Source organism: Cariama cristata, unplaced genomic scaffold (assembly GCF_000690535.1).
Source record: "Cariama cristata isolate BGI_N322 unplaced genomic scaffold, ASM69053v1 scaffold38620, whole genome shotgun sequence".
Taxonomy (NCBI): domain Eukaryota; kingdom Metazoa; phylum Chordata; class Aves; order Cariamiformes; family Cariamidae; genus Cariama; species Cariama cristata.
The window spans coordinates 1-60,588 of record NW_009597035.1 but is presented as its reverse complement, the minus strand read 5'-3'; the positions used below and the strand labels follow the sequence as shown (position 1 = coordinate 60,588).

The 60,588-nt window shown below is 36.8% G+C and overlaps 1 protein-coding gene across 1 annotated transcript; it reads right to left on the bottom strand.

Annotated features, from left to right (window-relative positions):
• Positions 1-6,929: 6,929 nt before the first annotated feature.
• ARMC3 (armadillo repeat containing 3) lies at positions 6,930-57,943 on the bottom strand. Its single transcript, XM_009708391.1, has 17 exons — positions 57,896-57,943; positions 49,058-49,175; positions 47,071-47,196; positions 45,177-45,245; positions 44,670-44,845; positions 43,141-43,335; positions 42,148-42,331; positions 36,685-36,837; positions 36,455-36,560; positions 22,777-23,026; positions 21,465-21,601; positions 17,865-18,033; positions 16,876-16,976; positions 15,708-15,797; positions 11,277-11,474; positions 8,649-8,811; positions 6,930-7,139 (listed from the first exon to the last, which is right to left on the bottom strand). Exons 1-17 carry the CDS (start codon positions 57,941-57,943, stop codon positions 6,930-6,932), a joined length of 2,493 nt encoding a protein of 830 aa, XP_009706693.1.
• Between the last annotated feature and the right edge of the window lie 2,645 nt (positions 57,944-60,588).

Below are 60,588 nucleotides of genomic sequence, written 5' to 3'. Positions count from 1 at the left end.
ACCTGCAGGAACACAGGGTGCACACACACCCGGCCAACACAGGTCTTTCAGTTCACATGTGCTGATGTGTGCTGCTATATTTGTTCTTCTGCATATGGAAAAGTCCTCAAGAGAAGATGCAAAAAGACAGTAAAAACAGAAAGGAGGGAACGTGAAGGAAAGAAAGGACAGAGCAGCTTAACAGATGATGCTGTTACCTAGGCCAGTATCATGAATAACTTACTGGTCATCTTCGATGCTGCTTTTATTCTGTAAATAATAACTTTTTGAACATATCTTGGTTGTCTCAGAGCTATGGTTTTCAGCAAGTGTTGTGCTTTCCTGGTTCCCTGCTGGACCATGCTGCGGCAGGCAGGCGCCTGTCGTGCTGCATGGGCACCGTGCATGGGGGGCTGCATTGCCCAGTGTTTTGGGATGGGACACCTCAGCTCTTACCACTGAGCAATGTTTGGTTTTTTTTTTAAGGATAAAGAAGGATACCGAATCTTTTTACTGGTTCAACTCAATTGTCAAAAAAACAACCCTATGACATGAGGGGTCATTATTAAGATGATAAGGATAAATACTAATGGGCACACAGACGGGATGTGAGAATGCTTCTTCCCGTTACCTGTGGCTTTACACTCATAACATTTCACCGTCTGCAGAGGCTGTCATTTTGGTTTGTGCCTTGTTCTTCTGACAGCTGTAACCGAAGAGGCCATGCTGGTTACTTGTTTGTAACTCCCATCATGGGGGCAGGGGCTGCTGGTGCCGGGGTTGGGCTGAAATGGGGTCCTGGGCCACAGGCAGGGGTGGAGGTGGTGGTCCCAGGAAAGATGGGTCAGGGCCATCAAGGCTTGTTGCTTCACTCGGGGCCCTGACAGTTGATCTTTATCGCAGGAACTTTTAGCCAATATCTCACGCTATAGTGCCAAATAGCCCAGGGTTCCAAACCTGCTACTGCTGCCCAAACCATCACCTCCCTGCTGGCAATAGCTGTCGTGTGGCAGTACCTTGTTACGGAAAAAAAAAAAGGCTTATGAAGAATGAAAACCTTTGTAGTACAAAACCAATTGACCTGAATCAATAAATGTGACTCTGCTGAGTGCTCATTTTCATGTATCAGTGAAATCCTTGAGGTTTTAAAATGGAGCTGCCACTGAACCTCCATTCTGATGCTCAGAGTTCTGTAGCACCAAGAACTCTGGCACAGGATTAGAAACCCCATTTTCACAACCAGCCTCTGAGGACAGAGAGGAATAGTAACTGGAGAACACCTTTGGGAGCTCGTGCCACTCTATAAACACAAATATTCAAGAGTACTCTGAAAGACTCTTTTTTCCCATTTTGGCTAGCTAGTTAGTCCTTACACCATGGGAATAAAGGAATGAAGCTTGGCAGATGTATTCTTCTAGCTAATCAAGGAATATACAAGAGGTATAAGAGTTGTGTATTTATTATTCTTTCCTAGGTCTTGGAACTTTAGGTTTGTCTTTATTAGATACATCCTGTTCTTCTGACTCTTCCTCGGGTGTGTCTTATCTTCCTCTAAGATCAAAAGTAACAGAGAGTATACATAAAATGAGCTAAGTCCATGAAGTCAAAAAAACATCTCCTGGAAATTTAGACCTTCCACCTAGTGGAGCATGAGAGCTGTCATTTACTATTGCATTTAGCAGCTCAGGATGTCACAAAGGCATAATGGCCAAATCCTTTATTGCACAAGGAAACTGTGTGAAGGCATGGAGGATGAACCGCAATGCCATGTTGAGAGTATAATTTCCAGAGACAACCTTTTATTTTTTGCATGATGATGAGTCAATTTGGTATCTCTTGCTTGTTCAGCTATCACATGGCAATGGAATTATCTGTCATGGAATCATAAGGAAACCTTGACTGACGTTAGGGTTCAGGAAGACCATGGAGCCATACAGAGCATCCTGAGATCTATGGTATTGATACCTGTTAGGCTTCCCACTGTAACCACTGACTTTGCAGCTCATCCACAGAACTTTAAAGGCACCTTATTAGACCTTGCATACTACAATTCTTGCAATGAGCTCTACCTGCTCCTCTATAGCTCTTCATTCTAGGAAATCATGTTTCCAAATGCTCAGTAATTGTCAATTGTCAATTGTAAATGGATTATTAGGAGCTATTAGGAAAAAAAGAAAAGAGAATACATGACAAACTCAATACTTTAAATATCACAAAACTCAATATTATATGCAGGTCTAGTCTCATTTCTAAAAATATAGTGTAACTAAAAGAGATACAAGTAAGGAACAACACAATGACCAAAGGTATGGGTGGGAGTCCACACAAGAAGTGATTAAATATACCCTGCATGTAAGTGTACATAGGAAAGAGTAACCTGAGGGAAGACAGGATGGAGACCCGTAATAAAACAAGCCTTATGGAAATGAATGTACACTGTCTCTTCTACTACAAAAACTAGGAAATATTAAATGAAAGCAGCAGATGACAAGTTCAGAATAAATAAAATGAGAAGCTTCTTTGCACAACTGTAGTGAACATAGAAAACTTTAAGAGCTGTTAAAATACCTAGACACATAGAAAGTCTCTGAACTGCAAACTGCTGAACCTATGAAAGTACTCTGGAAATGTATAAATGTATTTGTGCCACATTCTTAACCTTTTCTATATTGACCATTGCTGGAGATGGGTTACGTGGTTGGATAAACTCTTGGCTTGAGCCTGTATGTCCATTCTTATGCTTGCTTCTTCCACTTTGCTGCGATAGCATATGCTGTCTTTGGGCTTTGAATTATATGAGGATTTTTTTGCTTATTTTCAGTCTTCTGGAGGAAAATAGGTACTGGCAATGAGCTGTTGGGGAGAAGACTCTTGCATAAACCAGCAAGAGAGTTATGAATACAATAAATGTATTAGTCCACCTTTCTATCTTAACTAAGTTGACATGATAGCCAGTAAATGTCTACTGCCTCTGCACAGTCTCCATTTTGACACTCTGTGTTGATAATGAACTGGATTTATGAAGAAATGAATCATGTAGTAGAAGAGGTGCAGATTCATGTGAAGGACCTAAGGATTAAATAATATGTCACCAGTCAAAACCTGTATTTACTAATAAAATACTTTTTTGTTTTTCCCTGAAGCCAAGTTTGGTGTCAAAAATAACAGAATAAAAGTTCCTCTTGGATCTGAAAAGAAACACCTGTTTTGCTCTAAGAGCCTTGGATTCTTCTCAGGATCCAGAGTTAATCCGCCACAGAGATTTACCAGAGGAAGAGTTCATTTCAATTTCTGCGATGCAAGGGAATACACAGTTTGAGGGAGTGATGTTCTGCCATTGCTGTAGTTTGGCAGTGGGTAATCAGAAACTATTTGTAATGTACCAGTTCTATAAATTACACAGCAGTTGTTCCCTGCTAGCATAAAGATAAACCAAGTGTAAGTTAACCTCAGTGCTCCTACTGCTCAGGGATCAAGGGCAACAGAAAGGAAGCATGGAAGCGCTCGTACTGCTGCTGGCAGCAATCTGGACTGCCTCTGCATCTGCTTGGGGAAAAACAGGACACTCCACTTCTGCAGCGAGATGTTTACCAGAAGCACCCTCAAAAACAGATCTCAGCCAAAAACTGGTCTGAAGAGCCTGGAATTACCCACTGAGAATCCCCTTAGCCACAGTGGTCCCGGCACACACAGAAGAAGGAAAGGCAGAGAAGTGGGCACGGTCAAAGCATGACACTCTCTCATACCAAAACCTCTGTTGCAAGTTGAAATCACATTGACACCACCACCACTTTTGTTCTGCTGCTTTGCTGGTTGACACTCATTAGAAAGGTAGAAATCATGCCTGACCTTTTGTCAGCACAGTCGAGTTTTGTATTTCTTCATGTGCAGATGTGCTACATATTAAGCATTGTGTTTTTCAACGCCAAATCAAAACAAAAATTATTTATTATGAAAATGAAGGGCAGAGGTGTGTTTGTGCCTGTGTGTGCGTGTTGCCAGTTCCAGATGCCTTGGAACAGACCCTGCAGTAACCAGCAAGCTGAGCAGGGTGCTATGTGAGTTCAGCACGGTCAGTATGAAACTGGGTAGTTCCAGTGAACAGGAGGAAGGGTGTCTTCCTGCTAGCTTCTCTCAGAAGCACAGACATCACAGTAAGGATGACTTAGAGGTGCCTCTTTCAAATCAGGATCTACAATCTGCATCGCTGTCCTGGGATAATCATGTACATACCGTCTCTTTCAAGAAGCTGAGCACGTCTCATTTGGTTTTCATTCTGCACAGATGCTGGCCACGACGCCTACTTTTGTGTAATTGCCCAGTGGTTACAGCTATGGAGGAACAAACCTCATTTCAGTTCCTATCTTTGCTTAAGACAGCTTTTCACCTTGCAGGAGAGCACCTAACTAGGAGGGTGTTGTTCTAGTAAGGTACAGTTTCTACATTTTACAGTAGACATACAGCACACTGTAACATTTCTGGCACTGAGCACTGGAGACCCAGACTCTCTTTTCCCAAAGGAAAAACCTAATTGTTACCCCCCATATTAGGCTGAAGAGGTTGCTCAACTTTTCTGTTTCTATAGTTTATTAATCCTGCATTCTTCTCTACATGGTAGCAGAGCTTCAAAAAGAGGGATAACAAGTGGTTTAGTGGCTAGAATGTATCCTGGCAATTCGGTAGCTGCAGACTGTTTTGTTCATGCTGAGGAAGGCATCAAGCCTGAGTCCATCTACGTCCTGAGTGACTGATCTGCCCAGTGAACTATTATGTAAAAGGAAACACGAGGCCCTTTGCCATCTGGTCCTTAAAGGAAGGTGGGTGGTCACTTCACGCAGGCATGGCCCAAGCCAAATGGTGTATGCTGGGCATGTCCTGGGAATATTCACCCAGCTGAGCCCTGCAGAAACTTCTGAACATTTTGTTTTCCGATTCAGATCTGGAATAAGTGTGAGCTAGGCTGCTCTTGTCAAGGCTGGGGGAACTCTTCACCAGGGCATGGGCACAGCTACAGGTGCCTGGGAAGCAGCTCTTGACTTATTTGACAACTAAACTGCAGTTTTCAAAGTAATGATTTGGTTACTTTATAAGTGTTTATATTCTACCTAGATCTTATTTCTGACATCCAAGTGCGTTACAATTTTGAAGTGACAGAACTCAGCTAATACAAAGCTAAAAATTGTGAAAGAGAGAAAACAACCGTCATCCAACATTTTTGGGTCATCAAATTCTGCATTATATGAGGTTGTGTAGTATTTTTTTTATTTGTTTAGCTAATCATTTTATGTAAAGGAAGCTTATACGTCTAGAATAGAAGTTTCCCAATTTTTATTTTGAAGAACTTACATTTTGTCTTTTTTTTTTATATTGACTTTTATTAGAAGCAACATAAATTGCTTTGTTTTTCGAGACCTCCTCAAACAGAGTAAGTCACACTTTAATGTTATGGTTCCAATACAAAATAATGAAATTCCAATGTAGGAAAAGTATACAAAATGATAGCTAGTAGGAAATGAATTCTTATTTTACTTCCAAAGTTACAGGTTTCTATACCCAAACATGCCTGTCAGTGAGAGCATATCACTTTTCATCAGTCCTCTACCTGCTACATAGCAATGATAAGAAACACATCCTCACCTTCCATTTAGTTCTGCTAGCATGTCATGTATTTTTTTTTCCAGAGTTCTTTTTCATTCTGATGTCTAGAGTACTGCTGAATATAAGGTAAAAAATTGAACATGAGGCCATATAAGTGAATTTACAACAGAAAGATAAAATGTTCCCCAAAGAGCTACCAGAAAATCATGCTGCATGTCAGAGGAGGAAGGAGGGGGAGTGGTGGAATCATGCTCATGAGCAGTAATGAATACAACAGATATAAACCTCCTCAAACCAAGCGGACTATACAAGTGACTGTGCTTATTTGAACATTAGAAAACTAAAAGAACACAGACCTCAGATTTTTTTACCACATTTTGGGGGGGCAGGAAGTAAATGTCTTCTTGTTGGCGTTCTGGTCTTCTGAAATTCAGTTTTGCACAATATGTCTGTGTTGGCCTCACTTCCGTACAGGACTTTTTCTCAGTTTTCCACAGTAAACTCACCTGATAGTGGTGCTCCCTGAAATACTCCAGTACATTCCTGACAGTTTCACCAGAAAGTGTTTACTAGAGTGTTCTAGCCAGTGTTTTACCTCTCTCAGATGCACCACTACGGCAACAGCACATTATCCAAGGCTGCAAGAAACACAAATTCCCTGTCTAAGACTGCTGCCTTCTCAGAATCCATTTTATCTTCAAGTGAAAAATAAAGAATTTAAATGGAGATTGCAAGCAATAACCTATCAATCATCTGTCTTCCCTGTGCCAGGACAAACAGTGTTTACTTTCATCCAGAGTATGTTATGATCTGTAATTATTAACTCTGCCAAGTTCCAAGAAATATAAATGGGATGTTTTCTACAGAGGCTGAAAGTATACTGTTATCTTAGTTCTTCTAATTCGCAGTTCTTGGGTTATTTCACAAAAAAAATGGTCCAGTTGTTTTTAGCTGACTTGTTATTTCACCAGATGTCACATTTTGTTGCTTTATGGACATATAATTCCTATAAATGTGCATGGGAGTTGAAGGAACATAAGAAAAAAAGAATATACTGTATTTTGGAAATAATTTAAACCTATTTAATAAGCATTATAATGTTAACACATACCAAATATTCTTGATCTACCAAATTTTAATCTGTAGTTTTACAGTTTAGTCTTAAAGTGGTACCAAAAAATTAACAAAATTTCTAAGCATTGGATATCTAAAATATGTTTAATTAAATGTTTAGGACAACATACCAGATATGCTTCTTTTTGATAGTTGGACCTGAAACCCCTTATGTTTCGTAAATATTAGCATCGCAAACGTCTTTAAAATAGTTATTTTGGTGAAATTTGTTAAGATAGTTAAAAATGTTTGTACTGATCTGCCTCTGCACTCCCCTGTTTTATCAAAAAGCCTGGCTCAAACATTAGATCTACAATATACTCTTGAGGAGGAAGCAGAAGTCCAGCTATTCCTTGAGGAGAGTCATCAACCAATTTAACTTCATTCCAAGCTCTGTTATACTTGCCACGAACCAAACTACAGCCAATGCCAATTCTGTCTGCTATCACCTAAAACGGAAAGAAAAAGGAGTTAATTACAGTTAATACATGTAGCTTCTGTGGTATACAGCAAGGCCAAGAGATGCTTAAAAAGAAAACAAATACCTGAAAGGCCAAGAGCTTTGTTCAAACAGACTTTGTAGATCTCTACAGTGTTCCAAACTACAAACCTTTATTGTTGGTTCTGCCTAGAAAGTGTAGGCTTTTAAATGTTATTTCTACCATATTCTATGGTAATTGTCAAAAATACTCATTTTAACTCATTTTAACTCTTTTCAGACACTGACACATTTGTTTATCAGCCAGCCCTTCAGATCTCAAATGAAGTGCAACACTCACAGTACCCAGCAATGTTTTTTTTCTAGTCGGAAGACTTACATCTGAATAACATTTTGAAGAACTGCCTGTTCAAGAAATGAGGTGTAGGTACATTGCACACATACAGCTAGTATGAAATATTAAGTGTAAAATTGCCACATTTTTACCAGTGTAAATTTAGGACTGCTGCTTCACTCTGAAGCACACTCCTTGCTTTTCAGCCCTGCAAATGTGGGAAGCAATGAAATGCGAGGCAAGCATCTGCTAGATGAAACACCTGCCTTTCCTCTGTGCTGTGCTATCGCTGACAGACCTGTAATGGTTTCCAGCTACAAAACTGCTTTCTCAGAATGCATCTACTGTGAAGGAATAAAATCCTGAAAGATTTTTAACTTGTTACAAATGGACGAGGATATCCATTGCTTAGACTGCTCTGGCTTTAAGAGAGATCATCCGTCCCTACAAAGGTTTCTTAGGACAGTGGAGGATAAGTGAACATCAGTGCTGCTTCAGCACAATTAATGCATGCCCTCCGACCTCCATAAAATATGTCAGGAACTTTCTCTCCCCATGGATACCATAAATTTAGGATTGTGTTCTTTCTCCTGTGTACTGTTTCCTAAGTCCTTCCCGCTTAACGTGCTAGGCCCTTGCTTCTCTTTTCCTTTCTGTCCAGCTACCTGACAGCCAAGAAAAAAGGATGGGACAGATAAACAAGCTGCAGCAGTATGTCTTCACATGAAGACAGAAGAAATTAATCTTCCCAGTGTAAGAAACTAGAACATAAGAGCTGTTATATACTATCATAGAATACTGGATAGATACCAAATAAAAATTGTCCCAACAAGTGTACATTTGTAGCATGGAAAAAAAAGGAAGCTGCATAATTCAGTATTTTACAGTTTACAGAAAATGTAAAATGTTTTGACTCCCAATCAAGTATTTTGGCTTTTTGCCATTTATCAAGTATTTTGCTGATATCACTTAAGACAATTTAATGACAACAAGAATGTTTACAGAAAGAAGCGATGCTGGCTTTCATTCACTGGGAAATCAACTTTGCCAGTGAAAAATTACTTAAGTGGATACAAAAGATTTTACATGAATATAAATATTATATTATACTGATGCAAGTATATTTTAGTTTATAATATCCATTTAACATCAGTATGTTATGTTGTAAAATAAATGTTAACGTACCTTGAAAAGTAAAGCCCTGTGGTAGAATGTCCCTTTTTTGACTTTCCCAATAGGCACAACGTTGCATTTCAGATCAAATTCTATTTCACTTATGTGAAGTTCCCAGCTGAAGTCATGAAGTTTGTCTCTTTCAATCGGGCCACCCATCTTGTCTGCAACAAACCTGTTCCAATGTATACCGGGATCAATTGTATCTATAATTCCTCTTGTATTTATCACAAAAATGTAGCAAAATGAAATGTATACAAGCAATAAGTGAATGATATATAAGGCTTTAATACTTTTGCTGTGTTTGCTTTATATTTTTTTTTTAGTTCAGTAACTGGTATTTTAAGTACGTTCACTGTTCAATACAGATAACCATAACTCAGGTCATTCACATTTGTCACAGACCTAAACCAAGGTGCAACAGCTGTCAGCAGAGAGTCTGGAGAGGTCTAATATAGGCACAAAGTCCTCAGAGAAAATCATCAATAACAGTGTAATTACTGAGGAAGTAGTTCAGAGGCTAGTGTTCATCTTTACAGCTAACAGATTATGTGAGCTATGCATTACAATCCCCAGCCCAACCATTTGTTTGAAATAGTAATAAAGGCATGAGAACGTATATGACAAAAATAAAGCCATAGGTAATGATCCCAACATAGGAAAGCAACTATATCCATACCATAAAGTGTACTTCAACTTCTATATGTGCTTTCCTATATAGAAGCTAGTAATTGGGGGGTGAGAGGTGTGTATTATCCATTAAAAAGAATGGCTCAGTCAGTCACAGAAACAGAAGATCAGAACTTACAATCTGTGCAAACATTACCAAAAGCGTGTCTTTTGGATGACTGTGCACACACAGCATCAAGCCCTGATTTGTAAGTCCCGGCCTCCTCATACACACACCTTTAGCTCCCCTATGCATGGCCCCTGTATATGAAGACCTTTGTTCCTCACGGTGTCTGCAGCCACAGGCACAAGTGTTATTGAGGGCTCTGGACAGGGTGTTGCAGAGCTGACATGGGAATCACAAACCACTGCTTCAGACAGGGAGCTAAAATCTGCACCACCTCCTCTGCAGTAACTGTGAACAGGTTCTGCCCACGCAGTACATGCAAGGCAATCCCAGAGGCCTGATTTTGCAAAACCTAGGGCCTGAGGAGGTACTGGTTGCAACAGCATGGGCACAGGGAGGTATCACCGAGCAGGCTAGACGTGGTACCGTGAAGCTGCGAATCACTGGGTGAACCTGAAGAAGTGGGGGGGTCCAGGCAGCCACCTGTGCTGCTCGTGCCTACAGCCAGCTCTCAGTAAAGACGGCAAAGCTCCTTGAGCCTACAGGCACACTGCTCCGTCGTGCCACAGAGGTGTGCTGCGTTTGTTTAGGAGGAGACAGCCGGCACTGTTGCGTGTTCCCTCATCTACCCCGGCTCCCTCCCCGGCCGGCGCAGCAGGCACTCTGCTCAGGCTGCCGAGGCCTGCTGCAGCTGCCTCCGCGGCCCCTTCCTATTCAACACACGCTGTTCAGCCAGCCGCTTAAAATGGAACATACACATAAAAATCCCCACAGAAAACATTCTACTTAAATTTCCCATGGTTGTTTTGCTGGGTTGTGTGTCTGCAAGTATTTCATTGGTGTGTTTGAAGAGCAGATTTGAAAGCGCATTTTATGGATTCCACCTTGAGGAAGGCAGCATGATTTATATGCAGCTGGGTAGTTAAGGATGAATATCTGTCCTGTCAAATTTTGCAATCAACAGAAAAGTCATTCCTCATATCACATTAGACCACTTCAGTAAAAATGGGAGTTAGTAGAAGAAACAAATTTTGTAAGACTCAGTGGGATCTGACGCCAAACTCTCCAGATCCAGGAGGCAGCCAGGAAACTGCTACGATAGTAAAGGTTAAACTGAGGAGAAGATGAAAGCAGACACACTGCTTGGAGGTGACAGTGATTGGTGCCCAGGCTGAGTAGTCAGTGTAACTAATGAATCACACATTGATAACAACAGTCTGTACACGCACCATTGCACTGTTAAATCATCAGGATATTAATTACAGTAGCACCTAAAAACTGCATTAGAAAAATGTCTCATGCTTTTGGCTCTATAGCAAAACAAAATACAAGAAAGTTCCTATCCTGAGGGCTTTCCAAACCAACCAGGCAACAAAGAGCCTAAGAGAAAAAGCAGACATGATACATGGAAGTTACAACGGTCTGAACTACTAGGTTAGGGTTTTAGCTTGTGCATTTAGGCTCTGCAGCGCCTGGGTCTCTCTGGCTCCTTGATGATATAGATGCCATGTGCAGCTGATGTGTTCATTGGAAAGAATCAGTACAGATACATAAACGTGAAAAATTCTGAAATTGTCCATATGAATATTTTCAAAACGAGAAATTTACACCCTTTTGTTGCAAGTGATATATTTTTTTAAAAAATTAAACTAATTACAACAAAATTAGAAACAAGAAGCTTAAAATCTAAAATTACGTCAAAATTCGTGACCAAAGCTGATTTGGTTTCCAATTAAGGATGGGAAAAATAACAAATTTGGAAAAGTTGTCTTTGGATGAGAAAACAGTTATTTTATCAATTCAAGTTATTTGCATTATTTATGGAAATATAATTTGGTACTCACCGTGCAAGAGCCATAACCTGTGCCCGGGTAGTAGTTAGTGGTAGAATTGTTTTGGAAGCATCATTAATGTAATCCAGTAAAATGAAGTCAGGTGGTGGTAGCCAATGTGAATTTTCTGTATTTATTTCATCCTGGACTTTAGATGTAATCTGAATAACGTCTTTTGATTTTTCCTCTTCTTTTTTCCCCTTCCCTTTTCTTACATAGAAAACAATATACACTTATTTAGAATATTGTAATCTCTAAAGTCCAAATTCAAATACAGTAGTTCTCCAACAGGATATTTTAGACAAATAGATTTGGGCGGGGGGAGAAGGTAGGAGAAATCTTTTCTCTGGGTAATGAATACTCCAAGATTTACAAAGCTGTAGAGAACACTTGTGGAACATGCCCTCAGGAGATGGTTAGGAACCAAGTGTCACTAGCTCCATATTAATATTGCTGTAAATTCTCGTTTTATTTTTGTTTATGGCTCTGATGTGCCTTTCCCATGTATGGATAATCTAGGGGAGAAGACACTTACCTACGTACATACAGGAAACATTTTTAGACAGTTATGGTTTGGTTCTGTATGGATATGAACTAAAAATCATGAACTCCTATGAGTTTTTACTTGACTTCAAATAAAGGAACAAATGGTATCAAAAACATGGCTGAAATCTAGACAGGACACGCCAAGCGGTAGTCTGAACTTGCAAGTCCATGTACTTCAAGCATTATGCAAACTACAAGGTGGCTTGTCAGATGAAGATTTTATTAGAAGTCTGTGTTTTTGCTGACTTTTTTCATTGTACCTGCTACATATTTCACTAATGCTTAGGATTTGAAAATTGACTGTGATCCTGAACAGGTATCATACGCACCTAGCAGAAGTATAAGTGAAATACTTGTTCTGTTTGGATTGAATACTGTGCATTTCATGAGTTATGCAGCAACTATAAAATCAGTATCTTGCCAGAGGTATCGTTATGATCTATACAATCAGACAGTTTAGGATTTTTCATTTGTGGGAACACATGGAACTTGTGTTTTGTAAGCATTATATCTTTTTTCAGCATAGGTCCTAAATAATTCTACTGTGAAATATGACAAAATTTCTTTCCTTTGTTTAACAGTTCTGGCTTATTTTTTAAAATCCATAATACTTCTGGCATTCTTGGAAGGAAAAAAAGAGAAATAAAGGACCACTAAAGTACATCGCTTCAGGGCACCCTATCATTATTGTATGCTCTTCAAATTATTCTTAAAATTTTTACAATGAACAGCACTCTTAAGATGGAAGGCATTGGACAAAGCAGAAGGGCATATACCATTATCGGCAGTCTAATTCAAGCAACTCATCTTCAGAATACTTTGCAAAGTTTTCTTTCACCTGTTGAGATTTATCATATACACAAAAAAGCCCTTTTCATAGATTTCATAAAGCACGTTATTCTAGAAGGATAACCAATTAAGATTTAATCTTAAAATTATAGAAAATTCACCACCCTCTCCATTCTGGTTATTATTTACACTTATACTTGAAAAAAGCAGATAAACAGTTTTCTTTATCCAATTTAACTCTATCTAACTATAGCCAGGGAACCTTATAATGCTAGATTAAACACCTACCTACTTCTCCATTTATACACTTAGACATTATTGTTAAGAATACCCTGTTTATAAAAAATCTGAATTATTCCCACCTCTCTGGTGTCTGACCTAGCAGGTTTTCAAAACAACAGCTTCTACAAATGGTATAATTCTTGTTCCTTGACCATTTTCTCTCTTTGTCCCTTGCTCTTCCCTTCTATGCACCCAGTGCTTTCTTCTCCCTATGAGAAGTGCACCGCTAAATTACAGCACTATAGCAGGAGAATTTGTTCCCTATTCCTATCTACTCAAATGACTCTTGAATCACTGTTATTCATTCTCCTTCTTTCCAGCTTTCAGGAAGAAAACACTTGAGAGGGATGGGTTTAAACAGTGATTTGTTTGTGGTTTTTTTTGCTGCTGCTTATTTCTTTCAGGTATGACTATGTTCTGTTCCTTGGTGGAATGGCTGCTTTAAGGTTGTCTTCCACACCTGCCCCTACCTTGCTCCTCAACCCTTCAGTTCATCATGTCTGTCTAATACTTACCTCCTAAGTAACTGTGGAGGTGCTGTCTTACAGCTCAGTACTATAAAATAACCAGTAACCATTACAGTCCTTACAATTTTTCCTGTCCTCTTTTTTCATCTTCATTTTATTTAGCAGTGGGAATTATCACATCAGAAAAAAAATCACTCCCCTTTCCCAAAGCTGCCTTACTCCTTCTGAGACATACTTGCTGTGAATGCAGAGGAATACTGCGAAGGAGAACTCATGGCAGTTAATAGTCTCCAAGCTGTTTCTGATTCCTGTTGCAACTTCAGAACAAAAGCTCAATGGGTCACTGGAGAGTCAGTGTGAGGAAGATCGCAGCCAATACAATATCCTACCACCAAAAGACAGCCATGACACCTATTTTCTTTTCCTTTTTTTGCATAGCTTAATGCCTTGGTTGTCTTTAGAAAAGGAGTAAAAGCCCTTTCTCTTAGCTTTCAACTATGGTTTATATAAAGTAGTATCACTTTTTCAAAACAATGGCTTTAAATTTTGTTCAGTAGTACTTTGCAAAATAATGATGAACAGGCATATACGATCAAAGAAAAAAAATGTGTAGGAAAATGTCTAAGCATGTTTGAGACTTGGAGTCAGCTAGTGACCTTCAAGTAACTCCCATATATCTCACAAATTAATAATAATAATGATGTATGAATTATGGATTCAAAATGGATGATGATGGGGTTATAAATCATACAACTTGATCATGACATTCAAAAGCAATTATTTCATACTTGAAGAAAGCTGTCTTTGTATCCCTGCAAGTTTACTATGTGAAATTGAGCCAGGTATTTGTTTTTTCCTAAGGAAAATATTTTTGCTTTCCAAAAGAGTGATGTTTGCTAACAGAGCAGTCATTTACTGTGCAATTGACATAAATTACATTCAAAAGCAACTATCTAAGGGTATCCTCATCTCACACTGTAATAAACAAATGTATTATCTTGTCAGAACAGGTCTCTAAGATCTGCACAGCTGCTTGAGACTATGCAAAATGGTCTATGACTCTAAAGCATCTTCTGAGATGAAGGAATCCCCCACTGGTGCAGAGCAAGCGTAACTGGGGCTCGACCTCTCCCCTCGCTTCCTGCTCCCTTTGAATAAACTGGCATATGCATAGTGGGTCATGAGCAGAGCATGCTGGTTCATCAGGAGGATCTGCTAAATGAGCAGAAGCTAGAATAGGCCTGGTAAGACACTCAAGAGGTGGTATCTATGCTTCTGCATCCTGAAACAGGAAACTTCCACAATGAAATTCATATGATTAATTTCAGGTATCTACTACGAAATGATTTAAATGGAATTCCAGAAGTGCTTGCAGTTCAAATAACTAGTCAAATGTAAATGTCTGCCTTGTAAGTCAATAACTTTTGGATAGACTAATCTCACAATTCAGGTCCTGATTTAAGTCAGAACCTCAACCCTTCACGGTCAGTAGCTATTATCTGTCAACGATTTGCATGTCAGTTCTAAACAAACTGATACACTTATAATTCAAAGTATAATACTTTAAGCCTTTTTCTCTAGTGCTGCTTTTGCTGATTGAACACCATTGTCCAGATAACTCCTGCTTTTCCTCCACTGGAGATACCATTAAACTATTGAGATCACAAAGCAGGTTCCAATTTTCTCTTGACTTAATGCAGATTTCATCTCTCAGGCACAGATACATACATACAGACAGAGAAATATATAAGCAGTCTAAGAAATCAACCATTATCTCTATCAATGAAATGCCTGTACAGACAGTAGGATATCACAGTTCATGGATGAGCTCCAAGCTAAAAACTGCAAACACAGTACTTCAGTTCCTACAACAGACACGCCATCTCTCCTTTTTTTCCAAGCCTGAAGCACTTAGCACTTAGTCATCTATGGAATTTCACTGGAAGAAATTTAATCTAGAAATAAGGATGCAAGTAGGCAGTGTAGGAACTTTTTGTAGGTCTAGGTTCTAAATTCTGAAAGAACTTCTATCCTAATTTCCCTGTGTCTTGGCTGTCAAGCTGTAAAATAACAGCACTTCACTGCTGCCTCCAAGGGATATTCAAAGGAAAAACAGCCAAATAAATGGGAGATGTTCAAATAGAGCATGGGGCGGGAGGATGAATAATTACTAAGATAGACAAAGGAACACTACTATAATTAGGAGGTGAAAGAAAGACTCCAAAAACATATTTAACATTGTATTTGAGCATTTGTCCTCTGTTTGGAAACTGTCTATCACTATTTTCAATCAGAATTCTATTTCTAATGTTACAGAAAGAACAGAATATTGGCAACTAGTTAAATCTTAAAACCATACCTTGCTTTTTCTCTACTGCCTTTTCTTGAAATAGAAGGTGACAAGATCGTCTGTTCATAAGATGAATCTTGTGCCTTCTCTCCTGCAAGACTGAAGTGGAACAAGATATTTTTGCATGTTATTTGCAGAGTTAGTATTTGCATGTTAAGCTAAGAAAATGGAGTTCTGATTTTAAAGGACAGTAAATATATTCATAAGAAGTATATAAGTGGAAGAACTAACATAACCACTAATAAATGAGATATTGATTCAGGAATCAAAAATGAAGTATGGAATACAAAATGATGGACACAAAAGTAACTGGGGAGTAAGACTGCTGCCAAGGTGCAAAGGCAAGAAGCTGTATCAGAGTCAAAGAAAGAAAACCTGATAGTTAAAGACAACTCTAGGGATCAACAAAGAGCGTGGAAGTTCAATTTGTCATAGATATTCTCAGACATCTTTATGGTGTCATATACAAGCTTAAAAGGGAAGATAATGATATTGTAAACCAAATATGTGATGTGTTGACAGAGGTGGTTTTGGATTTGCAAAATATTGGTAGAGCATTCTTTGATCTGTGAGACTGTTTACAGGAAATGACTCCCAGTTAAAAAAGCCCAATACCAACTTCCTGCATTCAAATCTAAGAAGATTTGTTAGGCTGGCTTCAACTTAAACAGAGAAGAAATGGACACAGGTTCTTTATCAAGCCTGAAAGTTTGATGCTTGGCTATGTCCTGCCTCTTGGGATGTTGTGCTTAAAATTCCATGCATTTGTCTGTACAAGATCATCAAATCACAGGTTTTATTGTCGAATGTTGACATTCAGCTTAGATGACATAAATATTATGGCAGATGACAAGCTTTGTTATAACTAATAAAACACTGGGTGTCCCACCATCAGGAATCAAAGGGTGTTAAATGAATGAGTCTTAATGGCTAAGTTACAAAAAGTAACTGAATAAATCTTTTTTTGTGTAGAGGGAAAAAAAAAGTTATTTTCCAAATTCTTATTTTATAAAATATAAACCTCTTGCCTTCTACAACACAAAGCACTGTGCTGGGATTAAAATAGATCTCTCTATTTTATATATGTGTATGTATATCTATACCATGTAGTTTGTACTGGAAACTGTGGAAAAGATGAGCTATTGCAATAAATGCTAGTAGATCAAACATGACTCACTCTTCTTGTGGTTTGGCATTAATGAAAATTATGGCCCGACGGTCAGTAAGCTCTTGCATACTCAGTTCCTCCAAAGATAAAAATTTCACTCCAGGTTTTATCTATAAGAAAATTAGCATAAAAGATAAGGGGTTATGTTCAGTTAAAGATGAAAAGAAAAAATATATTTAAAAGATATCTAAAGAGTAATTTAAAATTCCTAATATTTAGCAGAAGACTTACACAAGAACTTATAAAGCCATTCAAAGTATGTGAAATTGTTTTCTTCTTCATTTGCATTTTCTTCACCAATTTTCTTAGAAAATATTTCTTGCAAATAATTTAACATGTAGTTATTGTTACTATGTCATTCCAAACAGTTCTAGAACAAGGAAATGTTCCTGCCTCTGAAGGCTTTACAATATGGGATGGAATTTTCAAAAGCAACGAAGTGCTTTAGGAGCAGGTATTTTACTGATTTTCGGTAAGACTGGTATTTCTAATTCATTTGGGCATTTTGAAAAGTCCTCAAATTTAAACTGAACATAGCACTAACAAGTGATGCTGGAGTCAGTCTTTATATATAAACACTGCTTTGTGAGAGAAAGGGTCATGACCAAGGTGAAAATATGAACTCTCTACTTCTTTATGTAAAAACAGACAAACAAAAATTCCATAGGTCATTTAGTGCCAGGTTAGTATTAAGTATAGTGCAGGGAAGGAGACCAGAAGAACTAAGGTCTGAGAAAGGACCTGGAAAGGAACTAGGTCTACACACCTTACACAGGATTGGGAAGAAGACTGCAACTAGGGGACAGCATAAAGATGATGAGATTTATTCCATGAAGAAAGATAATCAGAAGAAATTAGTATAAAATCTGGGAAACTTCAGGACAAGAAAACAAAGTATTTTATGTAGCCAGATTCTGGCTTTTGCTACAGTACTCTTTCTAAATCAAGAAGAAAATTTTACTCTTTCTATGTAAAATAATTTATTTAAAGTAGCTTACCTGACCACAGTCGTAGAATCCATCAGTAATGATATTACTTGATGATAAATATCCCATCTGGCTGTACTTTTGGGGAAGATTATTATCAAGTAGCTTTTCCAGAGCATCTTCACTAAAGTTATTTTTGCGCCCTGTTGATAGATTAATTTCTTCTAGGATGTCTAAAGCACTGTTAAACAAAATACAAAGGCTAATTCATCATTAAATACTAATTAATTGTTATTATACAGTTCAGAGTTAGTTTTCAGCATTACCAAGGCCAAGACAGATTCACTTCCAAATGCTAGCCTTGTGCCCTCTGGACCAGCAAGGAGCTGGCTGTGCTGCACAGAATTCTTTCTCTAGGGGAGGAAAGCACCTTGCAGTGCTCAAAAGCAAAAGTAATTCTTTTAGGCAGTTAAACTGTTACATAAAGATATGTGGACAGGATGCCACAACCTTTTATCAGAAGGATGTTAGGCAGCACAGAGAACTTGAGAAAAACAAGGATGTAACAGCAGAGTAAAAGGAATAATGTTCAGAGCTGAGCACATGATACGGTTCAGGGAACCTCCCTTTCTCTCTCTCTCTCTCGCTCCCCAACTTGCAATGCAATTTGCAGATTCCAGTTGTGCATTACGCAATGTGTGAATCCTTCTGGTTTAGGACTGCTACTGTGTTTGGGGGAGGCGCAGCTGGCAGAGATTTGCTAAACATGGATGAGCACGGAAACACAAGCAGTTGTGTCAGCACCACCAGGATGGCAGGATTTTTGTGGCATGGAACTAGAAACGAATAGTCATGTGGGGACACAGGAGGGCAGGAATTCATTTCTTAAGCTGTTTCTGGTGCTGAAACCCAAACACTGATAACTTCTGATCTGAAAAACTTAGGAAAAGCTCGCTAAGAAGATAAAGGAAGTTGAATCAGAACATAGCATATTGCAGTTTTGGAACTGTTTAGGAATGGAAAAAACAGGAAAAAAGAAGGGGATATATTCATATGTGTGTGTGTGTACATATTCAAATTTATATCTGTGTGTGTCTATACACACATACAGACATTCTTCGCATCCTTTGTATTTTTTGTATTTTTATATATATATATAAAATGAACTCCATGTTCAGACTGCCCGTTTCTCTCTGTGAACTACGCAGGGAGTCTCAGCTGTGGACATTTACAATGTAGACTTCTGAAGGTAGGTCAGATGAATTCCAGAGAACAATTTTTTCAGGCAAGGCAAATGACAACCTTCTCTTTTAGAAGACAGCAATGGGAGAAAAGAGTGGAAGAGCAGTACAGGCTATTTGTCATACAGCATACTGCAACAGAGTCAGGTAACTAGCAAGCAATGCAGGGAAGAATTTTAAAGGGGAAAATTAATAACGAAAGGCTAATGTGTACAGCAGTGTCTAAAAGAGATGACGTTACAGGCACAGCAGCACATTACCCTCATATGGAGGAAAGACAAGCCAAAACCAGACAAATACGGCTAGGCCAAAAGTTCTGTGAAGACTCAAAAACCAAAAAAGGACTCATACAGAAATGGAAACACTGACACTTCCAACAGAAAAGAAAAAGTAAGGACAAACCCAAGAGACCCACAGGCAAAGACACACACAACTATCCAGGGACCGAAACAAAAATTAATGTTTTATATGCTACAAGTCAGAAAGGAAAATGTAGGTCTATTACTCAATGTGGGAAGAAAACTCATAACAGATGGCACAGAAAAGACTGAAGTGTCTGATGCCTTTTTTGATTCAGTTTTCATAAAAAGGTTGCAAGCAGATGCCTGGCAGTAATATTAACAAGGAGGTAGAAACAGTAGGCTTAACATGTCTAGAATAAGTTTGAGGAGACAAAGTTAGCAGTCCCTGAGGACACTTACCTCATACTACTCTATGAATTGGCAAAATCAACTTCTGAACTATTTATAATTGTATTTGAAAATTCAGGGAGGACAGACTAGGTGCCAGGAGAGTGGAGAAGGGCAAAGATACTATATAGATTTGAAAAATAAAGAACAAGGAAATTCAGCCAAATTTCAGTGTCCATATCAAATTGTTAAACAATCAGTTTGCAAGCAACAAGAGATAAGAAATAGCCATTATGTATTTGTCAAGAATAAATCATGTAGAGCCAATCTAATCCTTTCTGTGATAGGGTAACTGATTTAATAGATAGGCAGAAGAAGTAGATGTGAGATATGAGTTGACTTTGAGATATGTTTTGATTTTAATACGTCTTTTCACATATTCCTACTTGAATACTCATGAGCAAGTCAGGGAAATATGATCTACGTGAAAATAACATGAAGTAGTGCCTGACTGGTTGAAAAACTATGCTTAATGTATTATTATCAATAATATGCTGTCAAACTGGAAGGACACATAAATTAGAGTCCTACTCTGATACTGTCAAAAAGAAGGGATTAAATAAGAACAGTGCTATATGCAAGATATAGAAATTAATTACTGAGCTTTATTTGATGGTGGTATGACCTCAGCTGAAGTACCTCACCCAGGCTGGGAGATGGAAATTCAAAATGGCATAAACAAATGAGAGAAATTCAGAAAAAATTATACAAGATTTCAAAAGAAAAATAAGTTTAACATTTTTACTTTGTCACGAAAAGGAAATTGAGAGAGGGACAGGGAACATCAGAAGATTCAATAAGTTAAACTCAAATTGCTATAAAAAGGTGGTTATTCAATCCCACTGAAAGTAGGACAACACGTAGTCAGATTGATTTGCTGTAAAGGGTATTTGGAACTCAGAAACCCCTTCTAATTGTAAGGATATTCCAGGACTGGAACAGGTTACCTCGGAAAGTTGTGAAACCCCCTCAGAATTGGTATTTACACTGAACAAGCAAAAATATGTCAGTGTACTTGATTCAGTCTTACAGTGGGCAGATGGATTATATCACCTTAGGTCCTCTCCTGACCTAAATTTCTGAGATTCTCACTTTGCAGAATCCCCTCACAGATGGATTTTAGGTATCTGTGCAGTAATCAGAGAAGCGTCCAGCAGAGGGAGCAAGGCAATTACATATATTTTAATTTAACAGTAACTGAAACAGTCACCCTGTATAAGGAGCCCTGTGTCATAATTCTTAGAACCGAAACCAGCTTTTGTAATTCAGATGTTAATATATGGAACTTGGAGTTTCTAAGAAGGAATAAAATGGAGTCTCTTTTATGTGACACTTCAGCACACCTGCAGTTAACCAGAGCTTGTAAATCAAATATAGCCTGTGTGAAATAAGTACAATTTACTGTATATTGAACTTAGCCTCAAACCTTAATTTCAGTTTCATATGTATGGGGCACTGTAGTCCCTAATTTTGACTGATATAAGCACATCTTCAATGTAAAACCTAATTCAGTCACAGAAACAATAAATGTTTTTATAAGTCAAGATAGTTCTCTCTTCAGGCTTACATTTTTTCTTAAGAGTTCTGTTACTTAAAACCAATACCATTTCACCTGTAACATCTGTGGTGCAAAAGCAGTTTCCACTTACCAAAAAGTATAGTTTAACTTTGTAAAGATCGACTTTATATAGAGTTCTCGCATCAAAATCTTCCCTCTGACCCTTGATACTATTTCTACTCACCCTAGCCTGCATAGTTCAACAGCGGTTAGTTCATCACTTGCACAGACCAGAATGGCCCAACAGGCATTTCTTCTGACTTCTTCATTCTTAGAATGCAGCAATTCAATGAGTGGTCCCAGTCCACCTGTATTTCTTAACTGTAAAAAAAGGATGACATTGCCACATACATATTTCATCTATCCCAGTAAGAACAGCCTGTGAAATTCATCTTCTGAAACATTCGAGCCTTGTAGGAAAGCTATGCTGGGCTGGTAGAAAGGACATTTATGGAGATTCTGTTCTTCTATGAACTCTGTATAGGATGGACCTGAAGCGAGCTTCAGAATGGTACAAGGCACACATCACTTCTGGCTCTGCCTTGCTTTTCAGTTATCAGATTGCGGTGTGGAAACTGAAGAGACTGCAACCCAAGACAGCCACAGAGAGTTACACAGTTTCTTCTGTGTTCTGTTGCCTCCTAGCAACTAATTTACATCACAATATATTTGAATTTGTATTGTATTGTATGTATGACAATCTTATTAACATCCTATTCTCTTGTGTGCTACAGTATCTTTCCTATACATACTGGATGAAATACTGCTCATTTGGATTTTTGAAGAGAAAGACATTTTAAGGTCACTGAAAGAGGTAGATTAATTATCTATGCCCCTTATTCATGTCCTAATTAACAGCCTTGACCCATGAGAAAACCCCAGCTTATGATCTATGAATGCACATAGCATCATCCTTATTTATGAAAAGAAAATAGTATGACCATTGATAAACAGCGAAAAGTTCAACTTGCTGGATGCCACTGATCAAGGGATTAATTATATTTTGAGTTTTGTCTGAATTACATTTACTCCATGCACATCCAGTATCTCATTAATCAAGGTCAGACATTGCCATTCAGGCCTTGAAAGTGGGCAACAGAACAACACTGAGGGAGAGTAAACTCGTCATCTTCAAAGTTCAGCTGACAGTTGCAGCTGAAAGAAACCTTAATGTTTAATGCTCATAAACATGGGGATTAAGATACAGCCCTGGTTAAAGCTCATCAAAGCCACTGAAAAGCTGTAAAACATTCATTTGGTGCAAGCAAATACAGCAGTAAAAATACAAATTAAAGAAAACCCTCTCCAAGTTCTCATGACAAACTGAGCTAAATTCAACTGAACAAGCCTATGATGAAAGTGAAAAATTAGTTGCTATCTAGAAAGCCTGGGACTTTTAGGACAGACACAAAATACAAAGATTCTAGGTAAGTATAACACCAGCCACAGGATCTAGAAACATTATAAATAATCACAGCCTCAAAGAGTAGTTTTACCTCAGCTCTTGCATCAGCATCACAACCAAACGCAGCCACAGCAAATGCTGCTTTGCTTTGCACTTGGTTGTTGGTCGAGCGCAACAGTTCTGCAAGTGCATGCATAATACCACGGCTCTGGATATTTACGCGGAATGGCTCTTGCATGGCCAGATTCGTTAGCACTGTAGCAGCATTAGCAATGGCTCCATCTCTCTGAGCATTCAAGGTATTTACTAATGGCTCAATTCCTTCAGCCTCAGCAACAGCCCTAGCAAAATGAAGGAGAAAAAAAAACTTTGTTATTTTAGGACCATTTTTTCTTCTTAGTGTGCTGTATTTACCAACTAAATCAGCATTAAATTTCAAGATTTTATACATACATATATATATATATATATATATGTAATTTATCCATGAGTCATGGTGTGAAGTTCAAGAGGCACAACCTAAGCAGACAAACCAAGTCACAAACTGTCAGCTTCTTTAACTTGGGACATGGATTCTTTCTGAGGTTTTGAACAAGTGAATTAAATCTTGCATCCTGTCAAAGATGCAGAATTTCTGTATCTTTAGATCCAGGCAAATGCCTCTGCAGACTCTTATCGCCCCTCCCCATAATCATTCTAGCACTACTTCTAATGAGGATTATAGTGCACGGAATATCACGTTGTCATTCTTTGTGCTGTCTGCATAAATTTCTGTGATCAGATACCTAGGTGGCACAAACACAGTAGACGAAGTTTCTGCCATTCTTACAGAGTAGGTGTACATGGTGCAGGTCAATGCAATGTAGAAATTATTGATCTGGCTTTACACAAACTGATTTAGACAGCAGGACTACAACAGGCACATCAGCACAGAGTTCAAGGCTGGCTATGACACCATTTCCACACCAACTGGTCTATCAGCAGCAGATCCAGTTTAAATATTTCCTCTGCTCCCCGATGATACTGCAGCCGTGGCTGAAGGGTGCTGCCCCTCAGCAGTGCTGGGACAAATGCTGGTGTGTCCAAGTTCTAAACTACCTGTTTGCAAATAAAATTGGGGAAGATTGCTGAGATTTTTTAAAGGATCATTTCATAGATTTAGGTTAGAGAACAGCCAAGAAAAAAAACCAACAAAACAGTTGAAAAAGCACTACTACAGAAACAGCAGCTTCAGGCAGGAGACAGCAGAAGGTGCAGGCAGCTGCATTATTAGAGGACATATTTGCAAATGACTTAAACCTGATGTGCTGCAAAACTAATAGTCACGTAGGCCTACATCTCAGTCACAGCAGAAGGAACTGGCCTATGAACACTTCATCTTAACACTGCTGTTCTGCTTCCAGCACTCACCGGGATAGTGCCTTTTAAAAGAAGAAAAAAGTAAACTTCATATTAAATATCTGGGGTAAAGAATACATTTGAAAGCAGCTGGTGCCGTGGTTTATAATGATAGCAAACTCTTGACTACAACTCATGCAGACCGTGAAGAGAGAACCTGGTCTGGCTGAGGGCAAACTACCATGCTCTAGCAAAGCTGAAAAGGTGTATGTTTCTGGCTTACCACCTCATTACGTATTCTTTGGTTTCTTTGCCATAGGCAAAAGAGACTATTGAGACAAATGTAGTTTACATTCTTCAAATGCCATAAGATATTCCATAACTTAAGATTTTTGTTGACTTTCTTGCCTAAACTTTGCTTGCCAGTAAACAACAGGAACTTATTTCTTTGACTATATAATCTTATGTTCATTTCAGTGGTGTTTTTTCCAATGTTATTATAAACCAGCACACTACAAAAATTGAATTGTCTTCCTTCTGAGTTTGTATATAAAATTTGATCAAATGATTTGAGGCATATGTCCAATTTACTATCTGCTCTTAGTAATTTTACATTGGGCTCATCTGTTTGTCAAACAAAAGTTGGCAATATTAGTAGCAATGGAAATGCGCAGATGGCAATTTGAATTTTCCTTGCAACTGCTTTTTGTACCCTCTTTTAGTACATTTTGTCTATATCAAAAACATAACAAACTCTCCCACCTCTATACAAGCATATCCAAGCACTTCAACAACAGAAGAGTGTACATTTTTATAAGTTTTGCTAAATTTATCTCAACACATTAATAAGAGAAATCTGGATGTGAAAAATCTTACTTTTACTGTAACAGTGGCTTACCAAAATCTAACTAACCTTTTGGTAACTTTCGCAGTTACAAAATAAACACAAGCTTAGCAGTATTACATATGCAAGAAACAGTCATGCTATCAAAGACTGTCCGGGCATTGATAAAAACAAAAAACCCCAGGCATGCTGATAGTCACGCTCTTATGCAAACAGGATAGAAAGCAGAATACATGCCAACCTGTGCCATATAATCCCATTACATGGGCAACATGATGGAGATCTTTCTGTGAACTCATCTTAGTGCAAGTATCTCCAAACTAGATTTTTAGAGAGGGGGACGCAGATACTCCTGAGCATACCTGGAATGACTCAGCAGAGGTTAACAGGGCTTGTTAGTCTGATCTCTGCCACAGCTACAAGGCGATGGCAATTCACAGGTAGTGCTGGAGCATGGGTGTAAGGAAGGCTGGCAGGTAGGAAGTAGTTCCCAGTTTGAAAAATGACGGAAAAGACAGCAATCCAGGGATTGAAGCTGAGTAGGATTACTAGCTTGGGTGCCGCATAAAGGTATAGGGCCAGTTTGGTGTTGGCTAATTAATCCTCCTGGAGCACCAGTAACTTTAATGGAAGCACTTCAGTCTCTGTTCAGAAGTGAATCCCATGTTTTCAGGTGTCCTGCACTGCACTCCTCAGACTGTCTTCAATTAGCTGGATTTCCCCTTATCTGGGTGTCCTCCCTCCCCTTCCCTCCTTGAACAGATAGGTAAGACCACTATATTTCTAGGTTCTCTGGTTAATATTGTCTTCTCTTTCCCATGAAAATTTTATCCAAATTTTCAGCTTCAGGAGTGCTGTGGCTCTATCCAGGCTGCTGTATATGAAGAAATCCTGGACGTGTTGATTGCACATGTAACGATCAGCTATATACCACATGTATCATAGGTTTATCGGAAAACATCACATTGATAGCATGTATAACAATGACATGACATGCCTGCTGGCAAAGGGTGGGAGAGGCTCACCATACATGCACACAGCCATGCACAGTAAGGCACATCCATAAGCTATCAGACTTACAGCATTACACAGTATATACATACATACCTTATCCAGGAAAAAGAAAAAAACAAAACAAAACAAAAAATCAAATAGTTTTTCTTGTACAATGGATACACAGAAATTCCAGGATTTATGGGACAGATCCACTACTCATGAATGCATCACTGCATCTCACAGGTGTAGTATAGCCAATACTTTTGCAGTTGAGTACAGGACTCTCTATTCCTATATTACACCCAGTAACACATGTATTCTCCCATAGAAAATCCTAATAAACATATAGTCCCTAACAGACTGATTTCAGGATGATACACGGAACTGAATGACGTAGCCAATCACATTATAAGCAGATTTACTGTAATTTCCATAAAGCCAGCAAGTACACAAGTACTTAACGAAAGAGCAAGGTGACAGCTCCTCGTGCGTTCAGAGCTGACCTCAGTGAGGTACAGAGAACAGCCAATTTTCTCAAGTGCCACTCAACTTCAAAAAGGTTGAGAACCACTGATTTAGAAGATCATACATATTTATTTCAATCCCGTGTTCTACTTCTGCGCAGACTCATTTTGAATCACAGTTTCATGAGTACAATTTAATCAAGTAGCACAATGGATCACAAGGCAAAATGAATTCATGTTAGAAGTGACAACAGCAGGTAATGAGAGTTGAAGGTAAGCAATACCTTTGAGAATAGGATTTTAAGAGGGCGTGAACACCTGAGGGCAACACTGTGTCCCGGTAGCAGAGATGCATACAGAAGAGGTTATGAGGGGAGAAGGAAGAATGGGGAATCCATCGTTCAACTCACTCTTACCCCATAGCCCTCCGGAGAACACAAAAGTAGCACGGACACCCCAGTCCACAGAGCCCCAGCTGCTAAAGAGGCAGCAGTGCCTGACCTCAGAAGGGAGCTGAAAGAATGAATATGCTTAAGTTTTTAAGGTGCTGAAATGCTACAGCATTAAAATCTAAGTATGGAGGTCCTCATTCCCTTCCGTCTTGGGCAGAGATATGCACTGTGTAGTTTTTTTTATTACGAGGCAAGAAAAGCCAGAGGAAGAAGATTTTACCAGCACTGTCTTTGCCTAATGTAGATCAGCAGTAGCCTCTCTCCCTGCCTCCAGAATGCACTCTGCTTCAGATGCATCCTACTGAGATGGTGCACTTTATCAGTGCTCCCACTACAGGACTACATCCTCAAGGAAGAAGGGAGCCTTGGTTTAGCTGAAAAAAAGTATCCATATTTTGATGTGGAAAATAGTAAATTATATAAATCCACAGCTTTTTTCTTCCCTGTTGTGTAAAGATTCAAAATACATCAACTTCCCTAATCAGGAAGAGAAAAGATTAGGGAAAAGGAAAGAACACAATGACAAGGGGGGGAAAAAAAAAAGGATGTTGCATTTGCAGTATCACCATGTTTTTTTGAAAAGTGGAAGCTGACTATCTGAATTACAAACAAACAAGAAAACCAGACAAGATAGGTGTAGAAATTACAGAGCTCAAATTAGAGTTAAAAGAATTAAAATGTTATGATTGATAATCACATGGTTATGATCATTACAGTGCCTAACCTAATACGGTTAGGCATATACCTTAACCAGGGTATACATGGTTCAGGTAGTCTAATGACCTTAACTATGCGCTGTGGTGAAATAGAAAAATTCTGATTACAATTGAATTCAAATTACTTATTCAATAACAGCTAAAATATTTTTCTCAAATGCCATTGGAAAGGCAAACATTAAAAGGTCAGATAACAAATACTTAATCTAAATTATTAATTTTAAATACACATCTCAATAAGTTATTAAGAGATTTTCTTGAAAATTCTCTAAAAGATCACCCAAGACTCAAAGAATAAATGCTGAGAGATCGAGAAAAACAAATGTTTTCTTCACTGTTTTTACTGCAAAAATAAATTAAAAATGAACAATAAAATCATTACCAAAAGTTTCACAATACGAACTTTTTTTAAACAGTTACCTTGGAGACGTATATGAATTTCACTGCACTTAATATTTTGTTGCTTTAGTTGTCTGGGGTGCAATAGGAAAGCTCAGACATTGGTAGAGTGTTGGGAAAAAAATCATCAGTAAAAATTAGACCAAAACTCCGTGGGTTTTTTTATTTTATTTTTAGGACTGTAAGCTCTCTGAGGTAAGAACCACCTCTTTGCTGGCATCACATCAAATATAATAGCTCTGGCCCCCGACCAAGCCTCCTAGCCATGGCAAGAAAGATAACGGGTTATTTACTTAGTGCATAGGGAATGGTACAGCTAGCTTTTCCTCCTGAAGAGAAGGTCTAGCCTAATGGAAAAAGCAACTATCAGTGTTCAAAGAGCTGACAGAAACCACTGAGATTGCCCTCCAGACCTCTAACCTAACCAGCCTCCCATGGAGGGGAGACAGAGGAGAAGACAGTGGTGCAGCTTCACACCACTGTTTACTCTGGATTGTGCTTAATTTACACTAGTGAGATTGACACTTCATAAAAATGGTAACGTATGTTAGGTTTTGCTTCTTCTACCACCACTGGTAAGCTGGTTTATATTAAATTATATTTTTATTCACTGCTGTGCTGTTTACTTCCCCCGTTCTGACTGAGGATTTAACACAATTTCTGCTCAGAAAAAAATCAGATTTTTCCTTCTCACAAGGGCCACTGGGCTCCTTATGGACTTCATTTTCCAAACGTATTTGCAACTGCATGTTTAATTTCTGTGCAAAATTACTGTGATTGTGTGTGAGCTGCTTAGCTAGCCATTTATGCCTGTGCATATCTCATTTTCATACATAATTGCATGTAAATTATGCATAAGAATTATGCATCTAATTACACACACAATTTTTAAAATCAATTCTTTCTGTGTTAAATCGCATGACTTCTTTTTCACACAAGGCATTTTTGATCCAGCTCTATTACGTAATTTCTGACTGAGAAAGAATATCGTAACGGGAAGTTTGAAAAACCTCAAGAAATATGTTCCTTTTTATCCCTTAAACATATTGGTATTCTTCATTTGCCTTGCTATGCCATCAGAATAATCACATCCAATAAGTGTCATCTGTATTTACCAAAAATTTCACTTTGCGATTTAATTATTTTCAAAAGCAAATGACTGTTGTATATAGTCACTTGTATTTTATTTAAAGACTAATATTACTTCTGTTTTCTTCACTATACAATGGAATATATGTTTATTCTGAGTAAGGCTATCTAGCGCAAGAGACTGATCTACAATTTGGGGCCCTTTTGTGCTACAATAAAAATACTGATGATATCAACAAACCATATTAATTTTTCATTTCAGGAACGGAACCCTCTATTCCTAATTTTTAATGACAAGTATCTTGTTAAAACATCAACAAACCCAAAACTCAATAAACTCACAGTCTTGAAGCAATAAAACCTTAAACTGTCTGGGTTTGCAGAGACTATAATACCTGACTCTCACTGAGCGATACACAGCTATCTTCTAATGTCTGTCATGGAACTCATCTGACAAAGTTACATAGATCTCAGTTCTAAAACTGTAGTATACCCAATTTAAAATATTACAGGGGCATTGGTAATGAACTGTCTATTAATGATATCCGAGCCTTTCAATTATAATATTATTTGCAACTGTTATTAAGAATTTCTGACACTTCCACTGTTACGAGAAAGGCTTGACATTCAGCAATAGAAACCCTTTTCACCCCTTAAAGATCCCTTGTAGCTTCAGCCAGGGTAAGCTCATGAGAAAGACACTATCCCAAAAATCAGCAAAAATCAGTAACTCAGCACAAATGTTGAGCGTCTGGAATCCACATTGTTACAAAAGCAAAATAACAGGGAACGTTCAGGAGTTGCTGGAGCAGCCTTCATGGAGGCATAAGGGAAGGAAAGATAAAGCCAAAGCAGGGTCCCCGCAACAACTCATTTGAACACAGGGACTGAGGAGACAGTGGCTCTTCTTCATCTTTGGAAGCACCAGCTGAGGAAGGACAAAAAAGCTGTGCCAAGTCAGTCTCTCCACACATAGTACTTGGACTGTGAAACTTAACCCCATCTTTCACTTCTGGGTAAGTCTTTTCTGGTCAGCTGTGAACTTATCTCAATCGGCAGCAATCTGTTTTGCCTTGCTAAAGGCTCAAGCTCTTATGATGATTCAGAGTGGAGAAACTTACGATTTTAGTTTTCTCTCTTAAAATTAAATCTCTAAGAAAGTACACATACACTTCTATGTTAAGATAAAACTACTGAGGTTGCAAGTCAAAAGGTTTAAAGTTACTTGTGAAAGCTTATTTTTACCCCCTTGTGTGTATGACAGTCCAATTAGACAGCATGCCACAGTCAGTGCACAGCAGGTTAAATTCACAGCAGGACAGAATTAAGTTTGCATGATCAGCCATAAACCTGCAATTCCCTTATATACACTTAAAATAAATAACTTCACACTATACTAAAGTAAGTTTAAACATATACTTAAATAATTTCCATTTAATTTAGAAATATGCTACAAAGAAAATGTGTATGTAAAAGCACCGATACATTTGTCTGAAATTTACTCAAATGTAAAATAACCCTTGCCACTTTTTATGAATTAAAAGTATAATTCATCTTAATGCATATCACTGAATGTCATTGTAGGGATACATAGTCAAGAGATATCATTGTACTTGTGCCACTACAAAAAACACAGTTTTATCTCCCAGGCTTACGAGTCTCCATTCAGGAAGAAACAAGTTTCACCTGATCCCACAGAAATCTACCAGGGGAAATTACGGGTGACAATACACATACTCTGAGTGAAATTCCAGCCTTCCACAGCTAACATAAATAGTGATCATACTGCAAGGCTTTGAAAGTAGGTGAGAACAAACAGCCCAACAGATTTTGCTATAACTATAAGGGGTAGAATTTCTAGACAGTTACTGTTATCCCAATTTAGAAGTGTTCTGTTTTCTGTCTGAAACTATTTTGGATATACGTAGGTTCTCATGACTTTAGGATGCTGTGACATGAGATTTGTGTTAGATAGGGAAGAATGCTCTATATTGGTCTCTGCCTTCAGTATAACCCCTGATAGGCAACAGAGTTTAAAAACAAACAGGAAAACGCATAGCAATTTTTTTGTGAAAGAAGAGCTGTACTGGGAACAAAATGCAGTTACAGTGTCTGAATCTATAGAGGGACTTTTCCATATAGCCACACTTTCACCAATCTAAGAGCTAAACCAACAGCTGGCTGAGTGAAACATTTTGCACCTGTTCATGGGTTGCGTATTAGTCATCTGATGTGATGTCTGAATGACATCTCAGCATTAGGCCTTGATTCAGCTTTTCTGCTAAGGGTGAAATTTACCATAAAACATTTTGCAGTTTTCAATGGAAGTCAATTTGTAACTTGTAAGGAAAAGCTTGTGAGCTCTTGGGTAATGACCATGTTGTCTTTTTTGTTTAGAAAGCACTCGTCACAGTATGGATACACAGTAAGAGAAAGTCAAAACAGGAGTCTGTTCATGGCATGAGTTAACTGTTTGTATTTGCATAGGGCTCAGCAGAATGGGTGCTAATGTAAAAAATAACAACACAAACCACAAAACCCAACAAAATCCCTTTACCTTGCAGCATAGTAACTGTCACTAGGGGTCAGTATTAAAACATATTACCTTTATACAATACAGCTACTGGCATTCTATTGTTGATGCCCTCCTTCAGAAACACAAACTTATGTTATAAAGAAGATCTATTAAACCATAAAAAAGACAAAACTTATACAATGGATTATTACCTATTTCTGTTCTTAAACGTATCTCTCATGTACTAGAAATTTTTGTTCCTGTTCTCATAAATTAATGCATATATTCATGCTAATGTATTATCTTACATAATACCAACGCTTCAATATGGATCCATTTATGTGAATTAGATTCCATCTACAGACTTGAAAGAGAAAAGCTATGATTAAGTTTCCCATTTTCTAATAGGGAAGATTACTACCTAGTGATATTACTAGCTAATGGTAATAATCATTATTTCCTAATGATAATAAAAAAAAAATTGAAATGTAAGAAAACTGGACATTCTTTAAATTCCTCCCTGGACAGCCATACCCATCTTAAAAACAATAAAAATCTGTTGTGGATCCTGAAAATGAAGGTGAGAGACTCTCACTACAGGTGAGCATTATCCCCACAGAATAGACTGAGGGTGTAGTTTGGGTCATTAGATCAGTATATGAATTTGGAATAGATGCAATACCCACTGAAGTCAAGGGAACAACTCAGTTTCTCTTCATTGGGCATTGCCCATAACCAATGAGTTCCCAGCCTGTCTTCCTATCCCCAGCCTGCTCCCAGATCTTGGAAATCTTAATACATTTGCAAAAGTATACATTCAGATGCTGTGATAATACCTGTAACTGCCTACATAGATGTAATTTTGCTCATGTAAACAGATCCACTGATTCCTATGAAGAATTAAACAATTAGAAAATGAAGTAACATCAAGCTTGCTGACTTTGCAATTTTGGGGATGATACTTTACTATCTATACTATTATATCTAGATATAATACTTAGAAATATGTAACATGATACTAATTATAAACCCCAAGAGAAATATTCTGCCAGGTCATAAGTCTGCCATTTACCACAATTTCCTGCAGCCCTTAGTACAGCTGAACAAAACCCATCCCTTTCATTCTTCCCTCAGACCAAACTCTAACTAAATGCTATAAATTTTGCACTTAAAATAAACAATTTAAGACAAATATTATTGAGGCTGTTAATTAGTTTTCATGTCCAGTACAAAGCTCTAAATTTCAGAGCATATGTTTTTCTTTAGTGGTAACTCCATTAGGTGCCCAGAATTCAGCCATTGCCAGATTTACGAAGGCAGCTATTAGAAATGGCATTTGTGCTATGACAATACTGAAGAAAAGAGCCAGTCAAATTAACATCTGACTAACTGGTACACTTGAGATCTTATTTCTATGTGTTACTTCTAACTAATATCGTATGTATATTTAACACTGGCTTATCCTAAATACATGAAAAGCGAAAATAATTGATTATGCTCTAAATAGGAAAAAATAAGCAGAGGCTGAAGTAACATGTTTGTTCTGTAGTTAGTTGTACAGCACAGAATAATTTATTTTTCTGTCCAATAGATGGCACTGCTGCTTCTTTGTGTGTAATTTTTCAATTTGTGCATAATGTACATTATTGAAGTGATTGTGCCTACATTTCCCGGTGCTTGGACATATCAAAAATAGACAGATTTCATAGATTCTTTAAAATGGCATTCTGCTGTCCAAATAACTGTATACAGTTTTCAATAAATCAAGTTAGTGTTCTGGATTAAAAAATGTAAAGTGGATGCAAATACCCAGCTGAACATAATTCTCTTCTTCCCAGAAGCAGACCACAGAAACAAATTCTGACATATATATCAAGGGTGGTCTCAGAGCTACACACATAGTAACATGACAAAATAATATCTTTATTGTATGTTAGAATGAGTACATGGGATTTTAAACTGCAATATACTTTGCAATTTTATTTTTATTTAGCCTAATGATTAACAAGTTTACAAAGAATTTATCATCAATATACAGTAGCATTAAAATTCTGTCATTACTTTATGATAAAATTTTGATAAAAGCATCATCTAGGGGTGTCAATCTGTAAACTAATGAGGCATTTGACCACCATACTTTTTTCTATGTCTAATGAAGCATGACACAATACCAGCTCTGCAGCAAAAACTTAAATGCTGAAATATTTTATTAGTTATTTATAGTAATTTTTATGTGCTCTGGTAGAGATCATATTGAAAATCCATATTCTCCAGTAAACCTGAAAACTCAAAGAGTTTGTATGGGACTCATGTTCTCTTCTGCTCTAGGTCTTTGGTTAAAACACTACGGGGGCCAGAGTAATTCATTAATTTACTTATTTTTGCCAAATTGTGGTTGCTTGGGGACTTGTGCGAAATGACAAGCTGGTCTCTGTCCCGTTCATCGTGAACAGGTGTTCTAATTACAGAACCTCCACCATATTTGACACCTTTATTAGCTGTCTCAGTTGAGAAACAAAGGATTGATTGGGTAAGGGTATAGAACTAGCCTTTCATTGCTGTGGGGAAGCACCTAAAGGTCAAGGTTAATATACATTAGTGGGGGGTAGTATTGCCCATCGCCTATGCTGTTCTTGTGTTATTAATCAATGGAAGACTTTATCCTTATGAGCTAGCTATTGTGGGAGCCTTAATTACACAATTTGTTTTAACTTGTATTTTTTCCTATATTATATGAAAAGCAGACAACACTTCTTGAACAAATATTCTTAACAAGCAAATCTCCAGCAAAAATAGCAGTGTCTTGTACTCTGTTTACATTTGGTAATATATACTGTACAAAATGAAAGGGCAAGGTACACATCCTTCAATCAATACAGGCAAAAATGCTCATGAAATGAAATATGGCAGAACATATGTATATGGGTTCAACAACATTGAATTTTGGGTTGGCTGGTAAAAAGTGAAAACATTTATAGTAAATAGTCTTCCTCTTTACTGTAGCCATTTTGTTCTTGCCACATAAAGTCTACCTGCTACTAGCTTTATGATTTAATATTCTTGGAGAGTTTATAACAAGAATCTAATATATAACCAATAAAAGGGCACTAGTCTCATTAGATTCATTTGGGACCAGACTATTGTCAACACAATTATACAGCAAAGTCACATTATTATAAAAGTATATCAGTATCTTCATTGTATATACACTTATTTTCAATGGTTTACAAGACACACACACAAAATATTCCAGAATGAAATATGATTATGGTAACTCAATCTGGAATGCATTTTCTCCAAACTATTTTTTTTTCTATTACATGAATGTAAAATAAATATGGGCCAGATACTCAGTCAGTGAGCTGGAACTATACCAATTTATATCAGCTGAGGGTTCTACTCTATATATTCATTTATAGATCCTAGTCACACTTGGACCCTTCTATGACTTATTAATGGTTTTGATTTAGAAATGAAGCTTTGAAGTAATTATATAGTCACATGGCATTGATCCAATATACATATTTAATGTAAATTATTGCCTCCTGATATTCACAGAAGAACTGTGATTATATTATCTGGTGCCTCCATATTGTACTTGGAGCTGGATTGCAAAAAGAGAGAAGTATATGTCAGCCACCTTTACAATGTCTTGACTCTGCCCAGCAAGAAACAAATACGGACTTCATTATAATGCAGAGGAACAGAGACAGCTATTTCCCTGCCTGAGGTCTCAGAGAATTGTTCTAGCAGTTGAGCTAAACAATGTCCTGGCTATCTCCTTGGCAAAAGAAACTGAATGAGTTGGCATAAGCTGCTATACTAACTCAAAACTCTCCAGAAATTCCCTTTTCACAATGTGGAACCTCAAAGGGCTGCACTACGAAAAACAGCTGTAGCAGAGCTGAAAGTTTGACCCCTAGACTCCAGTACTGTGCTCTTTTTATACGTGTATGATTCCCACTGACACCAACTGAAGAGTCATGCACATGAGGAGAGCAGAATATCAGACAAAAAATCTACTATGTGAATCTGAGAACAAAGTGCTACTCTCTTGTGTCAAATTATGGCTCCATCTGGTAACATTAAGTGAATACTGGGGACTATTAGAGCTGAATCAATAAATTGAAACAAATAATTTATTTGGTGAGTTATTTTACTTTTTCACTTCAAAGAATGCCTGCGAATGGATTACAACTTCCTCAAGTATATTCCAGGAAACTTTTAAGGAATTTTATTTTATGGTTTGTTAGTTACATGTGATTGCTCATATACATCAGACTGCTCTGTTTCTTTTCCCTGAACAGAACTTTTAATAGAGCTGGGATAACAGAACTCTGCAACTGACAGTAGAATTTAGTTGATACAATTATTTTGGAAGTTATAGTCAGCTAACCATCCTTTGTTAGTTATTTTGGATACTGAAGTTACACTTCTTTTGTTTTAGAGAATGAACTATAAGCATTCTGTATTACTCTGGAAACAGTAAAAAAAGAAAGACAAGGCCAATATGCAAAATATCTGAGTGCTATTATCTCCCTCAAAGACTGGGCTTAAATCAGTCAAAAAAGTTGCATGAACCATCAAATTTTAAAGGATACCTTACTGACTTTGAATTTTCAAAAACTATTCCACGTTGAATGTCTTAGATTACAAGGCATATTTCCCTCATATATTCTCTTCAAAACATGATTTATATCTTTGCTTTCTTTACAACTGCTTCATAGCTTTCCTTGATAGCATAAACATTAGTAGACATAGAGTAACTCTTGTAACACTGATGAGAACCAACCCATTCCAGATGATTCATAAGCACCAAAAAGTGCCTTACAGTCGAATTCAAACAGATCTGCCTTGTAGGATAAGGACAAGACAAGGCATTCTTTAAAAATCAAAATATTATCACTTACATTCAGATTAGTGTTTTAAATAATAATTTAATTATTGCAGACTCACCTTGCATTACTAGGACTGGCTGCTGTCAAATTAGCTAATGCTGTCACTGCAGCTTCTTTTACCTCTTCATTGTCACTGCTTAGCAACTGTACTAGCTGGGGAATCCCTTTGAAAGAAATAATTGTATACATGAACCTTTAAATAAACCATGGCAGTCTGCAAAATTACAATAAGCTCCTTATAAAAGGAAAAGCACAGATTCTCAGTTCGTCCCTTCCCACCTTACTTACCCTGGAGTCCAAATGCACATTTGCTAGCTAAATTCTCACACATGGCAGAAATTGCTTGGGAAGCAGCAACTTTAACTCCATCATTATCAATTTCCAAAAGGTTTATGAGACGCTTCTCAACTTCTTCCTCATTTAGGATTTTTCTATTTTCAGCTTTAAGCAAAAAAGAACAATAGCATTAATCTGCATTCATTTTTCAAATCAGTGAAAGGACATGAATTTGACTTCATATAGTTGTTTCCAACATAACACTTGCTTTTGATACCATGGAAATGGAAATATTTTGGTAATGGAGGCAACAGCAATTAAGAAATGTGCACAAAGGACCTGATCCAAAACCTGCTAGACTTCATTGAACTCTGAATCAAGCCCAAAAGATGACTATTAAATACAGCTTTAAACATACAAAGCCCAACAGAATGCAACGTTTGTTCTCTATAAGACTTAAAACCACAGAATGCATACAAGCTTGATGAAAACAACTTTTCCAATTCAACAGATCATACTTACTCAGGATCATGCTTAATTTCGGTTTATGCTAACAAAGTCCAAATGCATAAAATCGAAGAACATTCTAGCAAATATACAATTGAACTTGGTGGAGTACCAAGTTAACGTTAACGTAACCAAGTACGTTAACATACTACAATAGCCAAAAAAAGGCAAGGGGTGTTAAAAATTGAATTTTAAATTCTGCACAGCTTGCAGTTCTTAATTAATGCACACTTTGCTGAGAATTTCAATTTTGTATTTCAGCCTAATGACAGAGGGTTCTTGACCTACGCTGCAGTGATCAGCAGCACCTAAGGAAGGACATAGATGTTCCCTTCCTCTACACAGGTAACAACATAGAGCGTCTACAAAGTATCTAGAGTCATCTGACAATTACACTAATAAACTCACTCATCCCAAAATGGATGAGATCAGAAGTGCAGGTGTTTGTTAGAAACAGCTCTGAGTGAAACTTTCTCAGGCAGAAAGGCACGAGACAGCATAGAAGCTCCACAGTTTGAGGGTCAATAAACATTTAACCGTATGCATAATTTAAAGCAGATTAATTACATGCTGGAAGTTATATCTACATGGTAAAATTTTCAAATGTATCAAAGAAATTCAGGAACTGAGAAGTTAGTAGGACTTCGACACATTTGGAAATTTTACCAGTTCTTACTAATGCTTTGAGGGATCATCCCCTTATTTGGAGTGTTGTCTTACAAATAAAAAGTTTAAAAAGGAAAGAAAAATATTTTAAAGTATTCTTTTAAATAAAACTGAATCTGTAGCGAATAAAAGTAAACAAATAGAAGTCCACAAAGCCAATGAAAAGAAAGTTTGATTGAAAATCTAGTTACAGCAGAAATGACTCAATGCACATACATAAGACAGCTGGCCGTTTTCTCCTCTCTAGCTCAATTTTAAATATTTTCAGAATCAGAGATAAGCAGTTGAAATCACAAAGCAAAAGATGCAACAAATAAAACAGAGAGGATTTTAAGTGTCAGCAGAACCTTGGCCACAACCTTGATGCATATCAGCCAGCTCTCAAGAGAAGGCCTTAATTGGGATTACAGACCGTTTTGACAAGTTATCAAGTATGCCGCTGGCCAGTTGCTTGCCAAAGTGGTCCATAATCCCTAATAATGATCTCTAGAGGTTCTTCATGCCTCAGTAATTTAGTTCTTGTACAGCAAGTTACTTATTACTATACAGCTTTTCTTAAAAATTATTCTTGGTTTTAAAGGCAGTTATGTTGATGGGTAAGCGTTTCAACTTAAAGATAATTTATCCCTATATGAAATAATAATAATATGACTAATTAATTTGAATGAGTGAAAATAGTGATTTAAAATATTTTAAACAGAACAAAGAATTTTTCAATAATGTGGAAAAACAGATTTTGGATTTGAATTTACAGTAAAGAGTATGCATCTTTATTTAGCTAGCTAGACAGATGAAAATTATTAATATTTTAAGATCCAGGTGCCAATTCTATTTAATGGATGATGTTTTCTTCTGATCCTCTCTCTATTTGTTTGAGTTGTTTCCTTTGTTTTCTTTACTGTAGAAAAGAATGTACAATTGAAAAGCATCCTTGGTACTTAAGCACTTCTCACGTCAGTGTCAACACCATATTTACAGTGATGAATTTCTTGACCCCTAAGTAATTTGAATACATTGATTTAACACAAAGTAAAATACTCAGGCACATCCAACTACAAGAGTCCAGAGTAGTAACACTTCTGTCCAGTTTTTCATGCATGGATCCCATCATGAGCCAACCTTTGGTTTTCAATATATTTTCCTATTTCCCCTTCTTACCCCAAAATCATGATCAGAGTTCTTCTGATTACTATTCACCTCACTGTCATCACCTTATGGAATTATTTATACCAATCTCAAATGAAAAAAAGTTAATGTTAAATAGTATCATGACCTCTCATTGATCTTGAGTTGAGATAACCCAAATAAATAAAAACCTGTATTATGAAAAAGCATATGTTCATCAGGCTACAGAGCATGTTCAGTATGCTCCCTTTTGAAAGGATTTGCATTTAGATACATATAAAGAACACGGACAGCTTCAAACCAGAAGTTTGGCAGAGTGAGGCCAAACTCAAGTGAGCATGATCATCACTTGCGCCATACACACTCCATAGCATTTTGTTGTTGGTGGTGTGTCTGGCATTGTCAGGGGAAAGTCAGGTCCTCCTTAATCAACAGTTCAGATAATCCACTCACAGATATTCAATAATTTATAGCATTAAATTATATTTTGCATTCTGAAATGACTGCATTATTTGCTGGGCAAGGAGGGAATCACCATAAAATTCAACACTGTAATTCTGAGCATACAAACTAAAACCATTGATAAATTAATATATTAAATTCAAAATTACGTTACAGAACAAAACAAATTTTCAGGGGCAAAGGGATAATGATTATGTATAGAAATATGATCAATTTTAATTTACTTAAACAGAGCAGCATCCTAAAGATGCTGTTTAAAATTGAATGTAGTGTTTCTACCATGTAATTTATCTGATATTGAGAGTAGCTCTTAAGGGATACATCCATCTTATAACAACAACAACAAAAAATTACAGGAGTCTCTTTCCAAAAGGCTGAAAGGGACATAAACCAAAACTGTTTGCTATGATCACATCTATCAGGAAAAAAACAAAACTAAATTCCATCTGTCAACAATAATAATTTCAAAACCAGACACTGCTGTATACTCAGCTGCCAGGATTAAAAAAACAGCTAGATATATGTTCTGACGTAGCAGAAGTAAGTTTTTCATTTCAGTGAAAAGCAGCTGTGGTTTTTTTTTTCTCAAGTGTGCAGGAAATGTTGGTAAATTGCAACCACAATTATCAAACTTGAAGAATGTGGGCTACTGTATGGCTATTGCAAATTTAAATAAAAAGTCATAAAAGCACTTAGAGCTGTGTTGTATTATATTGCATTTACATCAAGGCAAGTGTTAATATAGTATACATTAGTGTTGCAGTTTGAATAGGCTGTTTAGTATATTTACAACCAGAATCCAAACAAACAAGAACTGCAAATATTTCTGTTTTCTTTTTGCACTTGGACTATTTCTTATAATAGCCCCAAGGCCACTTTTCTTTCCACTGGGAGGCTGACTTTAGAGCAGTAGCTCTATGTATCTGAAATAAATTCAATACTTCTGGGGGCCATGTTGAGCAACAAGTTTACTGGACTGTTTTCCACTGCACCAGTACAATAGGTTGCCTTTGTCTAACTGGTTGTCACCAAAATTCTACAGCTTGGAAGCAAGTATTTTAAATCTTCTTTTGATCTATTTTCCCAGCTTGCTGCATCCATACCAACTGTCATAGGCTGAAGAAGAGAGCAAGCCTTTACAATGAAACCACATTGATTCCATTTGTAAAGAAGTATGACAAGAAGATGCATCTTCACTGACGGTAACATCCCATGATATAAGATCATAGGCAGTACTGTAATATATTATGTGTAGTTCTTGCCACCGTGCTTTAAAAATGTTGTGTTCAGACATGCTTCTACTAACAGCTGCTAAAATATTAGGCCTCAAAAACTGAAAAAGGTGTGAAAGAGGAAAAGAAGGCTATGCTTATTTGAAAATAAATATGAAAAAGGAGTAAGATGCAGTAGAAAGCAGTAGGAGGAAATATAAATCTGCTTAGCATACTACTTACAAGCCTGTCACAGGACTATAAAAATGATACTGACAGTTCTAAGTAGCATAATAAAATAACAATACAGGAAAATACACAAAGAAAATACCGGCATAAGAAGGTCCCTTCCTATCTCTGATACCTAAAGATTAATGAAAATAATTTCCAGTGACTTGCAAAGCTTCCAATAGATAATGATAAAAGCATACAGAAACCCACAGAATACTAGGAAAGGTAGATTTCACTCTTTTCATGTATTATTTGCAATCCAAATAATTACAAATATTCAGGATGTCAAACTAAGGAAGGTGAGAAAAGAATTGGAAAGATAGGATAGGGAGAGAAGAAAGTTTTTTGAAATACTGTAGACAGGAGAGATTATTTTAGCCATGTATTAAATTTGATAACATATTTGTAAAATACACATAAATTAAACCCCTGATTCAACCACAAGATGATAGAAATATGAATGAAATATTTAAGCTCTACTGTCATAGTCACTGTCACCAAAATCCCTTGACAGAATTAAAATCTTCCATAGTCAGAAGTATGTTATTTCTTACATTGCATTTTGTTGCATAGCCCTACTAGGCATATGTTGCAACTCAGAAGCCAATGTATGGAAGGAATTTCAAATGTAGATTTATTTAAAGAGCATTCTTGTGGGCAAAAATTATAGCATGTTCTGCCTAATTCAGAATTCCTTGGTGAATTAAGAAAAAGTGCATAAAAAAGAACTATAGGATGAATAATTATAAAAAGATGACAATGAAACTATTTAACTCCACTGGGAATATTAATCTGCAAGCCACTTGAAAGGCTTTTTTCCATGTCCCTGTTAAAGGAATTTGTATTTGAAATTGCCTGACATTTAGACGAGTAGTTGTATGCAAAAGGAAGTAAGCTTGCGATTAAGTCTTAACTGATAGTGATGAGAAATAGCACCAGCAAAGGTGGCTTAAGATGGCAGTTACCTGGCATCACTAAACAAAAGATAAAGATCTTATTTTCAGAGCTCCATTTTCCTTTTTGAGGACAGTATTTTGCAAGAATATATTACACTTAAAAATAAATTGAGGCAAAATCTTAATATTTTCATATATATATATAGCCTAGCATCCAACTGCTGCTCTGATTGGCAAGATTCATCACTGTAATTCATTCTTGCCAGTGTTTTCCTCAGCACAACTACTACCCTCAACCAAATAAGACGGCCTCATTCTGGATGAAAATTTGCTTCATAAACAAATTCATGTCCATGGATTTTTTAAAAGTCACATACAGTCATAAGCTGCTTTGGTAATTGCCTTTGCTGCATTCTTCTGAATATCGGGAACAGTAGAGAGTTCTACAAATGAAAGTAGCTTTTTAAGGCCTCCTGTCTGCTGAATCAGTTGCAGAGTATGCACATCTTCGAGACAATTTCCCAACACAGCAAGAGCTTCCACATGTAGATCGCTGAATTCCTAATAAGGAAAAAATCTCTTCAAGAAACAATAAAGAAAACCCCCCTTCAAATCAGGATTAAAATACCTTGGCCTTTTAACTTTGCAGTATAATTGTCATAACTTTCTTTTGGACAGTTTATTCATACTGCAAAGTACATCTTTTCATACTTATATTTTTTGCATAATTTCTTTGGTGTGCCTTAGGATGCAACACAATTTATCAAAAACAGTGAAAACCCTGAAAGTTTCTCCTTTACATCAAAGTTGGTTAGGCAGGTATTCAGAAAGGACTTGTCATCTTAAAATTTCAAAAACTTCACAAATTGCTCTATGTATTATATTTCCCATGGTGACATTTGAACTCAAGAACCACTAAAATGAGTCTGATAATAACATAAACAATGAAATTTCCAAGGTAGGAAATTATATTTAAGGCTATTGATATCAAAGTAAATTAAAAAAAAAAGATCAGTGTTCAAACCAGGAACCAGTAACAAAGTTCAGCATATAATAACAAATTTTGAGAAAACATCATGTAAAAAGCTATATGGTGAATTTTTCTGATATTTACAACAGTTTGAGAAATGGACAGTAAATGCGAAACAGTATTACTAATAGCAATAAAGCAATAAAACAAATATAAACATCTCTTTGCTCCCTTTCTTATTAAGCTAGGTATCCTAGCTTATCCTATTTCTATCATAGTTATCCCCAACTAAGGAGCTCTTTATTCTTTTATCACTCTTCCATAACATGAATAATATTTCTCATTAGTCATACAAACATTAGCACAAGAACAAAAAACTTTTAATGCAAGTAAACCGTACATTGGTTTCCAGTATCTTCAGAAGACAATCTAATCCTTTATTTTCTCCCAGTATTATCCTGGTTTCTCTGTCTTTGCTAACTACTTCTAAGGTTTTAAGGGCTAACAGCTGAATAACCGGGTATTCAGATTTCAGTAGTTCCAACAAGGGTGGGATTACATTCAATGCACGAACTGCAGCACGGCTTTGAAAATCCTGCAGTAAAATATTCAACAAAGAATGTTAGTGATAGAGAACATAACAGTACATCAATTCCTGACTTTACAGAAAGAACACCAAAAATCTGATTTCAAACATAAAAAAAATGAGTCAATATTCCAGAACTTCAAGTTCTGAAGATTTCTTTCTTTTCAGCTAAGAATCAAAGTGAATATAATCAAGCCCCACCAACTTCAAATTCCAATTTTTTTGCACAACTGAAGTACACACTACAGAATCTAATTCTGTCTAAGGAAGCCTATCTACTCTTGGTTTTGCCATGTTTGTGTCAACATACATGTTTCTTTGAGAAAGTTTTTTAAATTTCATTTCATCATTTTTATTTACCTCAGTGGGGAAAAAATAGTTTTCATACACTCCTGTGGTTGCCTGGTTGTATCTTCTTTTGTTTTAGTGATTATAAAATGACAATTTGAAATTTCAACTTTAAACAGTGTATATGCAGCTTAATAAAAAAAAGAGTAGTAGATTATATTAAAATAGGAAAAAAAATAAATAAATTACAATTTGCTTTTAAATAGCTTATTGCACATGTGCAGCATGCAATTATCCTTATCAATATAAGCAAGCACCAGGTGCAGTTATCCAGATATACTCTGCAACAAAGACAGCGAGATAGTAAAAAAGGAGAAAGAGTAAAATGTGATTCTGAATAGACATGCTCTGATGCACCAAAAGAGATAGAGTTATAAACTGAATTCATTATTGAATTGATTCGCTTAAGCCATGGAAGAGAACTGCCATACAAATGCACCATTCTTTTGCTAAGCAGCATATGGATGACGTTGGTGCTGAGTGTGAAAGTAGCCAATAATGAAATCTATTCCTCCCCGTATGGAAAACAGCTGTTGACAGCATTCACCTATCATTAAAAAGATGTTCAAAATTGTGACTATGGACTTGCTGGACAAAACAAGGCACAATGCAATTGCTAGTTCTTTAATTTACAGAATTATTCCAACCTTTTGGATAGACAGGTTAGAACTCTTATTACGAAGATTAACATTTTCCACTAAGAAAACAAATTCATATTTAATTAAAAAAATCTGAATCTGATTCTGATCTCACCTACATTGCTGTACAGCATGGATAATCTCATTAAGTTCAACAGAATTAGAGTAAAATCAACTATATTCATAACTAATGTAATAATCAAGGACTTGGGTGTAACTGTTTTCAAACACATTGATGTACACCGGGGAGTAAAGGAACCAAATATTTTGAAATTATTAACCCCACAGAGGATGGCATGGGTTAGGGGGAAGTGCTTATCTGCCTCTATAATTTAAAACAATGACAACAAACTTTACCTGCACCAGGAGGTAGATACATTCAACTGAATTCTTCTTAACATCAGGATCAGGGCTACCTAGCAGTCTGATAAGTGGTTCTAATCCACCTTGCTCTAATATTTGTACTTTAGTAGTATATTCAACAGCCATATGTGCTAGACAGAGAGTAGCAAATTCATGGATAACTACATCCTCTATAGGAAAAAAAAAAGAAATATTTCGATCAAGTTTTATTCAGCACAGTAAATGTTCACTAATTCAGAGGTTTAAAATACTATTTGAAGTCAATAAGCAATAGCTGTTAATCACACCCGACATCTCCATAAACATGTTGCTCCATCTGTACAACATAAAACACTACTCAGTGAGTAACAGAGCTACTCCGATAAAAGCAATTACCTATTTAACATGTAGTATGACAAATCATAAATTCCAAGGAAGATTTTATTAAATTCTCCAATCAAATGGCAATCATAAATTATTTCTGAGTGTATTTTTGCACAAGGTATGAATACTGCAAGCTACCTTCTGGCGCCAGCTGTGATATAAGTGAATTTGTGGCATCCAGTTCCCTCAGTAACTTCTTGACATCATCTACAATGAAATAAATACAAATATGAAGTCTTTTGTTTGGCAGCCTTGGCTGAGTAAAGAAACAGATTCTGCTCCAAGGGAAGTGTACTTATGGTTACTCCCTGTGTGACAAAAAGCTCTGAGTGGGAATGACACACAACTCTAAGTTATATATACACAACTATAAGTTATATACACATAACTATAAGTTATACCAAGATAATAACGGGCCCAGAAAACACAGAGCAGATTTTCAAGTACCAGATGACATTCTTTGACATTTGATATACACAAAGTTCCTCAACACTTCATTGAAACTTTATTCAAAATACTTGTATCTAGCAGGTTCTGATGAAATATCACACTGTTTTAGTTGTCAAAGAAGTCATACCCCAATAATTAAAATTATGTGTAGTTAAAATTATCAAACTAAAAGCAATCCTTCCATTATTTAATTTTCAAGCCATCACCTTCTAATTTTATGCTAACACAGCCCACACTGCAAATTGAAAGCATGAATTATATAGGTCTTATTAAAATTATAGTAAAGACTTTCAGAATGCATTTTTATTCTTGTCAATTGCAAACTAGCAAAACCACCACCACTGGATAGAATAACCAAAAAACATTCTTTGGGACAGAATTCATGTGACCTTACAAGGCTGTGTTGTTCCTATCAACACATTACAGTGTTGAAATGTAAGAAAAAAGGTATGAGTTGAATTTACTTTTAAAGAAAAAAACAATTAAATGTGAATATAAATGGAAGATCTTCAGTCATTCAAATCCATGTTTGTGCAGCAGTGTTGGAAGCCAAGGCCTAAGGGGAATGACTGTATGCTAGTGCAGAGCTGGAAGTAAGGTAAAAAGCATAAGGTCCAGTGCAACATAAAAAGCAGGTAGCAGTTGATGAAAAGACTTAAATAATGGTTAGGATACCACCATGGAAGGCAATTGGGTAGAATTTGGCATCTACCAAAATAAGACCTGATTAATTATATTAATTAGATGCAGGTTTATAAAGCAATGTAAAAATAACAGCCACTGAAACTCAACCTTACGTCACTTACTCTTTCATCTTCAGGTATGTCTACCTACCACTCACTGCAGCTAGATCATTTGGCACTCAGCCACCCAGCATGGATGTAATACATCCATTCTCAACTTATAAAAAGGTACAAGAAAATCTGCATATACTGTGGTTAAATCATTTAATAATGGTACGGCTACAGTTGGTACACTACCTTGCCATGAGTGCAATGTCTCTGAGAGATATTCAAGACCACTTGAATTTCACTAGCTCAGATACAGATAACAAAACATTTACAGCAGCACTAACCTGCCAAAGAAGCTGGGTAAATATGTATGCCAATGCTTGATAGTTCAGGGCTTTTTTGCCATCAATACTTGCGCTAGCCACTTTAAATTTAACATATTTTGTCCCTCATCACTGTAGTTACAGTAATGCCTCAAGTAACAAGCGATATTTAACCATAGCATCTTCTGTAGATGATAAATACTACTTTATCATTCTATTCCAACTTTTGTAAAAGAGAAGAGTGTGTCATGTCCACATTGGCGGGCATCTTATGTAGTCAGACTTTCCCTAATAGACATAATTCCAGTATTAAACTGTTTCAGTTTGGTCCTGTCAAAACCAAAATAAAAGTTGGAGGAAAATCAACTTCTCTTGTAATTTTTTTTTCAAAATCAGTGGAGTTCACTCTAGCTGAATTTGTTCCTTTATTCTGGGCTGTTAATATAGGATTTTTCCACATGGGCCACATATTGCTTTGATAACCACACTCATACACATTGAAAAATATTAAAAAATGAAGACTCTTACGATTAGAAGCCATGATGCCAAATACCATGATGGCATTTCTACGTACAATTGGATCTTCATGTGAGATGAGTTTATACAGATGTTCCACTGCTCCAAGACCAAGAAGTGTCACTTTGTTTTCATCACCTGGAGAATAATTAGGTTAAAAGTTCTATAAAAATGCAACAAGCTCACAGTTCTAACATAACAAAGTAAAACAGCTACCAATCTTTTATTGGACTGTAGAATCAAAGAACAAAGGCCTGGACAGGACTTTGGGAGATTGTCTAATCTATACCCCAAATAAACATGTGTCAAATAGAATCAAGGTTTAATAGTATCTACAATTAATTCACATTTGTAAAGCAAAGGATGCTTCTGTCTATTGGACACCCAACTCATTTGTTGGAGACTGCAGTGGTAGTACAAAGGACAGCTTTCTATTTAGTGAAGTATAGGTGAATGATATAATTTAAAAACTCATTTTATTTTCCTCTTTTCTTGCCTCCTAATTTTATTTTCCTCAAAATAACAGTTAATTCATTCTGTGGATCTGCACTACTCATCAACTGAAGTAACTACCAAGATTTGGATCATTAAATCCCGCCTGAGATTTCTGTCACCTGGGAATGGAGCACTTTGTAGCTGCATAGGCTCTGGCCATGCAAAGAACGAAAGCGTTTTGTATGATTACAGCCTTCTGTTCCTGGTCAAGCAAAAAACATCCAAAACCCAAGAAACAAAATCCCAAACCTACTCCTATTCTTAGTTCCCACAACAGCTTTTCTAATTCATTTTCTAATGAACCATGCCTATCCTTTCTGGCTACAAGTGAGCAGTGTGAGAAGAAACTGGAGAACTACGCTCATTCTCAGGCCAAAACACAATTAAAATACAAGAACTACTTTTTATTGAGGGATGGGACTTAATTTACTAGCAACATTCAAGAAATAAATTAACTGCAAAGTGAAAACAACTCCTTCTCTTGTGCCACACTGCAAAGTTATAGTCTTCTGGAAGATTGCAGAAATATCTACATTAACAATTTAAAGGATTATTCATTTAGTAGAAACAGAAAAATTAATGATCTGTCCTCTTGCAGTGTGCCATATTTTACTGTGGACAGCAGGGAAGGAGCCAACAAGAGTTTACAGTGTGTGGTTCATAGCTGTCTCCCAACAGTCCAAATTCCCTCTTCACATATTCAAAACTTGGTTACACCCCCTCAGCCAAGCTTGCCATATTAAGCTGAACCTAAACAGCTTTCAGAACCCAATGATCCCTAGCCAACTGTCAAAGCCCTTCAGCTCTTCTCTCACAACTTTAGCAGTGTTGATAATTGCCATCAGTACAACAACCAGCATATAAACCCGTAATTTTTAAGAAAACACAAATTAAGTGGAAAATAATATTAAAACAGATTAATTCTATCAAGAATGCTACCAGTGTATACCAATTTGAGTGGCTAGCATGGTATAAGTAGGAGGCAACTTAGGATACTATGTGCTACGTAATTTTGAGCCTCCCAAAACATACAGAAATAAGCTTGATAAGGGAGGCTGAGCAGTCTCCAATAAATCATCTGTCACAGAAGTACTGACAAAAAAGCTATATGCAAAAATAACAGAAACAGGCTAAAAGGTAATTTTCATTGAAAACTGAATCTTGAAATAACTACAGTGGTACAGAAGTTTCAAACTGCTAACATAAAAAAGAGACTTCTTTCCCATATGCAGGTCTGTTGCTCATAACAAAACAGATCTAGGTTATATTTAAACCAAGAGAATGTAAAATCCTGTAACAAAATGATAAAAATTTCCTTCATGCAAACTGCAAGACTGCTTTATAACTGCAAATATAGGTTTGATAGATATTTCAGAAACCCCCCAAAACCTTGAGAGAGACCTTAGAGATTAAATGAAGATATTAGTGCTAGGGAACTAAAAAATTGTGAACTACTATCAAAATCTAAGCAAACCAAAGGAAAGCTCATTGCAAAAAGACTAACCTTTTGATGCAAATTTGTACAGAGCATCACATGCTTTGGCCAAAACTTCCTCTTCAGGAGAACTAAGCATTAGTACAACTGTTGCTGCTGTTCTGCTTTCAATCAATAGAGGATCAAACTACAAACAAAAAAAGGAAAGAATAGTTTGATTTATACTGAGCCTTCCCATGTGCTGCAGTAGACTCCCACATTTCATTTAAAAAAATTCTAGTTTGAGCTCTACACTGATTTAGAAATATTAACATGAGTTGCCATTCACTCGAAGAAATTCAATTTTTTAATAACACTTTGAGACATTGTTGAAAAAATAAGAAAGAATAATTGACTTCCAAATGTAATCATTGTTTCACCCCGTATGAAGATTTTGGGAAAACCTTGACACTTCACTGTATATCTAGGAAGTCTCGAAGGCAACAAACTCTGTAATACAGTTATACATGTAAAAGCATCCTGCAGCTTTGGAACCAAACATGAGAAGAATTTTCTTTTGAACAGTTGTGAGACCCTATGAACTTAGGTGTTGTAGAAGCAAGAGGATTTGGTTACTCTGTGGCATTAACACTTCGTGGTGGCTTTAAGAAAAATAAAAAATGACCCTTCTTGTGCCTTCATCAACTCAGTTCGCTAGCTCATTATGATCCTGTAACAGCTGAAGTATTTCTCTGCTATATAATCCCTGCTCATCCAACTAGAAACGATAAAAAGTATTCATTTCTATTTCCAACCTCTTTCATACAGTAAGAAATCTCCTAACAAATCTGGCAGTTTTCACCCTCTTAATAGACTCTTTAGGACTAACATCACTTGAGCAAGGGAATCGTCAAAAAAAGCCTTTCATTCTTTAACAAGACTCAAAGATTTCTGAAAATTCTAACCATTAAAAAGTTTTAAGCTTATTTGGTTTTAAAACAATTTTTTAATATTAAAAAACTGTCTTCTGTCCTCACACTTTAGGCCTATCGAGTATCTGTGCTGCATAAAGAAGCAACTAGATACTGGAGTCATGCAGTCTCTCAATATCAATGTATCTATCTTTAAAATACAGTTTAAGAGAGCAATGCAAATAATTTTAAAATATTATTACAATGTGGATTTATACCATATATATTTTTAAATGTCTATTATTTGGTTTACTTCATTTAAAAACCCTCTAATAGCTACATCAGAGGCACATGTTGCTGAACAATAGGGGCATGAGGACACATACAAGTCAGTTGTCAAGCAACAAAATTATTTGGAGCAAATCTTCCAAAAAGTTATGAGTGTGCTAGAAGGAAAATGAACAAAGAGGAGGGTTTTTTTCTTCTCCCACCTCTGACTTGTTAAAAAATAAGGCAAAATAGGATACTAGTACCCAGACTTCTAAATTCATATTTTTGGTAGGTTTTTAAATCTAAATAACTTCATCACCTTCCATGAGGCATCTCACACAATTTAACAGTCTGCAAGATCAAGATCCAAGTTTCATTAACAGTTAAGAGGTTGCCTGGCTAATGTGCTTAATTGGTCTCCCTAGCTTCAAGCAGGTTTAAAAACCTGAAGACACTGTCCAATTTCATGCTTGTTGAGACAAGCTGGAGGCATGGGACAAATCATGGAACAAAGCTTGTTTTTAAAGAAAATATAATCAGCTTACTGTACCATAAGTAATTTTGCTTAATAATGACTCTGCAACAAGAATTAAACCAAATACTGGCATAGTGGTCCAAGTTACATCTTAATGATGGGCCTAAAATGATGAAATTCTTTATGGGAATTTTCTTTTTGGATTGTAAGGAGGAAAAAAATTCAGCTTATCACAGCAATTATTCATTCATTCATTCTACCCACATGAGAGGCATACAGCAGAATTAAAAGATGACTGAAAGTCCCTTTAGCCACCTTCATACTGCTCTACTTCTGCACATTTCTGTCCTTGCGTGGACAGAACATGATCCTCCAGGTAAGTGCTATGATTTAAGCACAGACATATCTCCCGAGTCTGGTCAAATACTTGGTGATGGGATAAAACTGTAATTTCTAGTAAAGGCTGTTAGCCCTCCAGAGAAAAATAAACATAAAGGTTGACCTCAGGTAAAGTTTAATAAGAAATGAAATATGAAATAAGAGTTTTAAATCTCAGTTATTTATTTACATTGATCTAATACCAAAGACACTATTATGTTCCATTTTTGTTGCCTCTCATGTTCACAAGTAATCTTATTAACTATAATTCAATGATAATTCCTAGGATTTAATGACAGATTGCCACATGAACAGAATGAAATTGGTCTAATCTCTACCCATTTGTATAGAAATTAGATTCACTACTACCATCTGAAATATTCAACAGGCACTTTCCTATTAGAACCAGTTTTGTGCTGAAAACACAGTAAGAAGGGTCACTGAAATGAATGTATGCTTAAGAAGTCAGAGACGTGAGCCGGTCTGTGATTTGCTGGGAAGTAACATTGTTCGTCAAAACTACTATAGAACTGAATATGACTTTTTTTTACCATAATGCCAGCATAGATAAGAATCATTATGGTTGGAAGATACCTCAAAGATTATCAAGTCCAACCATCTACCCAACGCAACCATGCCCACTAAACCCACTAAACCATGTCTTGAAGTGCCACATCTAAACACTTTTTGAACACCTCCAGGGATGGTGAGTCCACCACCTCTCTGGGGAGCCCATTCCAATGCCTAATGACTCTTACAGTGAAGAAATTTTTCCTAATATCCAACCTGAACCTCCCCTGGTGCAACTTGAGGCCATTTCCTCTTGTCCTATCGCTAGTTACCAGGGAGAAGAGACCAACCCCCACCTCACTACAACCTCCTTTCAGGTAGTTGTAGAGGGCGATCAGGTCTCCCCTCAGCCTTCTTTTCTCCAGGCTAAACAACCCCAGCTCCCTCAGCCGCTCCTCATAAGACTTGTGCTCTAGGTTCTTCACCAGCTTTGTTGCTCTTCTTTAGACGTGCTCTTGTAGCTCAATGTCCTTCCTGTACTGAGGGGCCCAAAACTGAACACAGTATTTGAGATGCAACCTCACCAGCACTGAGTACAAAGATATACATACATACATCATTGCAGACTCTTTCCTTAATGGCACATACAGGGCAGATTACGTGCTAGAATAGTATGCCTGAAGTTACAAACAACCTTGAATTAAACACAGAAATGTAGCTGGTTTATAAGCAACAACATTTCCAACATTCAGTTTGTATCAAGACAAAAGCAAGTTAAATGAAAAAGAAAGCTATAATTCAAAAACTTCTATATGTCTTTGATCATGATTTTTGTGTACCTTTGACTCCAAACCCATTAGAAACTGCAGAGTACTTGGGTGGGTTTTTTTTTGGCTTCCATCAACTTAGTTGAAATTGAAGGTAATACAAAATATGTTTCCAGTCAGACCAAAGACCCATCTAGCCCAGCATCTCGTCTTCGACAAAGGCCCATAACAGGTGTGGGCAAGCAGACTATTAAACTTTGCTTATATTCCCTCCCTGACTCCAGCACTCTGCAACCTAGAGAACTGGAGAGCTAGCAATTTTATCTCTGTGTTCAAAAAGTCCAAGAAAAAATTTCCACCAGTTGGTAAATAATTTTTGAAGCCGTCTGTATTTTAGCCACCTTTAAAATTCTGAGGCACAAATATCACAATTTAACAGTCATATAAATAGTTGTGCCTTTTCTTTGCTTTAAAACTGCCACCTGGTAATTTTATTTGTCCTCCACAGTTCATTTACCGTAAGAAACAGCAAAATAAGTGACACCCACTTGCCTTCTCTGTATATTCATCGCTTTATAAGTTTCTATGATATTCTTCTTCACAGTCATTTCCTTTGATCTTTCCTAATACAGAAGCCACTTTGTCTATTCTTGTTGTCTGTTTTAGTACTTTTCTATAGTTCAACTGCACCTTTTCTGAGATGGAAACATTAGAACTGTGAATGGCATTCAACATGTGCATGTATAATGCATTTGCTAGTGACATGGTGTTTTGCCTTTTATTTCTGGAATTTGAAATGTTCTGTTTATTCACTTTTGCCCACTTAGTAACTGGCTGCCATTTCCATGAAAGTATCCACATTAATTCTGATAAACTGGAAGACACAGGTTGCAGAATAAAACCCCATGACATTCCCCTGGCAACCTCTCTCCGTTATGAAACCTGAACAGTAATTTGTTTTCTCACCTTTGCTTTCTATTTTATAACCAGACATTATTGTCAAGAGAGGAATTTCTTTTTACCCGTTAGTATTTACGTGAGTGAAGAGCCTGGTCTAAAAACTTTTGAAAAAGCTAAATAACTGTATCAACCAGATCACCACTATCCACTTGCTCACTGATTCCTCTGAAGTATTAAAATAGATTTCAGAGATCGAACTTTCCTGTACACAAGCAGTATTGATTCTCCCCCATTACTATCATATTTCTCCATGCATCCTCTTTTTTTTTTTGGTAACTATTTCTACCAATTAACACAGCATGGAAAACAAATTTTCAGTAATTATTGATTTATTTCTTTTTGAAAATGAAATTTTCTACCCTCTGTTCCTCTAGTACAAAGGGTACATATTAAATACCATAAGTAACAGTACCACAATTTCAGATTTTAGTAATTTTTCAGTTAGAACAAGACCTGGGCAAATACTATTTGGGCAATTTCTTTACATCTGTTATGGTGATTTGATACATATCTTTGTCTTTTGACACAAAAATAAGTCATTTTGCTTTTCTTATATGACTTTAATCACCTAGTAGTGTCCCTCTAAGAAGCTTCTTGTTTCTAGTCAGTTTGGAAAAGCTTTATTGCTAGTTTTTGTATCCTTGCTAGTTCTCTCCCAAAATATTTTGGTGCATTGTGACATTGTGCTTTTACTTCTCATTTGTGAGTGCAAGGGGTTTTTTTGTTTTCCCAGTTAGATGCAAATCCCACCTTTTGAAGGATGTATTTATCTGCTATTTTTCTATTGTTTAATCATGCTGTCATTTTTTAAAAAATCCTTTAAATTTGAATTAATTGGCTATGTCTGCTTTATCCTTGCACCTTTTGTAGACTCTTTAAAAACATTACTGATATCTTTGATATTCTTAATCCCTTTTCCTTTACCTAGAAAAACAGAGTTAATATATACTTGCTCATGCTAATTGTTTGAGTTCTGTCATTGTCTGATCTCCTATACTAACAATAGAAAACTAAGATATTCCACTGATGAAAAACAGTTGATGTTAGAAGGCAAATCTGGAGATGATCTGGTCCAACTACCCTGTTCAGAGCAGGGTCAGCTAGAGCTCAGGGCTGGTGCACAGTCTGATTTTTAATATCTCCAAGGACGGAGACTCAAGCTCTCTGGGCAACCTGTGCCATGTTCCATCATTCTTACAGTAAAAGCGGATTTTTTTTCTTATGTTTAAATGGAACCTCGTGGGTTTCAGTTTGTGCCTGTTGCCCCTCATCCTTTCACTGGGCACCACTGAGAAGAGCCTGGCCTGACTTCTTTACTCCCTCCTGCCAGGTATTTATACATATTGGCAAGACCCCTCCAAGCTTTCTCTCAAGACTGAGCAGTTCCAACTGTCAATCTCTCCTCACATGACAAATGCTCCAAGACTTTGGCAGACTTGTTCCAGTACGTCCATGTCTGTCTTGTACTGGGAACCCAGAACTGGACACAACAATCCAGGTGTGGTCTCACTGACCAATGTTGAATGGAAGACAACAGTCCCCTCTCTCAAGTTGCTAGCAACACTCTGCCTAATGCACTCCAGGATTTTGTTAGCTTTCTTTGCTTCAAGTGCACATTGCTGGTGCATGTCCACCAGAATCACCAGGTCCTTTCTGGTAAAGCTGCTTTCCAGCTGGTCATCACCCAGGCTGTACTGGTTATTCCTCCCGCAGGTGCAGGACTTGGCATTTCCCTTTATCGAACTTAATGAAATTCCTATTTTCCTATTTCTCTAGTTTGTTGAGGTCCCTCTGAATGGCTGCACAATCATCTGGTCTGGTAATCCCTCCTCTCAATTTCATCTCTTCTGCAAACTTGCTGAGGGTGCAGTCTGTCTCATCATTCAGGTCACTAATGAAGAGGTTAAACAGTACCAGCCCCGGGATCAGACCCTGGGGCACAACACTAGTGCCTGACCTGCAGCTGGACCTCATGCTGCCAATCACAACCCTGGCAGTTCAGCTAGTTTTCAATTCACTTACACTGTCTATTTATCTTGTCTGTACTTCATCAGTTTGTTTATGAGGATGTTATAAGAGACAGTGTTGAAAGCCTTACTAAAGTCAAGTCAAATTAATATTTAGGCATTAATTGCTCAAAAGGTGTTTCTGTGGAGATTGAATTTCAGGAGTTGACGGTACCAATTCATGTATATTCTACCTTTTTAACATCCTGAATGACTTGTGAATGAAGCCATTTAAAAAAAATAGTTATCTATAGCTTGCTTTCAGTGACTATGCCTCAGTATTTTCTCTAGTGGTAATCTTAGGCTTCCCTTTTAATGTCTGTGTCCTAGCTGATGATCAAATAGTAATATTGTCTCGACGAAATCTAACGAAGATATCATATGAAAAGTTCCTATCAATCTATGTCAAAGCTAGCATATTTTATCTGCCTGAATTACTGTCTAAGGTCATCCATATACAGATAGAGGCTCAAAGTAATATTTTTCCTGGAGAAGCCCAATTCTCAAAACAGGTAATAGTAAAAGAGAAATTGTGAAAGGCAGGGAAAACAGAGTCTTCAGGAATACTTTCTGAAACATATAAGCAGTGGCTAGGCTAAGAGATGTGTTTTCCACCTGTTCCTAGAAATCTATAAAAACTAGTGGTCATCTGCAGTACTATATATTCTCAGAGCATTCCACATGCACAAAGGCCCTCTTTTATAAGCCTGACCACATTATCTCAAGGCTTCTTTTCTTGGACTTGACATTTTCATAAGCAGATTATCAATCTGAAGATAATAGCTAATACATCTTTTATTTTGTCTGCATCTCATTTCCTGCCATCTGAAAATTCAGGTGAAATTTAAATCTTTGAGATTTGATTTTACATGATTTCTATTAACAATATTCTCATAGCTAGAAGATTTTCTTAGTTGATAGTTACAACTAATCAATGATCTATCTTCATGTTTAATACTGTTTTGCTATGCAACATTCAGGTTTTTTTCTCCTGATAGGACTGCTAGAAGAGATACACTAGCCTGAAGTACAATAAGGGTAGAAACTAAGCAAAAAATGGCAGCTGCCATCTGGACTTCGCTCTTTCCAATTCTTTCCTTTTTAATAGTGTTACTGACCTTTTCTGTAAGTTTAATGTTTTCAATTGTCAAATATATTTTCTAACATTATTCACAGTTTATTGTAGTAGTTAGCAGGCTGTATCATACTTTTCTTCAGAAACTCTAATGGTGTCTTTTGGATCTAGAAATTGTGGTGCTGCTTCTACTGACTTTCTAGATATTTACTGAAAAAGTCAACTTTTATTACTTTGGAGGGGGTTAGCTCATCTGTAGCCTTAAATCTATTGTCATGCCTTCAAATTTTTTTCTTAGACTGCGAAGATACTTAGTTTTAATTCTTCAGGTCTGTTTTAATCAGTCCTCTCCACATATACCTTCTTTGTGTCTCCTCCTGGTTTTCTAGATTATTGTATACAGAAATAGCTTTAACCAATTTATCCTCTCATGTTGAAGTTTTATGTCAAGTCTCCTTTCATACAGATTTATTATTGATTGGAGCTTATGAATTACGTTTGTAATATTCATCTTTCCACAGAACAGTTGGGCAAAACCTGGTATCAATTGCTATGCCTCAGTAACATCATAGCTGTTGGATATTACTGTCTTAGTTAAAATTATTTATGCTTATTTAATATTGAAATTGTGACATAGTTTTGCTGATCAACTTTTCTATGATCTTTGAAAAAGCTCTTCCTTTACAGACAAACCCATCATTTTTTTTTAAAACAGTGTACTGAACTTTCCATTTAGTTTTATGCTCCTCTGTGGGACGCGTTGATGTCCTGATTTTCATTAACTTAGTTATCTGGCACAGAATCTATATTATACTCTTTTCAATGTTTCTGTCTTATTTCCTCTACTTCTTTCTAAATAAACCAATTAAACTTTAAAAATACTTATATTTTGAACATCTGTCTTTTGAGAGGTCTCTTTGTACCTTGTGAATTTATAGAAAACCTTGGAAACTGTGCTAGTGTCAGACCCTTTATCTCCACCTTTTGAAAAAAAGTCACATTATCACCATTATTGCATATTTGGCTTCAGCTCTTGTACTTCTCACTGTGGCACTTCCAATGATACCAGAAAAACCTGAACTGCTGCTAATGACTGTATATCTTTGCAAAAGATGCAGAATATGTAGGTTTGTAATGCAAAATATCTGTAAAATTTTGTATTCAGTAAAAAACTCTGCAGATCCATCTAGGCTCTTAACTCTTTCATCCTTAAAGAAAGGGAATGTCTCTATGGTTGAAAAGACAGGCAGATTTCAGGTCACTCTTCTTCTTTCTCCTTTGATTTTTACAAATGGAAAGTTAATACCATTCTTCAAATAAAACGAAGCCTGGATTGTTTCATACATTACTATTTGCAAAGCCTGCCAAAGCCAACAATCTCCACAAAGAGCTACACATGCCCAGTCACTCTGGTTTGTATGCTGTCCAGGAAAAGCAGAAACAGAATCATCTTTAAAAGACATTTTTAGAATAATGTGGGTAAGCTAGGAGAGTAAGGAACTACATAAGGATGGTAGAGCTGGGCCTGTAATTGTGTAATGTTTGTTTTATAGCACATAGCAGTTTATAAACTTACCACATCCTTGGGTGGAGGCTCTACTTCCTTCTTTACTTTTTTACCCATTCTGAAAACAAAAAAACAAACAAAAAAAACCCAAAAAATAAAAGCAGACAAACTCCCTTCTGTGTTTTAGGAATCCGTTTACCAGTGATTTAGGAAAGCTTGCAAGACAGACTTTCTCATACATTTGACTCACCTAATCAGCTTGAAGATTTCTTTGTCATAGAAATTTCTATGCAGAAACTCATCCCTTATAAACAAAACAAACTTTCTAAAACTTGAACACATTTGGTAAAATACAAATGTCAACAAAATACATACCTGAAAAGAAAGATCTGAGACACCACAGGCTCAAGTTGTAATGTGGTACAAATACCTAGGACATGCTTTTCTGTAAGTTGGTTTTATCTGTATCTATAAATCATATATGAACTTGAGGGCCTTATTAGGGTATTTCCCCATGTTTGTCTATACATTCTATGTTGGCAAACATTCTATACAACTGCAGAATGTACAAATAAGTTCTACCTTGAAAATGTAGTTCAAATTCAACTTGAATTCTTTGTTCATATTTCAAAGAAGACAAAAATCAGGTCTGCACAATACAAATTTGACTGATTTAAAAAAGTTACATCTATTTACACCAAGTCCAGCTTCTGTCTTCTGCTTTTTTTGTATTAGCACATATGCACGTGAACCAGGAAGACCTGCTCAGCTGCATCCAATAGTAGCTTCTGAACCATATGGATGTAATACCTCACGTGGACCTAATTTCATGTGGCTTGCAAAACGTCAGCAGATCCTTCCAGTTAAGCTACAGGCAAAAGTAAAGAGCAACATGACCCACTAGCACTACCTATGCATAGAACATACCCCAAGTTATGCCAAACTTAGGTTTGTTTTAACACTGTGTAAAAGTGAAATGCACACTGTTAGTGCATTAGTAATGCCTCAGTTAGTTCTCAAAGGGAAACCACACATTCATTCTCAGTCAGGACTATCTTGACAGCCTCCCTGTGGTATAAGAGATTATTTTCTAGTGCAATATCAGCTGTAGCCTCACTGGGTATGAAAGTCAAGGCTATTTTTTGTTGTGTTCAACAAAAATTTGGAGCTTTTCTTGAATCTTCTGAATTTTTTCAGGTATTGTTCCTCAACTGGGCTCTCAAATAAATTGTAACACACCAGTAGTAAAACCAGTTGATAAGCACATCCTAAAAATGGATCTGAAATTTAAAACTTCATAGGCAGGTCACTAATTACAGTTTTGAGAAGGAGACCCCTACAATCAAAGATTCCTCAGCTCCAATCTGCTTTACCCTTGTGCATATACACATACACACACACTACAAGAAAGTGTAAGGACAAATTACTGACAGTATATTCAACAAAAATTATGGACATACTACCTTCTGATTTAGGCAGTCACTGTAGAAAGTAAGCAGCATGCACACATACAAGAATCAGATTTATAAGGATATTCAGAAAATCTGGGTTATTTAAATTGTGTTAAATCCTGGTCTGGAGATATGGACACTTATTTAGAATTATTCAGTTCAGCTCCATTCATTTCAGATATAAATTAAGCTAAAGTCATAAAAACCAATTTTAATTCTGAATGAGTTTAATTAGGTTTAAATCAAACCATTTTAAAAGTTAATTCATGTAAAAGTATTTATAATGTTGTACAATTAATGTTCACAGATTCAAATAATTTTATATATTCCAAGACCATGAATAACTAAAGCTTTTAATTGTAAATATTTCTTCACACTGTATAAATACATCCAACTTCTGAGAATATTTTCAAGAAACTTATACAATTTCCTACATGTTCAGAAAGATTTGGTTCCTTGGTGATATTAAAAAAGCAGTATGATCTGTAACAACAAGCACAGAGAACAGGACAATTACCTCATTGTGGATTATGCCCCTCAGTTTGTTTCTTTGCTGCAGTTACTATTCTGGATTGCAGTGCATTCTGCCATCAGATGTTGGTGTTAGCTTTGTTCCCATAAAGCTCTCTGTATTCAGTGGTCATTCGCTGACTTGAGGCAATGAAGCACGTGGAATTCTTTGGCTTACTGATAATTAAAGATGTGTCTTCTGCATTGAATTTTAATTATCGCAGCCAATCAATGCATACAGGTACTGAAAGACTACTGACCCATAAAAGAACTTCTTATTGAAATCCCTTTCTCTCCATGATAACTGCATGCTGTCTTTTTCTCAGTAGTTTTAAAGTATGTATATCTTTGATTCTCAATTTACTATTTTAAATATGTAGAATTCAGAAAAAAATTGTAGCAGGATTTAGATTTTTAAATGTGATTAAATGCTGGGTCTATGTTACCTGAAGAACTTCTTTTAAAAACTAAAACTCTATTCACTAGTAATTAAGTCTAATTAATTAAACTAATTCCTGTAGAAACTGGCTGCTCATGGCTTGCATGGGCGTACTCTTTGCTGGGTAAAAAACTATCTGGATGGCCGGGCACAAAGAGTGGTGGTGAATGGAGTTAAATCCAGTTGGCAGCTGGTCACAGGTGGTGTTCCTCAGGGCTCAGTTTTGGGGCCAGTTCTGTTTCATATCCTTATCAATGATCTGGGCGAGGGGATCGAGTGCACCCTCAGTAAGTTTGCAGGTGACAACAAGTTGGGTGGGAGTGTTGATTTGTGCGAGGGCAGGAAGGCTCTACAGAGGGATC

Coding starts and splice junctions, on each gene's coding strand:
- ARMC3 (XM_009708391.1), bottom strand. CDS start 57,943: ATGGGTAAAAAAGTAAAGAAGGAAGTAGAGCCTCCACCCAAGGATGTG. Junction 21,602..22,776: donor ATGCTGATGCAAGAGCTGAG/GTAAAACTACTC, acceptor CTTTTTTTACAG/TTAAGAAATACAGGTGGACT. Junction 7,140..8,648: donor ACAGGGCTTTACTTTTCAAG/GTACGTTAACAT, acceptor TTTCCGTTTTAG/GTGATAGCAGACAGAATTGG.